At 36.0% G+C, this 72,089-nt stretch overlaps 2 protein-coding genes across 2 annotated transcripts in view; both read left to right on the top strand.

Moving 5' to 3' along the window:
- The window catches only part of LOC135154878 (uncharacterized), a 10,147-nt gene extending 7,965 nt beyond the window's left edge, over positions 1–2,182 (top strand). The window contains exon 2 of the mRNA XM_064103099.1: positions 1–2,182. This exon is cut by the window's left edge and continues 22 nt beyond it. Within this exon, the coding sequence (XP_063959169.1) occupies positions 614–1,147 (534 nt within the window). The 5' untranslated portion in view covers positions 1–613 and the 3' untranslated portion in view covers positions 1,148–2,182.
- Positions 2,183–22,581: 20,399 nt separating this feature from the next.
- On the top strand, positions 22,582–54,541 carry LOC129266272 (ATP-binding cassette subfamily G member 4-like). The gene is made up of 12 exons (XM_064103672.1): positions 22,582–22,774; positions 29,495–29,612; positions 30,743–30,932; positions 33,200–33,345; positions 36,504–36,627; positions 37,815–37,929; positions 41,814–42,034; positions 44,319–44,426; positions 45,033–45,201; positions 47,098–47,198; positions 49,568–49,723; positions 51,788–54,541. The coding sequence occupies exons 1-12, from the start codon at positions 22,630–22,632 to the stop codon at positions 52,133–52,135; spliced, it is 1,941 nt and encodes a 646-aa protein (XP_063959742.1). The 5' UTR covers positions 22,582–22,629; the 3' UTR covers positions 52,136–54,541.
- Positions 54,542–72,089: the final 17,548 nt, after the last annotated feature.

Genomic DNA, 72,089 nt, shown 5'->3' on the forward strand with positions numbered 1-72,089 from the left:
CTCAAACTTATAAATGGGCAACCTTCATGGATGACACTCTTGCCTTTTTGAAAGCCCATGCGAGGACTGGTTGATGAAGGATTCCAATCATAACGGTGATATCTTCATGTTTCAAACTTTCTTATGAAGCAACTATTAAAGCTAGTGAGGCATATTAGGAGAGGGCGCCATGTCAGGTAAATGTACTTTGATCGTACCCTGAAATTGATGTGTGCTGTCAACATGCATAATGAGCCGGTCAATGAATGTCAATTTTGATGGAGCACCAGAAAAAATCTTTTGCATGATATCCAACGTCTTTGTGAAAGTGTTGACAAAATGAGCAAGGATTTTTTTTATCACCACCAGGGAAGTTCAGTACAGGTTATTAATATCTTGTCAAGGGCTTTTATCTTGTGTTCTTTTAATTCAGCAGAAGATGTAGATTTATCTTGAATTGGTTTAGAATTGTCATAGACTCTGCAGCAAGGCGAAGAAGTTGCACGTTGTGAATGATTCACACAGCTACTCTAGTTTTGTATCCCCATCAAGTGCGATTAATCACCATCACTGCCAAGCTCTTCTTTCGCGACTGTTTGCCGAGAGAGATTTATTGAGGGTAAAAGTAAACACCATGGAGGCCAGGAAGAAGATACCCCAAGATGCGAAGCCCGAGTCCGTCATTATCGATGTTCAGTCAGACTCGACGGACGGTTACAGCCAGCTGAATGAGGACATACTGGAGGAGTGTGGGAACAGCTTCACTGACTCTGATTCTAACTCCAGCATCGTCCACTCGGTGATTGTTGTAGACCAAGCCTGCAGCACCCTTGACAGGACCAAACGGACCAATCCTCAAGCTGATCCCGACGTTCTGGTCCAGTCGGTGAAGACACTGACAACGCAGATCAAAGCGCTGACGGACAACACAAAGCAGCTGGCACTGGAGGGCTTGTCGCTCCGGAACGAGCTTGAGAGGGTGGCGGATCAGGTAGATCAAGCAGAGAAGTCAGATGAACTCACAAAGCTCCTTGCTGTAGAGAAACTGAAGAAACAGTTGACCTTCGGTCCAGGAAGAGGAAGTGATCAAAAGAGGAAAGGTCAAGGGGATCAACCCGGTGGATCTGAGATGGACCATGCAATTGGTAAGTCCTTGTTTGTGTTTTAACTAACATTTCAATTTTGTGATATTTGTCAAGCATGACTGCTTCACTGCAATATACCAGTGATGCAATACCTGCAATGTAATAATGAAATAACAAGGGCTTTTTATTATTGCAAAGGAGACGGCCGCTACATGATGTCATAGGTCCCAATGCCCTTTTCACTGGACTTTGATAGTATTTGACCATTTTTTACCACTTAATTTTTCCCCCGATTTGTACTGAAATGAAAAATGTGCCATTTTGAAAAGAGACCTTGCACTTTATTGTAACCACAAATAGTCTAGGTGCCTCCCTCAATGGCTTATCTTTTTTTTAAGAATGGGAACCTTTGTCTAGATGCTACATGTACTTTTGAGAGAATCCACACCGGACAAGAAAACCATCATGTAGCTTGTCTCAGGAATCTGAAGAAATAGACCAACTGTCTTTGCCCCTCATTCTATGATCCGCTCTTAATCAACAACAAGAGATGCTAATCTCAATTATTAGACTAGCCTTTGAGTGTTAAAAGTAATTAAAAATGATGCTACATGTACATACATACAGTATGCAGCCACCTGGTGTAAAGCTTCCTCCAATGTGAAACTGCCATCATTCTGCTTCACAGAGTGAGCAGTTCATTTCAAGGCTACTAAAATTAGTAGCAAGGCTAGAATACAAGTATGCACAAATCTGAATTGACAAAAATTGTTTTTGTAGAACTCATATTAAAATCATTACCACAATTCGCTTGGATACATACATGTGCGTGTAGACCTGTAGAAAGCAAATTATGCATAGAGTGTCTGGGTCAACAAACTTTGTGAATATTTTTGAAACTGTTCAGAATGATGCACTTCATGTACGGTACATGCAGTTCAAGAATTGAAAGTCCCTTTATGATTCTTACTGGATGAGCAACTGTATAAATTTCTTTTAATCTTAATATGTCACTTAGGTTTTCAAGATGATTGAAATTAATTTCTTATTCATCCACAAGCCCATTCCAGGAAGCGTTGCCACTTGACAGCTACATACATGTAGCAAAAAATAACTGCAAAAATAAAACAAAAAGTCAGCGAACTTCATCTTCTTCTGTGGAATATATGGATTATTTCCTATATTGAAAGAACAAATAAACTTTTATTTGACAAAGTCATAACTTTAATAATAACGGGAACAAGAGAAGGAACTTTGTCAATCAATCACCTTTTCCATCCAATAATACTTGTTTGTTGCAAACCTTTAGTTTTAATTTGAACGATTTATTAACTCATGACTCATGACATTAAACTGTTATTGTTTAAATGACATTTACTGGAGCTCTGCTTATGTCCATCACCAATCATAAGACAAGAAGGAAATAAGATCAGCTGGCTGTTTAAAACCAATAAAGTATGACTCTTATTTCTCGTAACATAAACTTTTAACCCAATTGTTGCGACATTGTCTTGTCATGTGACATATTCTATTACAGCTAATAAAGTAATATGGCATTGTGCACTATTATCTGTTGCGCAATCGATAACAACCATACTACATTCATTACTCAATGCTACAATATTTTTTTATTAGATTGGCTTTACATATAAATATTGATTAGGAATCCTTGGCTATCTGATAGTCTGACAGCACAGACTCAGATTTGGCACTTTTGATGTGTCGATAGTCTGCAAGCGCAGACATTTGACACTTGCACCAATTACACTTTTACCATGTCTAGAGTGAAGACTAGACGCCAAACTCTCTCCTTGGTAGAGCCAGCCACAGTACATACATGTAGTGAATCTAGTCTCACTACTTCAGACTCTGTATTGATGTACTATACGAATTGCAAAAACCATGGGTCTGTGTCTGCAGACTAGTGTGTCGAATAAGAGCCTCAACAGTACTACAGTACAGTGTACATATGGGTGAATCAAGTCTCCTCTATGATGATTTACATAAATTACAAAAACCAAGAGTACGCACCTGCAGACTAATCGAGATCTGGACGTTTATTTGTTTGGAAAATCCCACACTCACACACTGCACCAGTCCTCTCTCTTTTCCCCTTCTTCTTCAGACATGGAGAAGGAGAAATTAAGTTCTAGAAAGAGAAGGTTATTAGAGAGTGAGTGTAGGATTTTCCAAACAAATAAACATCCAGATCTAGACTATGCAGCTACATCTATGTATTTGCGCTGTCTGCGCTGTCGCTAGTCTTGCCTCCAGGCAAGGCTGATTCCTATCGATCCATCGTAAAAAATCAGAGAGTAGTGTTGTATAATCAGTTTGCCCGGGTACAGGGGAACATAAGTATGAAAGCAGATTGGAATGTGATTGAAATGCCAGAAGCTGGTACACTGGTCAACGTTTTTAGCATCATAGACACCGTTCTCATTATGCTTTCTAAAACTAGTTTACTGGAGACCGATTCAGAAAATCAGTTTGGAAGATCGGTTTGCTAGCGTTCCCTCTTGATGGCACGAAAATGATTTTCAAAGATGATGATGGTGGCGATGATAGCGGGGATGATGATGATGATGGTGGGGATGAAGATGATGATTATGGTGGTGATTGGATGATGATGATGGTGGTGGTGATAATGATGATGATGTTGATGATATGGTGGTGATGATGACCTGATGACGACAATGATGATGGTGGAGATGATGTGACAATGATGGTGGTCAGGTGGTGGTGGTGGAGATAATGATACTTAATGATGATGATGATGATGGTGGTGATTGGATGATGATGGTGGTGATGATGATGATGGTGGTGATTGGAGGATGATGATAATGATGATGGTGGTGGTGATTGGATGATGATGATGATGATGGTGGTGGTGATGGTGATGATAGTGTTCGTCACTTAATGGTGATGGAAATGATAATGATGATAATGACAACAACGATGATAATGATACTTGTAGTACATGTATCTGATGGTAAAAGGGCTGATGATGGTTTAGCAGTGATAAGGATGGGTGGCACTCGTGATCACATTGATGATGATGCCCATAATTTGATGGTGGTGTGATTCATGTATAAACTGGGGATTCAACCAAATTGCATCACTTCATTGGGTAATACTGATGCCAAAACTCTTAATCTTGAGCAGGGAGAATGAGTAGTAATTATTATATTATTGGTATTATTATTATTATTATTATCATCATTATTATTATTAGTAGTAGTAGTATTATTGTCTCGCCTGCGTAGCGGAGCGAGACATAGGTATCACTATTTCCGGTGTCGGCGTCGTCGTCGTCGTCAACAATTGTGTTGTACACCCAATAACTTTCTATAGCTTCGAGGTGGGATCACCAAATTCATACCAGAGGTCCATCTCCTAAAGGCACAGGTCAAGTTCGAATATGAGTCGAATTTGAATAAGGTCAAAGGTCAATGAACTTCCCATGACTGGCACTGTGCTGTGTTGTACACATAATAACTTTGTACACCCAATAACTTTCTATAGCTTCGAGGTGGGATCACCAAATTCATACCAGAGGTCCATCTCCTGAAGGCACAGGTCAAGTTCGAATATGAGTCAAATTTGAATAAGGTCAAAGGTCAAAGGTCAATGAACTTTCCATGACTGGCACTGTGCTGTGTTGTACACATAATAACTTTGTACACCCAATAACTTTCTATAGCTTCGAGGTGGGATCACCAAATTCATACCAGAGGTCCATCTCCTGAAGGCACAGGTCAAGTTCGAATATGAGTCGAATTTGAATAAGGTCAAAGGTCAATGAACTTTCCATGACTGGCACTGTGCTGTGTTGTACACATAATAACTTTCTATATCTTCGAGGTGGGATCACCAAATTCATACCAGAGGTCCATCTCCTGAAGGCACAGGTCAAGTTAGAATATGAGTCGAATTTGAATAAGGTCAAAGGTCAATGAACTTTCCATGACTGGCACTGTGCTGTGTTGTACACATAATAACTTTCTATATCTTCGAGGTGGGATCACCAAATTCATACCAGAGGTCCATCTCCTGAAGGCACAGGTCAAGTTCAAATATGAGTCAAATTTGAATGAGGTCAAAGGTCAATGAACTTTCCATGACTGGCACTGTGCTGTGTTGTACACACAATAACTTTCTATAGCTTCGAGGTGAGATCGCCAAATTCATAACAGAGGTCCATCTCTTGAAGGTGCAGGTCAAGTTCAAATGTGAGCCGAATTTGAATAAGGTCTCTTCATGACTGCAATATGCAGGCGAGACAACGCTTGGCGTTTGCCTTGTTATTATCATCATCATCATCATCATCATTATTATTATTATCATTATTCTTTAATATTAAATGTAAGTGCATGTGCTTTTTTCCAGAGTGGCCCAAAACGCTTACAAGTTACAATTAGGAAAAAATACAAGTAATTGTCCATGAAATTTATTGTACATGAGTAGGATTCAATTGCCTTTAACTCCATGAGTTGTTGGGGGAACCAAATATATTAAAACACCCTGTTTCTTCAATAAATATGAAGAAAAAAAATCACCCTTCAGTTCTAAAATTATGAAAGCAGATGCTGTAGTATTCCTTCTCCAATTGCACAACCAGCAGCATGCTTTATGTCATATCAATGTGTGACAGAAATTCTTCAGGTAGACCTGAACCATTTTGAACTTGGAAGAAATAGTATTTTTTGCCATTTTGAACTCTTGTTTTGATATGATTTTCTTCCTTTTCTCCATATCTTTTCTTTGGGAATGTTGTTTCTTCTTTTTAGGGGAATAAAACTCCTTCCCATTTCCCTACTCAGGAAGCCCAGAAACTATCCTCATCAAATTTCAGTAGATATAATTTTGAGTGTATGTCATTTCTCATTCTGTCAAAAATCATATTTGAGTATTGATATTAGTACGAAAAACATGTTTGAATGCATCATGAAGATATTTTACCTTTAATTCATGTAAAATGGTTCAAATAATGGCAATCATTACATTACTTCAGTCTCCACAAGGTAATGCACAGAACTGTATACATGTGCATGAGGTCTTAAAGAAAGATAAATTTATCTGAAGCCACACAACAGGGAAGCCTTACAATAAATGATATAAAGAGTCCCTGGCATTTGAGCTTCCATAAACCTCTTTTGTGTTCATATTTTCCTCGAAATGTGCTCGATGCAAGCCCAATATTGGATCCATTGTATCAGGGAGTTATTAGCCATAAATTGACGAGACGTCGTTTATGATTTATTCCGTGCATGCTCCGAGGGAAATTGTATTGCGAGGAGGCACCTGGTCTGGGCATGCATGTTTTAAGGCCTCATTTGCATAGATGCGATGCAGGATTCCATGGAGACGGGCATGTGGTTTGTGATTCTAAACCTTGAAGCAAAATATAACACATTGTGAGGTATTCATAACATTCTTTGAGAAACACATGGAGCATTCCTCACCTTTCCATGTTCTATCATCAAGACAGAGGGAGTGTTTCATAAATACTAATAATAATATGTCCATTGTATAGGGCAGTTACTATGTGCATATATTCAACTGTGCTTTTGCTACTTGAATTCATAAATATTACTCTTTTGATACTTTATTATTACCTCTGCTGTAGCCTAGCCGCCATATAAATAGGCACTATTAAAACGTTCAAGGAATAAATCCTACTGGGTACCCATTCACCTCACCTGGGTCGAGTGCAGCACAATTTGGATGAATTTCTTGTCGAAGGAAATTATGCCATGGCTGGGATTCGAACCCACGACCGTCTGTTCCAAAGTCCGGAGACTAATTAATCCACTGGGCCACAACGCTCCACATGAAGCATATTGTCAGTGATTTTCAATAACAAATTTGTTCTGAGCCAATCTAATCTTATGAGAGAAAACACAAAGAAAATTGAGGGGGGGGGGTGGAAAGAGCAACATTCCACTATTTAAACAAGCCTGTCATGCATACACATTTACCCTTATTTAAAAAAATTTCTAGTTAAGCGTTGTCAAACATCAGTGTCATTAGTAATACTTCCTTTAAATTCTTACACATATGAGTCTTACAGCTAGTGTATATTAAACACAAAGATTCATTAGCGATTGATCATACGCTTGATTTTAACGATTAATTGTAGACTGTATTCGAGTAAGAGAGTATATTTCTGCTATTTAAACAATCCTCTCATGTACTGTACATGTACCCTCCTTTTGACAAATAAGTTTGAGGCATATCTTCATGAATATTCATTAGGTGGCTGATGATGTCATATCCCCACTTGTGCTTAAATAAGGTTTATTCAATTTTTTTCTACCGAGAACTTTAAAAAGGATTGGATTGACAACTGATTTAGTGCATTAGTTATTCATTGGTGCAACTTATTTCATCATAATGGAGACACATCTTTTTATAGACATGTATGAAAAAAATGAAACAATTGTGATTTAATGTAATATTACATAATAAAGAAAAAGGAAAGTGGGGATGCTTCATCATTAGCCCACATACATGTAATGAATATTCATGACGACGTGCATAATAGTTCTGTTTTCACAAAATATTGCTTGACTTTAATATTCAATAACTTCATTATCTGTTATCCGATTTTGAAGAAATTTCCAACATTGTGCTCTGTGAATTTTACTTTATTTATTTAGATATAAAATATTGTCAGCCCTGAGCATCCCTTTAAATCAAAGGAAGGAAAAGAATAGTGAGCTAAACAGCGACCCTCTGTACATCCCTCCTCTTGCTTGATAAATCTATAAATAAGGCATCGTTTTGGAAGTGACGCAGCAAGCTATGATGTAGAGACCTTCAGGCTAATGTGATATACATGGGCTCTGCATTGTTGAGTAGTGTTAGGTGTTAGAACATGCATAAAATACACAGGGCACTCTGCTATACCTCTTTTTTAGAAGTAGGCCCATAATAAGATTAAGGTTGTCTAACTATAATGGGAAATGGAAACCAATGAAATTACTTTCAAAAGTATTGCATTTTGCTAGAAATCAAATGCTGGAAATGATTTTTAGGCCCCTTTTTGAGAGAGAATATTTGAATTGAGAGGAAAGAGAATATGTACATGTACAGAAAAGGAAGAAGGGAGGAGATCGATAGTCTGCAAGCACAGACTCATATTTGACACTTTGACCAATTACATGTACATGTATGTATACCATGTTGAGAGTGACGACTAGTTGCCAAACTGTCTGTAGAGCCAGCCACAGTACATTGTGAATCCACATGTAGTCTCACTACTTCAGACTCTGCATATTTATATACTATGCAAATTGCAAAAAACAACGGTCTGTGCCTGGAGACTAGGATTCTAGGAAGGAGATATTTATGATCAAAAGTTGAATATGACAGAAGATAACAATTTTACTTTCAAGGGAAATGATAGCTAAAATATCCAACCGGCAGTGGTAGATTAAAATCTCTGTACATATATGCAAATAACAGCTCGTGTTAAGTTCATTACATGTTTATATAAAGCCATTCTCTATCGAGTCTACATAAAAGAGAAAGTGAGCCACATATGATAAAAAACAACAATCAAATAATTTCTCTTATCAATAAAATAGAAAATTAAATCTAGGCTTTTTCAGCTACACCATTTAAATGATGTAAACAGCAGAACTGTTTTTCATACTTGATGCATTGGATCTACACATGTATGTATCATGCTTTAATATATCATTACCCTATACATGTATATGTGAAGTAGGCCTGCTGAACTTGTCTGGGGGGTCAAAGGTCATAAGTGAATAGTCTTCCATCAGCAGTAGATATGAACCAATTGACCGCCTACATGTTGTCTCATGTAATATAGGTTTAAGTATTATTAAAAGTGAAGGTGAAAAGAGGCGGACTGGTGTATATTGGCGTGTAATGCAATGAGTGAGTCTAGGGTTTTCCAAGCAAACAACTACCAATGTCTGGATCTAGACTACCTCTACCCTATTATTAAACTGAACCCTCTTTCTTCCTGCTAACATCCATGTATCCTCCATTGATTTGATGTTTTTGAACATGGGCTTGCAAATTAATTCACTTAGTAATTAATCCACTTTAGTCTAGCTTTCAATATAATCAATATAGTGTGCATGTAGAGTCTACTCACTGAGCCAATTAACTCACGTAAAATTTATTTTGGAATGTCAATGTACATGTACATATGTATTTGAACCGAAGCCTTAAGATCATGATGCAATAAGTATAATGATAATAATAATAGTTACTTTTATAACCACGCTTCACACATTAGGTTTCTCTTATTGATGTAATCAGATATCCGCTGGTACCATATTAAAGATATGTTGATGTACTTGCACGTGCATACTAGCATAGACTTTTATAGTGCAATTGAGGATAAATTTACGACTGTTACATTTCAGGGGCATGCAATTTCCTAGAATTTATGACATAAAAAGTTGATCAACACTAGCTTAGAAAAACAGTATTATCATGCTATCATCAGTTCAGGCATTGTAGAATGAAGTACATCCCATCTCACCATTTCTCCCTCAACATGTAGTGCAAGGGAGCTAATGGGAAAGCCTGCTCGAATCCGCCGAGAAAGGTTCCGCATGTGATTTACCAGCTCATGTAATGAGAGATGGGGTGAACAAACTTTCACCCCAGAGCGAGAAATACTGATAGTCTCTTATGCAGCCCCTGCCACATTTTCCCCTGATGCTTTACTAGTATATTTTATCAATCGATTATTTTACCATGTGATTATAGCTGTCCTACATGTACATGTAAGTTATATACTGTAGAGTATTATTTATTTTGGCAACTCCCTCATACAGTAGAGTATTATTTATTTTGGCAACTCCCTCATACAGAAAATCACAAATACAGTGATTACTTTATGTCTGTTCTTGTAGACTAGCACTCCCCATCCAGGGGTGAAGCAACTTTAGCCTTTATGAATAATGCATGAGCGTTGAGGAAGCAGTGAAGGGTTGCTCTTCGCTTTGTGTTTCTCTCTCTTTATCTCTCACCATGAGATTGATTAATCACTTTCAGAAGAGCTACTGTCTTAGAAAACAAGTTTATTTTCAAGAGATTTTTTTTTATGTTTGTAGTTCTGCAGGAAACCCTTCAAGGTTTGATCTAAATGCATGGGATTTAGAGTAAATGTAAACAACCCTTTGCAAAAATGGTAGGGTTCTTTACATCAGCAGCCACAGGAACCCTATAAATACAAAAGGGTTCCATGACATTTGCTCAATATGGAAAATCTGCACGTTCAGCCAAGCATAAAAGCTAACCTCCAAAACTATAAAATAAACCCTCGTCCTTATCTTTACATTAATCTGAACCAAAAACTATATTACAATCCTAACTCTGCTCCTATGCCCTCTACATGTTTATAATTTCGCAGGAGCAAATGTTATGTCACCGTTTTAAGAACCTTTAAAGGGTTCCATGTAGAACCAAAAATGGTTCCAAAGAATTGTTAATCCATTTTAGTTATCTGCTTCTTTGAAGGTTCCAATTTTACTGTGAAAGGACAAAAGATTCTTATTTTATCAGCACCTTTTTTTAGATTGTAATCAAGTCTTTTAAATGTACAAAGTAGCTCTGTTTGAAGCTCCTTGAGCGCATGTACATGTACGTCATAAGTTTTGGCACATACATGGAGAGTTGTAGGCATGGGAAGGTAATTGATCTTACCTTAAAATGTTACCTTGCTAATAATGAACTTCCTTCTTCTCTTTCTATAATTAACCATATCATTTGAAGAAAAAAAGGAATGTTTGTTCGCACAACCTTCATTTGCGATTGTTATTATTTTTTTCGCTTTTGAGTCTCTACAATAGTATAAATGATGTGTTTTCTTTTTGGTCACAAGTCATTAAATTCTTAATTGTATGTACACTACAGTATGAAAGGAGTTTTTGCATAGTGACGCAGAACGTTTTCAACTACATATAGACAATGATGTATCAATTGTTGAATTCGCATCATGAAAAAGAGCAACCAAGAAGGGTTTGACGAAAATTGCTGAATAATGAGCAGTTTTGTCCTGGATTTCTTCTTCGTCCTCTCATGGACCTATTACGAATGGACATTCAACGAGAGCATTTTATGACCACCACCTGTTTCCAGCTGTCAAAATTGCTGTCTAACCCTTAACTTTCTCTTTACGCGGTTTTTACAACGACCGCCCGGGGTGATTGTTTACACAAGCTCCTTTCGCCCGATGATCGTCACCGATCGATCACTGGCCCTCTTTCGACCAAAGACGGTCATGTTGTAGCCCCGATTGCCAATAGGGAAAGTCCTTACATTACCTAGAATGCAATGCGCAATTCATATCCGGTTTTTCAGTACATTATTTTAGGCTCTCTATAATGTGCGATTGTCGTCTGTCCATCAAAAAAAATCCCGTTAAATTTCATCAATCCTGTGGAATTTTATGCCCAAATGAAAATCAACTTCTGACCGAAGGTAAGCGCTACTATCGACATCGATACTGTCCGAAAAAGCTGAGATTTTACCGTTTTTCCGCAGATTTTTTCGTCGAATTTCAACTGCTTTTTTGCCGTAGATATACGGATCTGCAAGGTGATGTCAATGCATTTCATTTCCGGTTGTTAGCGATGTACGTAAAAAATACGTTTATGCACGCCTGTTTTCTTGTTTCTGCTATCATTTTCATAGCGCTAACGTTCGCTGCTGTGCGTTGCTTTTGGTAAAGTGAACGAACAACATCGCAATGGGTAGGAGCAGCGTACAATTGATTTCCGCTGTCCATCAGTGAGAGCATGTTTTACGACCGGCTTGATGGGTGTCAGCTGCCAGCGCTCTGTTTATAAAAGGATTAGCGGCGACGGTCTCTGTGTCAAAGGAGGGGATTCGTTGAATGTCCATTCGTAATAGGTCCATGGTCCTCTTAATCACTTCTTTTCAGTTTTGTTGCTGAGCACTAACCAAGAAAAGTAACTCTTTAGTATATTTTACAGCAGGAAGACTCTAAGGATTAACTTAATCTTGAATTCCTTGCAGGATTTGAATGCAATCTGAAAACAGGATTCTATTTCCTCCTAAGATGGTATACATTGACAGTCACTATCCGCTCCAGTCATTTCTGTCCATCTTGTCCCCCCCACCAAAAAAAAAGAAGAAAATATCAGTTGGTCATCTTTCCTGCATGTCTTCCAAATTATCTTTTTAATAGTAAAGGTGTATATTTTAGGGGTTCAGTTCATGGGATAAACCCTGAAGTAAGAAAAAAAATCATTGGAATAGGGGTTCTTTTTTACCATTTGTTAGGGGTTTCATTAAAGATTAAAACTTTTCTCTGAAAAGTCCTGAAATTTAGTGGATAATTTTATAGCTTTCTTATACAAGGTGCCTACATTTTAATGTCTGGTAATATGCAACAGAAGCACACTTGATCTTAATTCTTGAGCCCCGATGTATTTCAAACACCTGGATCCGCCACTGACTTTCATACTTCCATTAGAGCTTTAATGAAAATTCCTGCTTCATTCTTGCACTGGTAGACTCTCATGCATGCATACTAGTAATTAAATTCGGCCAACAAGATGCTTTCGACTCCTTCATCATGCACATGTAGTATACAGGTCTCCATTAGACCATTGTTAAACTAATTGCATGTTTAATGGCCTTACGCAGATTTTTTTTTTTTTGGGGGGGGGGGGGAGGATGGGGGTTGGCAAGAAGATGCCTAAAGAAAATATTCCAAAGAAGCTAGAAAGCAAGGGAGCTTGCTTTGGGGGCGTTTTCTGTAGTGAAATTGAAGGACTTCTTGCACGCGCTTGGTGGATTTTGTGCAAATTTTCAGTATTAAAAATATGTTGTTTTTTTAAATTAATTTTGTTTATTAATTTTCTTATTCATATTTATTTATTTATTTATTTATTTACAATGTATGCATTTATGTATTTGTTTGTTTGTTTTGTTTAGTAATTTTTTTTTTTTTTTGGGGGGGGGGCAATGCTGAAGCTTGGAAAAGATTGTGTTATGGATTGACAGTGGAGAATGAAAAAAGACTGGGCTTCATACATGAACAGAGTGTATAAATGGTGTGGCGACGGTTCATGCTAAAATCTATATGTATCTACATGTAAAAGTTTTCCCCCTTTCAAATAATCTCCAGATAATGTTATCTTATTTTTTTTTTTACTATAAGGAATAGCCATCCTCCAAATTGGGGTCCAACCCCAAACTATATTTTTCTTTGAATTTTTGGGGAACCATTCAAGCAAACCTGAGTTTTCAACAGGTCTTTTGATCTCTAGCTAGACCAAGAAAGAGCCTGCTCATTGCTTCTCTATACATGTATAAGTCCAATTATGTCAATGTTGGACCAGTTTCCCCTGGATCAGAAATAGCTACATATGTATAGCAATTCTTAAAACTGTGGCCGATGAAAACAGATCCTGTTTGAATGAGAGAAGAATTGGGTCATCCGCAATCATTGTACCCAAGTTTCCCTGGGGTTTGGTTTAATCTTGTAACAGTGGGGGTCACGTGGATTGGCAAGCAGTCAACCGACCAACCATCCGTATTGGAATAATTGTCTTGACCAAGAATATTTGAGTTGGACTGAAGTTACTGAACACCCTTTAACCCTAATTCTCCCGGGGGGGGGGGGGGCATAATGGCCCCCCCCTGACAATTTTCGCGATATATCTGCTGCGCAAATTTTTTTGACCTCGCTGCTCACTGACTTTTTACTTTCAAGTCTCGCGCAAATTTTGAGACCAAATTTGTGACGCCCGGGTACACGGTTACGACATTACGCAACATTATGTAAGTGCATGTCAGACCAAAAATTGCTCATAAACGTGATTTCATGTACAAATCCAATGCAAATTGTGTATTTAGCCAAAATTCATAAATGTATCATTATTTCTACTTTTACTGATTAAACTGAATTAATTTTGCCTTGTTTATGATCAGAACTAAGTCTGGAATGATTTCCATTGAAAAAACAATAAAAAACAAAAAGGAAAAAAACAAAGAAATACATAAGAAATTCATAAAACAATAAAATACATAAGAAATTGATTTCCGAACCGAAGTTTTTTTAATTGCGATTGTTAAGATTGCTACAAAGAATTTTTTTACCCAAAATTAGCATTCTAGGAGCTTTATTTAGTGAATTATAGCAAAAAGTATGATTTATGCATAAATTAGCATAATTAATTCATATAAAATAAAATCTCATTATTTTGGAAAATTTTACCATACAGCCTTGTAGATTACATCGCACACTACCAGTGTGCAAATTTTTGCGTCGCTCGCGCAATCGGCGGCCGAGATCTTAAGGGGGGCCATAATGGCCCCCCCCCCCCCCCCCGGGATTGACAAGAATCAATATACCCCGGGAGATTGAGGGTTAACCTGGCTTGTAGTCCTACGTTACGCCTTGTTATTGTGATTTAGGATAACTTCATAGGGACTGCATTCGGGGTACTTGGAAAAATAGTGAAAGATTTCAGTTTTACGTAATATCTTTAAAATCTGTGGTATACAACTACATGTATGTACTGTAACTGTAGTAATTGCATCATTTTTCAATCATGTACAGTTTTACAGATCAGCATTTTGCATGTACATGTCAATGCGGTAAAAAATATCAAATGATATTCATCTACTTTCACCAGTTTTGTCTTTAGCTTTATGGGTGATTATGAGTTTTTTAATATGATGAATAAAATCTTAGTTTCTTTGCAATACATGGGTTGGCGTTACCATTTTTTTTTTTTTTTCAATTTCAATTTGTTCATGATATGACCCATGAAAATGCTAATGTTTGACCATTCTGTCTTTGATATAAACAATGGTTGGCCAGTGAAAGAATTGCGAAAAGCATATAGGCCTATATGTGTATATTTCCTCGACAGCAATGTACATTAATTTTAATTAATTAATGAAATCTAACTTCTCAAATGATTTGCCCATATATCATTGGCGTACAGATGGGGGAGGGACCTGGGCTATCGACCCCAAAAGTTTTCATGACCATGATAAAAAAAGAAAAATGGAAAGAAAAGGAAACGAAAAGGGTTCAAATATTATATTATTATCTGAATATTACTTCAAAATCTGTCGCAAAACTAGATTTTTGTATCAAAACTGAACATGTTTCCTTGCTCGCTCGCCAATTTTTAGAAATTTAGCCCCATACACTATGTCTGGCTCCGTCGAAGTTTATGACTCATTACGCTTCTGGGTTGCACTTCATTTCCCCTCTTACTCCCCTTAGCACCCCATCCAAGCTTAAAATGGTAGATTCATCATTTAACCACTGATAGCTTTGTCTCTCTAGAGCACTCGTAATCACTCATCGTTACATGTTGTTTCTATTCACAGCACTTTGCCACATCTATCACTGTGCATTAGCAAATGTGCGTTAGACATTCATAATTTCCCTCCACCCGTTTGAATGCATGGGACTACAGTGAAGTATACTGCTGCTCAGCAATTACCTGTACATGCAGTGTTCTGTATGGTATTGTAATAAAACCTAATTTTGTTTTGCTCCTGAACTGTATAAGAAACATTATCCGTTGAAAAAATGCAGTGGAATTATGAAATTTCCAGCTCTGGCCAGACATTAATTCCGTACCTATTCTTTAATATTGTACATGTAGTAAATTAAATCTTGAATAAAGGGCTCTTCAGATGAAACAAAAAATGGAGAGGATAAAGAAAACAAACTTAAGCACATGATTTTGTAATTTAGGAAATAAATTTGCGGATTTTGGATTGGAAATGGAACTGAAATTAATATCATTGATATTTCAAGTACATGTTCTAATAACTACCCCCGCCCCCTCCACTCTGTTGTTCTCTCTCTTCATCTGTGTAGGTTTATCTAATTCCTATACAAGAATTGATCCTTCTCTCTATCTCTCTCTCTTTTTCTCTTTCTCATGATCTAATTAATTAGCAGTCTCTCTTCATCTGCCCTCCCCCTCTCTCTCTCTAGCTCCTGGTCTCCTCTACTGCTTCTCCTATTATCTCTCTTTCACAGTCTCTCTTTAATATTAGAAGTGATTTTCGTCTTCGCTTTGACAATTTTTTTTTCATCTCAAAATCTTTCACCTCTCAGTTTGCTTTGTTCAGCCTGATGAACCCTCCAGATACCGATACTGTAATACTTGTAGATTTATGCTAAAGTGGGTTTTCATTTTCCCCTACTTGTACATCCAATCTTGAAGAGTGGTGTGATATCTCCCGTTTGGTGAGTGATGAATAGAAGCATGAATAATGCGCCCTTGACTGGGACACACATCTGGGAGATGTGAGCTTATCCAGTCTCATGCAATAGAGGGATTTGATGATAGAGAAAGCATACATTGTTTTGAAGTATACTTTATTAAAGGCTGTATTTGCATGTACATATGTGCTTCCCATTTAGACTGAAAGGCATTTGCTACAAGTGCAGTTCAAAACATGGTTGTAATCCTGGTTTGACTTTTAAAAAATCTGAGCTAGAAGGTCACACTTGTCACCTGTGTCTGTGGTATGTTACAAAAATGAAGCCCAGAAAAACATTGCGTTTGAAAATAATTATTTAGTGCTTCAAAAATTGAAATATAAAGTGACCTAAAACACCATCTTAATTTCATCCCATACACTTATGTGTACTATTTAGGCGTCTATAACACGCCTATTTACAAAATCGGGGTTTGCCTTGTAGTTTTAGCTTTTCATTCTCAATAATGTTTGTTTTCAGGGTTTATTAGTTCTAATACATGCACTTGTACACATGTTTCATCTTGGTTTGAGAATTTTTTAAAGGAGAATGAAACTCTTGGAGCAAGTTAGCTTTTGTGAAAGCAGAAAAATCAAAGAATAAGATCAACAAAACTTTGAGAAAAATAGGACTAGCAATAAAAGAGTTATGAGCATTTGAATGTCGAGATCACTAATGCTATGGAGATCCTCCCATTGGCAATGCGACCAAGATCTGTGATTTGTTAACAAATTTTCGGCATTACTCCTATTTGTTTAAGATCAGTATGCTCGATCTGTAAATGAAAATCATAAGATCAGTATGCTCGATCTGTAATGAAAATCATATGATCATAAGTCAGAAAAAATTGGAACCAGTGGGATTCGAACCTGCCATCTACTGCTTTCCGGGCAGCGACTCAACCACCAGGCTATTCTGGTTCACGGCTAAGTCACGATGAACTGGAATTCAAATACCCTCGATCCTCTTCTTTCTGACTCATTAATATTCAAATACCGTCCGCCGTGGACAATAGATAGTAAATTAAGAGGCTTTTATAGGAGGAAATTATAATTTGTTAACAAATTTTCGGCATTACTCCTATTTGTTTAAGATCAGTATGCTCGATCTGTAAATGAAAATCATAAGATCAGTATGCTCGATCTGTAATGAAAATCATATGATCATAAGTCAGAAAAAATTGGAACCAGTGGGATTCGAACCTGCCATCTACTGCTTTCCGGGCAGCGACTCAACCACCAGGCTATTCTGGTTCATGGCTAAGTCACGATGAACTGGAATTCAAATACCCTCGATCCTCTTCTTTCTGACTCATTAATATTCAAATACCGTCCGCCGTGGACAATAGATAGTAAATTAAGAGGCTTTTTCTGACTTATGATCATATGATTTTCATTACAGATCGAGCATACTGATCTTATGATTTTCATTTACAGATCGAGCATACTGATCTTAAAACAAATAGGAGTAATGCCGAAAATTTGTTAACAAATTATAATTTCCTCCTATAAAAGCCTCTTAATTTATTAAGATCTGTGATGTCACACACGTACAACTCTCCCATTTGGACACTGAAAATATACCCCAAAACATCTCTTTTTGCTCATTCTAATCATATGACAAACGATTCATCAATGATATAATGTTGTGAAACCTCTGTACTTGTCATCTCATAAAGAGAACACCTCACCTTGTGATAGACTCTATAAAAGTGAGAATATAAGTGAAATAAGTACTAAAGTAATGAGGGAGTTGTACGTGTGTGATATCACAGATCTTGGTCGCATTGCCATTGGGAGGATCTACATGGCACTAGTGATCTCAATATTCAAATGCTCATAACTTTCTTATTATTCATTCAATCTTCCTCAAACTTTCAACAATATGTTTCTTTGATTTTTCTCTTTGATATGGATTCAGCTGGTTTCAAGGGTTTCATTCTCCTTTAAACCGGCTGCTCACAAAGTTAAACAATACCTTTAAGGTAAAAGACAGTAGTTGCAACAAACAATTATTTCGTATTAAAGAAAGTCTTTTAAATCAAGCTTAATTGTCAAAATATTATCTAGATCTGGTACATTAATGTAAACTTATTTTTTGTAAAACCAAGAAATCTTAGCTCAAAATTAATAGTTCTGATGATCACTAGCACAGAAAAGCATGTGTGACAGTGTATTAATATTGCTTCGAAAAATACCCGACATTTGATAGAATTCTGTGCTTATTTTGCTATTTCTCAGCAATTACTCATTTTCTTCAGAGCAATTTGGCACATACTTTTTGTTGAAATAAATTTTATACAAACATTTTGGTGGTAATTTAATTGGATTCTGTTTGTACTCATTTTGAGATCATTACCACAACTGGTATTTATCTTAAAATGCTAATCCTATGCTAATCACAAAAATAAAATCATGCATTATTCAGAGTTAGTTTTCACAAGAGATAGTTTTGGGTAGTTCATACATGATTGCATTCTTTCTCATTTCATCAAAATGTTGATCGTAAACACCACACGTAAAACTCTGAAGTCTGAACAGGTGCATTTGATGATTGGCGCTTCTCCAAAGGATCTTGGGTAGCACACATGTACATGTAAATATGACATCAATTCCTAGATATGTGTTTCAATTACACCACTATTCATTTCCATTTTTATCAAAATTTCTATATATATAACAAGGGAATACTCACTAAAAACACTGCACATCCCGAGACATGAACTCTCTTTTAAAGGTGCAACATACATACATGTACCTGCCTAACCCGCCAACTGCTACATAGGAACAGTTCTGATTTTCAGTGAAAGAAAGAGCCTCACAAAGGCATGGTATCCCTACTTTTCGTGAAAATCTTCCTGTACTTTTCAAATGTGTATTTAAACTCTGCATTGTCCCTTTGATCAGCCTTCATATTCCTGTTTTGTCCTATTTTCTGGGCCATATCTAAGCAAGATGTGAACATATTCTATACCAGTGACAGATGGTATACAAATAGCGAATAGGCATGAGTGCGATGGTGCGATATTTCGCATGAGGTGAAAGAAAGATGCTCTATTCAACGAGGCATTAGCCGAGTTGAATAGAGCGTTTCTTTCTTTCACCGAATGCGAAATCTCGCACCATTGCACGAATAAGAATATTCGCTATTTGTGTTGTACAACGCCTCGGAATTTACCGAAAATATGATAAAACTAAGAGTTTATCCCTATAGTAATCTATGAAAACGGAAAAAAAATATCGAAAGCAGTAAGCAAAATCCCACAAGCGCACATGACCTTGGGCAGCCTTGCGCATTTAGCCAGCAGGCTTATACGCGTATTGTTCATTTTTACTGAGCGCAATGAATTAAATCGTATTGTGACGTCACCTACTAAAGCCGTGCAACGGTACATTTTGGACGGTACATTTTGGATGGTACGTCTTTTGTGCAACGGTACGAATGTTTGACATTCAGCCTCCCATTTGCTCGCGTACAACAAGCTAAGTAGGCGTTGTACAATATACAGTGTACACGTATGTAAGGAAGTTAGGACAGAAGGCTTTACATTGTCTTTCTTATAAATCCAAGGGATGTCATTTTGTCTGAAGGAGAGCAGCAATGAACATCTCTTCTTTGATCGTTTAACAGGCTCATTCCTACAACAGCTATACTAACTTAATACATAATCAGGTATAATGTAATTTACAATGTAGATTACAATGTAAAAGGACAATGTAATTTATCAGGTAAAAAATTTAGAAATTACAATAAGCAAATGGCTGAACCAAATGTTTTCAAAACGTGAACAAAAGTTTTTCACTCAGTCATTCAATCGGGAAGTCAACACTGAATTTACATTAGAACACATCTCATTAATATTCTGTATAGGTTGTCAGAGGAGCTCTTTACATGCTCACATTTATCTACAGTACATGTTTTTGGTACACATTTTTAATGCTATTCTTAATTTTGGGTTATTATAGGCTCATGTAATTTTTTTGTATTTTGGGGAGGCTGTGACACCTCTACTTCACTTTCTCTGTCTGTCTATCCCCAACTCCTCCTGTCAACCATTCTCCCCAACCCCCCTCTTTCCAAATCTCAATATTTTAGAAAAAAAGAAGAAAAAAATAGTGGTATTGGCTATTTTTTATTTGAAATTAAAAGCGTTTATAGGTGATAATTTGATATTCTTTCTTCTCCCCCCCCCAATACTCTCCCTTTTCACTGTTTGGAATATTACATACATGTAGGGAGGAGCCCTTGCCCCTGAGCCCTAGGCTATTTACATGTAGCATAGCAGGGTCACATGATTATATTATTTAGTAATACATGAGATTTGTATAGCGCACTTTCCATCTTGATCAGATGCTCAAGGCACTTCAGAGCAGAACAAGAAAACCTATACATATATAATACATGTCTGAACAATGCGTCAATGTCTAGATCAAAAAGCACTCTTTATATACAGGTATGTTTTCAGGTTGCCCTTGAAGGTGGTCACTGAAGTCTGGGTTTTCAAACTCTGTGGGAGATAATTCCACAGGCTAGGCCCTGCATGAGCAAATGAGATATTTATATTAATAAGATATTTGTTATCTGCCTATTATTCCTATTTTGTAATATTAAAAATGGATGGTGAACATACTGTTACAGTGTATACACTGTACATGTATATACCAATGTTGGAGCTTGGAGATAAACGAGAGACCATTTTATTATTTGCCCTTGGAAAGGCCCCCACTGGCAGTGCAATATTAAAAAATAATCGATGATACATCAGTGTTTATAAGGTGTGTGACATATATGATAATGAATGCTCAATACATGTCAGGTTGTTCATTAAGAGTGTCTATGTACGAAATGCCCAGGCTCAACTTAAAGGCCCAAATTCACAATGGTGGTTTTGAGAACCACCGGTAGAACCCAATGGTTTTATATGCAGATTTCCTGTAAAAATTATGCGTAATATGCCACATAAAGGCCCATATACTGAAAAAGTGTCCAATGCTGATGCGCGCTTTTGTCACAGTGCGGTAAATTGACGCCTTGCACCGTGATCAAGTATGCTATTTTATTTTGAGTCAACTATTTACAATTAGTGAGCCCAATGTTAAAACAGTGGACTGTTAAATAAAATAACGTAGTTAACTATGGCAACAGGCGTCAATTTGGAACGCTGTGTCAAAAGCGCGCATCAGTATTGGATATTTGATTAATATACATGTACGCGGTAAATAAGCATAATTTATGCAGGAAATCTGCACAAACCTTGGGTTCAACAGATAATTTTTAAAACCACCTTTGTGAATTTGGACCAAAGGGGGTATAGGCCTATTAGGCTGTAAATACTGATAAAGAGCAAACATCAACAACCAGAACACCAAAAGTTGCATCAACATCGATAGAGAATGAAGAATTTCATCCTCATTATTCAAGTTTGGCAATATTTTGTTGAAACACATATATATATTAGCATGCCCTTATTAATATAGGTGGGCTGATGGTGTCATGCCCCCTACTACAGTACTAAAATTCATTTAATATTGAGTATATTTTGTGATTAAAGATGTTTCCTTTGTAACGAACTTTGCATTGAAGAGTTCATAAAATTTCAGTTGGGGAATCTAGGGATCAATAACTATTAAGATGCTGATCGCAAAAAAGGTGTGTTTTTATGTGGTTTGTGAGATACTGAACAAAATCAGCATGAAACAGATTTAAAAATCCCTCTCTTTGAATTTGAAAACTTTGATAAATTGTAGATGTTTTTACAAATGATATGGACTTTACATTGCAGGGATTTTCCCCTGATATTCTCTGTATCTCTCTTTCTTCCTGGCTCTGCTTCCCTCTCTACACCCCCACTTTCTCTAGACTACCTTTGCTCCCCACCCCTCCCTGTTTACTGTCTCCCTCTATCTCCCCTTCTCCCCCCTGTACCTTTCCTCTTCCATCTGTGTGGATGTATGCTGGTTAAGTGTTTCTGATTCTCACATCATGATCATGAGGTTGTAGGTTCAAATCCGTTGTCAGTGAACTTCAGGCGGTATTTCCTTCAGCAAGAAAATTTATCCGCACTGACTGCAGTCAACCCAGGTGAGGCAAATCGGTTACCTGGTAGGATTCCTTGAACGCTTTCACGTCTATATAGCGGCTTGGCTACAGTTGGAGTAATAATATGAAATGTGTATGAAGTACTATAGCGTGTACTTTTACATGTAAGAATTGTGTTATATAAATTGACCTCCATGTTTATGATCTCCCAATACAGAACTGCAAGAGAGGAAGTCCCCGGAGCTTGTTCTATCCGCTGGTCCAAGCCCCATGGCCACCCTCAAGAAGTACGAAGCCAGGACGCCAGACACCCAACGCTTGACCAACCTACCCAGTAGACCACCGGTCAAACTAGAGTTTGAAGATATCACGTACAGCGTCCAGGTCGGCGGGAGCTGCTGTAGGAGGCAAAGAGGTATGTTGGCCCGACTAAAGTTTAGAAATATCACCCTGTTTTGTGGTTCATGCTATATAACCTTAAGGCCTGGTTCCACTGGCCGACGGACACAAAACGTACTCATAACGAATACAGAGGACAAGGAAAATTTCAGGGTGGCTCCATCCGTTATCATCCGCTCCAGACAATGGACAAAATGGGTGAACAAGGAAATCGCAATGGACGGATGCTCGATGGATATAGAGCGTATGAAACACATATGCAAAAGAGTATACAACGGATACATTACGTTTTCCAACGGATGACACTGTAAATTACATCCTCTCTGCATCCGTAAGTGCAGTTATACCAAGCCTTATAGTAGCTCAAAATGCAGAAAACATTTATGTTTTGAAGTCCTTGTGATTTGTGACATTCCATAATCGCAATTCAAAATAGGGTGATATTTCTAAAATGCTTTTTTGGTAAGATGGTGGGGAGGGTGCTGATATCCTGAGGTACTCTAGCCCCCCCCCCCCCCACACACACAGGAATTATCAGATAGGGTAAAGTCAGACAAACATAGTAATGAATATTTCAAATATCATCAAATTTGTGCAAGGCATAATAAAGTTATGACATTTTAAAGCTTTGCATTATTTTGGTGAAACAGTTCTATGTATGTCTTCATTAATATGCAATGAGTAAGCTGACAATGTCATATCCTTTCTTATTTTTTGCACTTCACTATATATAATTATTTATTTAAATTTTGTCAATCTAAAATCAAACCAACTGGATTGACTTCTACTGTAATTCAATGATATCCTGATTTGTTATCACATTTTGATGAAATTTTCAATGTTTTGCTGGGTGGAAATTTACTTTAAAAAATAAATATAGTCATTTTTAGCCCGGAGTACCCCTTTAAATGGATAAAAACACTATCTTACATTCTAGGATTTGTCAACATACATGCATCAAAGACCACAAATTCTGAAGATATTCACTTTCCAATTGTGAATATAGACATTGCTTTCAAACAAAACATTCAGTCTTGTCTGGACACATACAATCAACATTTAGTTATGCCTAGCCTGGCCAATGGCCTTGTCCATATCATATACAATTTCCACACAGTAAAAAGAAAAGAAAAGAAAACGAATTTCAAAGAATCAATGAAATATCATTTTCTAAAAAATATAAAAATGTACTTTATTTTATCTTCAGAGTATCAACAGACAAAATTATTTCACACTGCCTCCTGAAAGAAGGATTTTTTTGTCATTAACCATTCAAAAATTCATATTTATACATTTTAAATTGTATATGGGGCAGCTGCTCATATACCAGTACATACAGTATGACATCACATATTAAAAATTCTAATTAAATTCTAATTACTTCCTTTTTAATGTTCATGGATGTCCTCTAATATCTACCCTTTAAACAAGTGACTGATGGACACAAAGACACGTTATTGAGAGAGAGAGGCCGTTCTCATTAAAACTGATTCAGGAAACCAGTTTGGAAGATCGCTTTGCTAGCGTTCCCACTTAATCACACGAAAGTGGTTTTCAAAATCACTTCACGTAAAGCGATCTTGTTGCTGTGGAAACGCTCTCAGTGGGATAACACGTTTGGCGCGAAATTCGAAACTGCAGCGTAGGCATTCTACACCTGTCGTGTGGGAGTTGTGCGCTCAAAATGTGCGAAGATCGCTTCCCGAAGAACGGTTGTGTCCTCACTTAAGCTAAAACCAGTTTAGCATAGCGATCTTGAAAATTAATTCGCAAGGTGGTTTTCTGAACCGGTTTGGAAGATCGCTTCGACCGTTCTCACTACACGTTAAACTAGTTTTCACTAAACTAGTTTCCAGTAAACTAGTTTTTGAAGGTAGTAAGAACGGTGTCAGAGAGAGAGAGAGAGAGAGAGAAAGAGGGAGAGAGGTTGAAAGTGTCATTGTCGCCATCTAGAGACTAAGTTGAAATGTGATGTCAGAGATAAATCGATTCATCTACATGACCGTATACAGCTAAATTACAATAGGCACTTAGACAGAAACAAGGAAGCTATCAACACTTTCATGATGATAAATGTATTTTGCTATCCTATAACGATAAACAAGTCCCTGTTGGTTCAAGCATAGTCTGCAGATGCAGACCTTGATTGAAACTTTGATCAACAAGTGGGTCTCCATGCAAAGACTAGCACATACATACTTGCTATTTGAATTCATGAGGGCCTTCAGTACACCATGGACCTACTAGCAAGTAGGTCCATGATATACACAGCATTATAGTCTGCACATGCAGACCCTTGTTAACTTGAGTGAAACGTTTTGCAAAGCAGACTAGTTCAAGCATGTATGCTGCATTAGACCCTGCTTACATACCTTCCCGGGGAGCGTTTCGTGAAAGGATTTGTCAGACGTTTCATCCAACAAGTCCCATTTTATCTGACAGTTTCCACAGTAACATTGCTTCTCAGCAAATGAAAATCAGGGAAAGATGTCAGATCTGGGCCCTGTCTTACGAATCAACCACAACTATGGAAAGCCAGCAACGTCAACATCTAAAATATATGTTTGTTCAAAATATAATCATACATTCATAGTTTTCTTGAAAATTCAGTGTGCTTCTTTTTTGTTTACAAAGGACTTTGTGCAAATTTCCTGAAAAAAAAATGTATGATGTTGACGTATTTCCATATACTGTGTTAAATGACTTTGATATTAAGATTGAATAGCCTCATAATGGTAGACATCTAGGAGAAGAATAATCATGCAAAAAATGGTGACATATGACCTTGATCTTAACCTTTTAGAGAGAAAATATATGCTGTAGGTATGGGACGCAGAAAAAATACAATTTTTAAAACATTTTGTTCAAGTTGAGAATTCTCTGAAAGTATTTCATTTGACAACTTGTAACTTAGTGTTATAGAAGTCACAACACTCTTATTTTAGTACATCTAAGGCAAGTTTCATTAATTAATTAAAGAAATTAATGACATGTTACGTATGGGACATTTTGTCCCCATAGAGAACGTCCACAATTGTCCCCATAATTTCAAAAAATTTAAATAATTTAAAATATGGAAATAAGAGTTTTTTTCTTTTAAAATGTTCTATTGAGGCATATTTGATATGACTGAAAAGGAAATTAGCCATTTCAACAATTTTTTCTTGTTTTTCATGGTTTCAAGAATTTCTTATGTATTTCTATTGTTTTTCATTTTTTTCATATTTTTCAATTTTCACAATTTTTTCGCATTGATTGTTTTCATCAATCAGTATTCATAACAAATCAGTCTTTAAAAACTAAAGAAAAGGTAAATAACCACTTTTTAGAGCACTCTTGAAATTTGTTTTTCTCCATTCACTTTGTACATAAATCTCCCCCATTGACAATGTGTGTATAAAATTAATGTCCCATACATAACATGTTGTCCTATACGTAACAATTTTTAAATTAACTTTTGATTATAAAGTAAACTATATTTTAAAAACTTTTTGTGGTGTAACATTTTCATACTTAATAAATTAGAACTTCCCAGAGATTCAATAATACAAGTATTGTATTATTACGTGGAGCGTTGTGGCCCAGTGTCAGATTAGTCTTCGGACTTTGAAACAGAGGGTCGTGGGTTCGAATCCCAGCCATGGCGTAATTTCCTTCAGCAAGAAACTGATCCACAATGTGCTGCACTCAACCCATGTGAGGTAAATGGGTACCGGTAGGAAGTAATTCCTTAAAAAGCTGTGTGCGCTATGAACGCCTAGCTTAGCTGGGTAATATAGGAGTGCCTTGAGCACCTAACAAGGTGGATATGTGCGCAATATAAATACCCTATATTATGAGAAATTACGTAAAAAACACTGTACTCAAAATGTTACGTATGGGACATTCTATCCTTGGACAAGTTCTAATTTGCATATTTAATTGGATGACACCACTTTCAATAGCAATAGGGGGTCCATGTCCCACCTATGACTAAATCTCACAAGTTTTGTCTTTATTTTCTATGACTTTTTATAATTGTCCCATGCGTAATGCCCATTTTACCAATTATGCAAATTAGGTGCCCCAAATTAGCATAAATATGCATATTATCAAATTTTTCTTAATGAAATTTTAAAATTCAACATTTGGGCTTTCTTACCCCACCAAAGATAACTTCTTAAATCAAAGATGAAATTTTGCCTTCTAGGGTGACCTTTTCTTGGACTTGCCCACTTGAGGTTGATGGGATCAACCATAACTCTTTGTAAGACGGGGCCCAGAAACTTGTTGGACATAAAATGTTGAAGAATGGCACCCCTTGGACCCTTCTTACAAAGAATCGTGATTGATCAATTGCAATTCTTTGTATAATTAAGACAGGACCCTGAACTTATTTCTCTTAAAAACACTTCACAAAACCAGTGTAGAAGATATTTTTAATGGCATTTTCATGACCATCTCCTGAACTAGTTTCCAGAAACTTTTCATAAAAAGTGGTCTTGATTTCTAAGAAAACACTCTCAGTGAGATCACATGTTTTGCGCAACATTCAAAACCGCAGTGTAGGCATGATAACAAATGTTGTACATATACACTTGTTGTATGGTATGTACCAAGTAGCACTTCCAAAATACACACACTATCATATTTGCGGGTGAAAACCACATCGCACATCGCGGGGTACATTTCCAAGCTGGTTTGCACTGAAGATCGCAGCTTTAAAGACCGCTCTGAGCGTTTCCATTAACCAGTGAACCACTAAAGTGGTTTTAAGAAAGTAAGCCTATGAGATCAAAGTTATTGTCTATGAATGATATTGCTTGGTGTTATGGTGTTATAATAGATATGTTATGACTTTTGGTCCAATATGCATTATGGGCATGACAATCAATCTTTAGCCATGGTAAACATGTAGGTGTATGGTAGCTGATAATTTCATAATTCTATAAAACGTTTCATGTAGTTGTTAATAATTTAATGCCATTTTAGGCCTGTAGCTCAGTAAAAATGCAACACTCTCGATCCAAATTGTATTTTATTCTTCGTTGACAAACTTTGAATGAATTTCATTTTATAAGGTTCAATAGAATTGGTGGGGACATAACAAAATCAGCTTCAATACTCATTGCATAGCCACATGCATAGAACTTCTTCACAATAATATTGCAAAGCTTTAAAATATCATACATTTGTTGTTCCTTGTCCAATTTTGATGAAACTTTCAGTGTTTTGTTTGTCAGATTTTACTTTATATGTTCAAATCATATTATATGAGGCCTGGAGTAGCCCATTAAAAAGCTCATGAGTCATTGTTTCTTGGCATCTCGCCATTTAATATTTCCTCTACCTTGAATACATTCATATCAGCTAGTCTGCCGTTGAACTCGAGATACCACTACAATATTGAAATAAAATTTTGATTGAAGAAAAAAAAAAAAAACACGACACATAACTGCTATGCAAAAAAAAAGAAAATACCTTCTTTTCTCCCCTTACAAAATAAAAGTGCAGAGCTAAATGTAAACCAAATAAAAATATGAATAAAAAAAGAGCATTACATAGACAGCATTTCCAATAGCTTTTCATAGTAGATTTGACAGTTGCCTCAGGGATAGTAAGATATGACGTATTGAGATAGTCGATTTGCTTTCAACACCCGGTTTGTGTTTGGGAATAAATGTAAAATTCATGTCATGCAGACGGCTATTGAATTATGGAAGTCACAGCCAACATCGCAAATGCTGAATTTTCACGCGATATAGTCTGGCGATTCCATTGGATTGCAACTCTCTCCCTCTCTTTCTCTGGCTTTGTCCTTCACTTTGTTTCTATCTCTCAGTCTTTCTCTTTAATACTCTTTGTTTCTTTCTTCATCTCTGTCCATCTCTCGCTTTGATGTCCATGTGTCTGTTTCCCTTGGCTTTGTCTGTCCTTCTCCTTTTGTCTATCTCTCAGTCTTTCTCTTGCTCTTTGTGTCTTTCTTTTTCTCTGCTTGTCCGTGTTTCACTGTGTTTCACTTTACCCAACATGTATCTGTCTCTCTGTCTGTTTATGTGTGTGTGTCTCTCTGTGTCTCTCTCTCTGTTTGCCTATATGTTTCCTTGTCTATTGTTGTCTGTTTATGTCTGTCTGTCTTTCTGTCACTCTATCCCTCTCTCTCTTTTTCTGTGTGCCTGTCTGTCTCCTTTTCTTCCTCTTTCTCTGTGTGTGCCTCATTCTCTTTGATCCTCACTCATTTCCCGCACTGATATACAGACTGTTTGCTTCCAGGTATAGCTTTGGAATGGTTGAAAGGTATTATATTATAAGTCATGGTTCATTGTTCACTCCTCTTCCCCTTTCTGTTTTCTCTTACCCCTTTCCATCTTCTTCTCATTACCCTTCCCACTTTTCCTTTCCTTCTCCCTCCCCTCCTTTCCCCCCTCCCCTAGTCTGCTGTGCAAACCCTTCACTTGAGTTAAGGGTCTGAATGTGAAGCCTACTCATGTCTTGTGTACTGAAGGCCCTCTCGCTCTCGCTGAATTGAAACATCAAGTTTTGTATGTGCTAGTCTTTGCGTGGAGACACACTTTGCTGATCAAAGTTTCAATCAGGGTCTGTGCCTGCAGACTATCCCTCCCCTCCATCTTCCCCCTCCTGTTCCCCTCTCTCTTTCCTCACTCTACCCCATTCTCACTGTCTCTATGGCTTAATACCAATTATTAATCTCCATCTCCACCATGTTTTCTCTTTCCTATGCCGTCTCTCACATTAGAATGCAAGACGATATTAAATGGTCTATCTGGCTGTTTTCTACCCGGTGAATTAATCGCTATCATGGGACCGTCTGGAGCAGGGAAATCATCATTCATGAATGTATTGGCTGGATACAAGTAAGAGTGTCATTATCATCAACCCTCTGCGTACCATGGCCCAGTTTTATAAAGACATTTCCCATTATTCTTACCATGGAAACCGTAGTGCTCGTTTTAACTGCAGACCTTTGAAGGCCATGGTCTGAGATGCTCTCAGAATGGCCTTGATGCCCTTCCAAGTATTTGTAGACTTTAGGCCAAAATATGTGCCTGTCTTGTTTATGGACTTGGTGCCCTTTTGTTATCCAGTGCATGTGTCCCTCTTAACTATTGCCCTTTTATAATAGTTTGGATGCCCCTATAATGAGCCCGTATATTCTTTTATTAAAGTGTCCTATTAAAAAAATGGCCATGCCACTTTGAATTCTTGATTTGAACCCTGATGAAACTTGATTGTGATTGGCAGCTTAGCCCTAATTCCATGGTAGTTGCCATAATGGCAAACTTAGCATAGTTTTAACTTAGATTTCGGCCCTTAGGGGTATTTTTACAAAGACTTACGTCTGAATTAAATAGAGTCATGCTTAAATACTGACGCACACGTGAAATGTAACAAGCAAACTTATTGATTAATACACAGCAGTGTGCGTACTCTTGGTATGATTTGACCAATGCGGTGATTTAATTCAACGCACATCTGTTAATTTAAGTGTGACTCAAGTTCACACTTTAATTTTGTGAAACACCCTCCTTTCATTCAACGCACATCTGTTAATATAAGTGTGACTCAAGTTCACACTTTAATTTTGTGAAACACCCTCCTTTCATTCAACGCACATCTGTTAATTTAAGTGTGACTCAAGTTCACACTTTAATTTTGTGAAACACCCTCCTTTCATTCAACGCACATCTGTTAATATAAGTGTGACTCAAGTTCACACTTTAATTTTGTGAAACACCCTCCTTTCATTCAACGCACATCTGTTAATTTAAGTGTGACTCAAATTCACACTTTAATTTTGTGAAACACCCTCCTTTCATTCAACGCACATCTGTTAATTTAAGTGTGACTCAAATTCACACTTTAATTTTGTGAAACACCCTCCTGGTCCTGTATTACACACAAGTAATAGTGATTGATTGTATGAGTAATGCCCTCAATATAGCATTCCCAATTTTTGTCTTTCTTTTCTCTTTCATTTTGACAGAACTACAATGACCAAGGGAACAGTGCTGGTGAATGGAGAGATTCGTGATCCTCAGTTGTTCAGAAGAATGTCTTGTTATATCATGCAAGACAGTCACTTATTACCACATCTTACCGTGAGGGAAGCCATGCACGTCGCAGCCGGACTGAAACTCCCTCGCAGAATGAAGTGGAGTGAGAAGAAGGTTGCGGTAAGGACCGAAAGAAAGATAGATTGATTTATCCACTTTGGATTAAAAGAAAGGTAGAAAGAAAGATAGACAGATGGATTGGTAGGAAAATATATATAGATATGTAGATGGATACGTTGATAGATACATACATACATGCACCCGTACATACATACATACATTTTGATAAATTGAAAAGAGAGATGTACACATAGATAGATGGACAGATGAATAAAAAGATGGATATATTATAAGGAAGAAGAAATATAACGAAGATGTATCCATGGAGATAGATAAAATGAAGATTTACAAGAGATAGAAACATGGCAATTCGGGTAGATTATATTGTGAGGGAAGCATAAGATATTGGCTGAAAATAGATTGAACAATATTCAATGATAATGTTATACTAACTTGAAAGATGATGATGAAAAAAGGATGAAAAGATGAAAATCCTAAGTCTATTGTTCGAAATAGACATGAAATGAAATACTCAGAAAATATGCTTTGCCCAATTGATCGTGGGCCCGGCAGCCACTGTACGCGCCAGATCAACGAGGCTCTATCCCTTTAATCGTTGAACGCCAAACAGGGTAGCAGCAACGCCCATCTTTTAACGTCATTTGGTCTGACGTAGCCGGGGTTTGAACCCCCGACCTCCCAATTGTGAGACGGACGCACTACCAACTGAGCCAACACACCGGAAACGGATAAAGCTCATTATGATTCAAACAAGATCCCCCTCAAAAAAAAAGAAAAAAAATGGAACTTGCATGGCCTCTCTAACTGCTGGTAAATACAGAACCTCAGATTGGAAATGCATGTTTTCCTGAAGCTTTTGTCATTGAAGATACCCTACAAAAACTTGATTGGGGGTGGTATGAAAAAGACATCTGGAATATGGGTCACTGTAAGTGAAGATCGTTGGTTTCCATGACAACGTGATGGAAGTGCTCGACCATCTCCATGACAATCACAGCTGCTAAAGATAGAACAGATAAACAGTTTGTTACAAATATGACAATCCACCTCAGAGAAAAAAAAAATGCCACAAAGCAGCTTGTGGCATAATTCTTGTAGGGGAAAAAAAGAATGATGTCTGGTGTCTGTGCGTGACACGACATTTGCTCCAGTCTAATTGGTTTAATGTGCAGATTTTCCATCGGAGCAATTGTCGCCGGAGCAAATGTCATGGAACGGCAATATGAAGAGTATAAACCAAATTGGAATAATGGGTTTTTGCCACATGGATTTGATACATGTAGCTGCTATTGTCATTTTTTTTTTAATTGCTTTTTATGGATACCGTCACCATGGAAACTAGAATGAATACCTGCTGTTGCTTGACAATCATGCATTTGAATGCATTCATCTTTCGTAGTATATAGAGGCAATGATTTGTAATCGGATTCCCACAGTTATTGTTCATCTAGGATGATTTATTGATAAGCACATCAAATTTTCTTGCTATTTTAAAATATGTATTATGTTCAGCAAAGAATATGACACAATCCAACTTCCAATTATCTCTTTAAATTCTGTGTAGCTGTTTTCTGCTTATTTACCCATTTGTCATTTTCCCCATCTATCTTTCTGTCTTAATTTTCATTTACCCATCTGCCTATATATCTGACATGTATTTTATTTTGTCTTTCTTCCTATGCATATTGATATATTTTCATTATTTCTGTAGCAATTTTAGCTTTGATGTATCTGTCATAATAAAAATTAATATTTATCTCTTCATGAAGTGCTTATACATGAATTATATCTATATGACAAGATAAAATTGATTATTGCAATTGATATTTAAAGTGCTCATTACAACTGTTGGTGTAAAAAATGGTTTGCTCTAGAATTCCATTTACACTATTAAATTCAATTGCAAAGAATATACATATAAAATTCCATGTGTTCTATCTATCTATCCACATGTATCTATCTATCAATCTATCTGTCTGTCTGTCTGTCTGTCTATATATCTATCTATGCATGTATCTATCTATCTACATGTATCTATTATCCATTTTCTATATATTCCTCTTTGATGAATGTCTTAAAAATATGTTATGTTTTGCTAAAATCATATATATGTAAATCCATTGATTAATTTTTATATTAAAACATGTATATATTTTACCCTTCCGCTGCCTACTCTTTCAGTTTTACCTTAATTTATTGATCAATCCAAGATCAGTTTAGATCCATCCATGTATATATGTTTAAAATTGTACTGCGTATCTATTTATTCTTTATTGGTCCTGGTGTTTCTCTGTCATTATTTGTAGATTGATGAGATTATGACCCTGCTTGGTCTTATGGAATGTGCTAAGACCAGGACCTCTCAGATCTCCGGAGGCCAGACAAAGAGACTTGCCATAGCCCAGGAACTGGTCAACAACCCGCCCATCATGTTCTTTGATGAACCTACCAGGTAATTAAGTGTGTGTGTGTGTATATGTGTACTTGAGTTTATTCAGATGTGTATCAATCAGATATATGATTATATACGTCTTGGACTAACCTTAAACGTCACCATTCGAAAGACCTGACCAGTGCTCGATCCTCGAACCTCTGCATCAGCTTGTAACTTCCCCACATAGCTTGGATTACCGGCGCACGCCACAATGCCTAGTCCAGGATTAAGGACAAGAGAGGGCTCTAAAAATAATGTAACAACACTTTTGTAAGTTTTGAATTTTTGAATAATAGTCAAGTGTAATTCACACTGTTGAACCTTTACTAAAACTTGAGACATATTTCAAGTTTTGAAGGAAAGGGATCCTTGACAGTTAAACAAAATCAGCACTGTCAATGAAAGTTTTGAGATCATGGCATATTTCGGGGGACTCATTTTCTTTGTATTTTATTTACAAGTATTTCACACTAAATCAACTGGGGAATCACATTACCTCCCTCTCCCCCCTCCCCCCCCCTGGTACGTTTAGGGAAATCTCAGATAAGAGATTAACAGGACATGGCTCAATGTGTAATCATATTTTGGTAAAGAAAAAACAAACAGCAATACCGACTTTCATCGTAATTTATTTAAATTGGGGTTTATCATTTGAAATTATTAAATACTTAATTCTGGAACAAACATGTTACTTCGTAATCATTAATAGTGATATATATAAAACAATAGATATATATCAGTAAAAGAAAATACAAAAATGCATCAACAATTAGAGGTTTAAAAAAAAATGAAGATGCAGCATGCTATAACCTGGCAACAGTTAGTATCATTTACTACACTTTATCTTAGATAATCATCTGAAAGTAGAATCCATAGCAAATTTCTGTTCAAATATTACATTTGCTAAATCAAGTTTGATTGTAGCAAATCAGGTATAACACTAATTGTTGCAAGGAACAAATCAGCAATCAGTTACAAGATGGCAATTAAACACCAGACATGTGATTGATTTGGGACCCGAAATAGATCTTTGATTGATTGTGAACTTCATGCAGGTCTTATACAGCCTTCACAAGTCTCCAGTTTGATATGCGTGTAGCCATCCAGCTTGGTAGAATTAAAGGGGAATCTCACCCTTATGATAGCTGTTTTAATAAAAACTGAAAATTTTAAGAAAAACATTGGTGAAGTGTTGAAAAATTATTTCAACGAATAGGATTTTTCTGAATTTGCATATTTTTTTTACTTTGTAATGTCATATGCTAGCAGTTCCCGTATATCTTGTAATATATATTCCATAAATTCCATTTACTAGAACATGATGAATACATGTTTTTAAAGAGAAGGGGGTATGCAATGAGGTGCCTGATGATATAACCACAGTAGAAAAACATTTTAAAGAAAATTCCATCTTGGGGAATTCATATCATGCAGCATATCAAAGAGCTGCTTGTCTGTGACATCACAAAAGTCATAAATAAAAAAAAATCATAACTGTTTTTCTTGGACAGATATTCATCAAGCATTCACCAATTTTTGTGCTTTCATGAAAACCAACTCATCATTAGGGTGAACTTCCCCTTCATAAAAAAAATACCTATAAGAATCTACAATCTGCAACTAACATAGACTACCACATTGCATCATATCTGTAGATGAACTATTTTTATGATGTGTATTACAACAGATGGTTGTGAGATACTGGTGGGGTCTGACTTGCCTGTGGTTTTTATTACCAGATACCAGTGAAAATTACAAGGGCATGCAGATGTTGCTGGTAGATTTGGATAACTGTTGCAATCTATTGTTCTCGATTTACATTCATGGTATCATATTAACCATACTACATGTTGCCAGGTGTTTTCATGTTTTAGTTTTGCCTGAATATCAGAAGCGAGACATAAGCATCGCTTTCTTGACTGGTGGCTGCGTCATTAGTATAAAAATCTCAACCACACTCAAGTTTATGTCCTCAAGCATCATGATCATAACTTTGAAAGCATAGTTATCTTTAACTTATTCTCAAAATTACAGTTTTATAATTGATTGTTACTATTTATTTTATGAAAATTTGTTTATTCATTTATTTAGTTATTTATTTATTTAATCATTATTATTTATTTATTTAATTTATTTGTTTTGTTTTTGAGGGGGGGAGGGGGTGACGGGAGCAGCTAAAACATGTATTCAATATGATATGTTATTATTAAGGCACGGGATCTAGGGGTAATTGTCGAGAATGAATTAGGAATGAAGTCCCATGTTAACAATATTTGTAGGGCTGCTGCAATTGGGTTACACAAAATTGGGAAAATGAGAAAATATCTTGATAGGAAAACAACAGAAAAGTTAGTACATGCCTTCATCTTAAGTCACTTACATAATAATAATAGTTTACTATTTGGAATACAGGAATCACTTCTCGATAAATTACAACATATCCAAAATTCTGCTGCAAGACTTGTAACTCGAAAAGGAAAGTTTGAACACATCACCCCTATTTTATCTGACCTTCATTGGCTACCCATTCGATCAAGGATCAAATATAAACTTCTCATATTAACATTCAAATGTATTCATGGTATTGCCCCTGCTTATCTTCAAGAACTTGTCCAAATTCATAAACCCAAGCATAATCTCCGTTCTGGCTCACAAAATCTTCTCTCTGAAATTACTGTCAAGACCAAATCATATGGGGATCGGGCTTTCCAAAAAGCTGCACCAGCACGATGGAATTCTCTACCAGCGACATTAAGAAATATTACCCAGCTTGAGAAATTCAAAGTACAATTAAAAACCCACCTCTTTCAGAATGTTTTAACTTAGTCACATGTAGGTCCAATCCATGTTTAATATTCTTTGATCTTATGTATAATTATTTGATGTCTAATTTTTAAATTCACAATTCTCACCACATTTCTCGCTTTCCTCGCGCATAGAGACCTGTAGGTGTTATGCGTATTTAAGAACTGTACTATTACTGTTTATTATTATTATTATTATTATCTTTCGTGCTTGTTATCCATATGCCTGTGTCCTGAAATTGAAAAAGATCAGGAACAAAGTATATACAATTTATATATTCATATATACATGATTATATACAACTTGTCTTTTATTTCAATATTTGACATGTAAATATAGTAAGATTTTGTATTTCTCTCCTGTCTTTGTAGTGGCCTTGATAGCTTGTCAAGTCTGACATGTGTTAAACTCCTGAAGAGCTTAGCCCATGGAGGGAGAACAGTTATCTGCACGATCCACCAGCCTAGCGCCAAACTCTTTGAGATGTTTGATAAGGTATGTCTGACTTCGGCCATCGACTTGTTGACTACCAAATTATGTAATCCCCATAGTCTAGGGATGACCCAATTTCACTAGCTAATGTGTTACCTTAGGAGCATTTCATGAAACGTACACTGATTGGCTCCAACTATTTTCTTATGAGCCAATCAGAAGCAAGGATTTCAGTAGGTTATAACAACTAGTTGGTGATAAGCACAGTTGTTTGTTTCATGAATTGTTGCCTTGATTGACTGCCGAGTTCTCTGATTCCTATACATTTTGTACAGGGACCACAAGGTTCTAGTAAGCAACTGGTTAACCTGTTGACTACTGAGTTCTGTGATTCCTATAGGCATTGTTCAGGGATCACCAGGTTCTAGAATGGATTAACCTATTGACTACTGAGTTTGTGATTCCGTACACTTTTTCATGTATAAATATTTTGCTAGTTGGAATACTGCATATAGTTATGAATATAGAAGTACACACAAGACCTAAATTCGTAAATTTTAAACTGATTGCATTTTAAGTCTAGTGATTGGATAGAATGCTGTGGAGCTTTTCATGATAAGCAAATGATTTATCTGACTAATTAGATCTTAGCCAATCAGATGCAAGGATTTGCACTAGCTTACAAAATCTGTCTGTCGAATGACTAATAACTAACAATATTTTTCATGAAGCACCCCCATCTAACCTTATGGTAGAATGCAGGCTGATTGATATGACACCCCCACCCCCCCCCCAAAAAAAAAAAAAAAGATGTAAATGAATGAATGAATAAAATAAAATAATGTGAAATAAAATAAATAAATAAAATCAGATAAATAGATGAATATAATAAAGCAAATAAAAAATTAATTAATGAATAATGGAATACAATAAAGTAAAAATATAAAGGGAAATGAAAAAATAAGTGAATAAAAAAATAAATAATAAAACACATAAAAAAAATCAGGTGAATAACAGAATTATTCTTTATGCCTGATATATTTGATTTATCTGCACTGGTTTAGTATTGCTGTTACATGTTATGTTCAAGGAGTCCTTCAACTGTAAAAATGATAAGATGAATTACAGTTTTATAGTGTGTGGGTGAATGTAGATGCTTTATTTCGAAAACCTATTGTCCATGCACGCTACTTTTTATTATGTGGTGTTTTCTTCTTGATTGATTTTTTTCTAATCTTTTTGTATTCTAGCTGTATATTTTAGGAGAAGGCCACTGTTTATACAGAGGGACGGTAGCTAACCTGGTTCCCTACCTGCATTCCATGGGTTTCGTATGCCCTCCATATCATAACCCGGCCGATTTTGGTAAGATGATGTTAGCGTGTGTTGGAGTGGGTTTGTCGCAGACCTGCCAACCAGTACGTTTTAGCCGTATTTAGTACGTTTTTACAACCAAAATACGGCAGTACGTTTTTTCTTTGAAATATATGGTTTTTGTTTTTTTTTACTAAATCGTAATTTATTGAGAAAAATAATCTCTATATGTCTCTATTTCATAAAACGTACACAAATATGGTTATTAGATCAATGTAATTTCAGGTAACTTATTTTTTTTCAATCATTTTGTTAAAACCAGGGCGAAGATATACACATGTTTTAATGTTAGTTTTTTTTCATCTGCAAGAGCAGTGCGCATTTTAGCTTGCATGCAGCTTGAACGCCGCGATGAGCGAGTGCGCCAAGCATTTTATTATGAAATACACTTTTTTGGGGAAAAATACATTTTTTTTATCACAGAATACAGTTTTCCATTCCCAGAGGTTGGCAGGTCTGTTGTCGGGGTCGAGGACGGATAAATGTGTGATGTTTATCCTCATTGCATATAGGAATGGGAAAAAAAATTAATAGGTGATTCAAAATGCCTTCAGCAGATTGGCTATTTATGCTCAACTTGTCATAATTTTTTTAAGATGATGTTGGTGGATGTGGGAGTATGTGTATCTGTGAGTGTGGGTGTTAGAGATATTAGGGGGTAATGGTAATAATCTAATTTCTTATAGGAAGGGGGGGGGGATTTCGATTCAACATTCCTCCAACCCATTGGCTAAATATGCCCACCATATTATAACTCAGCTGATTTTAGTAAGGTGTTAGTGGGTGTGGGAGTAGGTGTGTGTGTGTGAAGGAGAAAAGGGGGCAATTGCAATCTTCATTGCTAATATAGGAATAGGATTGTTATGGGATTCGGGATACCTTCAACCCATTGTCTATGTATGCCCACCTTAGAACCCAACTAATTTATGTGAGATAATTTTAGTATGTGTGGGAGTGGGTGTTTGTGGGAGAGATTGGAGGGTAATGGTAATCCTCATTTCTTATAGGAATGGGGGGGGGGGTATTGTGATTCGATATTCCTCCAACCCTTTGGCTATGTATCCCCACCTTATTATAATGCAGTTGATTGTGGTAAGTTGATGTTTGTGGGTGTGGAAGTGGGTGCGTGTGGGAGTTTAGGGTGTAATGGGAATCCCCGTTGCTTATATGAATGGTAATCCATATTACTTATATTATTCATTATTAGGAATGGGGGGGGGGGAATTGTGATTCAATATTTATCCAACCCTTTTGCTATGCATGCCCAGTATTATAATGCAGTTGATTGTGGTAAGTTGATGTTGGTGGGTGGGTGTGTGTGTTTGTATGGAAGATTAGGTGATAATGTTAATACTTATTGCATGTAGAAAAGGGAAAACGTATGTGATTCAGTATGCTTTCAACAAATTGGCTATTGATGCCCACCATATCATAACCCAGCTGATTTCGGTAAGATGATGTTAGTGGGTGTGGGAGTGGGTGTGTTGGGTGAGATTAGGGGGCAATTGTAATTTTCATTGCTTATACATGTATGAATAGGATTATGTGATTCAGAATACCTATAACCCATTGGCTATGTATGCCCACCTTAGAACCCAACTAATTTGTGTGAGATAATTTTAGTATGTGTGGGAGTGGGTGTTTGTGGGAGAGATTGGAGGGTAATGGTAATCCTCATTTCTTATAGGAATGGGAAAACTTATGTGATTCAATATGACCTACATGTATAACAAAATGGCTATTTATGCCCACCATATTATAACCTAGCTTATTTTGGTATGATGATGTTAGTGGGTGTGGAAGTGGGTGCGTGTGGGAGGTTAGGGTGTAATGGGAATCCCCATTGCTTCTATGAATGGGAAACAAATCTTGTGATTTTAAATATACCTTCAACAAATTGGCTATATGACATCATACCATAACCCAGCTGATTTTGGTGAGATGATAATAGTGGGTGTATGTGGGAGGTTAGGGTGTAATTGTAATCCCCATTATATGAATGGGGAAAAAAAAATTGTGATTAAATATACCTTCATTCAATTGGCTATATGACATCATACCATAACCCAGCTGATTTTGGTGAGATGATTTTAGTGGTAGTGGGTGTTTGTGGGATGTTAGGATGCAATGGTAATCCCCATTGTATGAATGGGGAAAAAATTGTGATTAAATATAACTTCAACCAATTGGCTATGTGACCATCATACTTTAACCCAGCTGATTTTTGTTATCTGATGTTTGTGGGTGTGGGAGTGTTTGTGTGTGGGGGAGAGAGAGATTAGGGGGTAATGATAATCCACATTTCTAACATAAATTGGGGGGGGGGGATTGTGATTCAATATGCCTTCAACCCATGCCCACCGTACTATAACGCAACTGATGTTTTTGTAACATATTAGTGGGTGTGGAAGTTGGTGTGTGTGGGAGGATTAGGATGGTATTGGTATTGTTTATTGCTTAAATAAGTAATGGGAACTTTTTTATGTGATTCAATATACCTTCAAATGGCTATGTATGCCCATCATATTATAACCCAGTCGATTTGGTGAGATGATGTTTATAGTGGGTGTGGGTTTGTGTGGGGGAGGGATGAATGGGTCATGTTTATCCTAATTGCTTTATAGGAATGGGGAGGGGGGGGGGGGCTTTTGTAATTTAATTAACTTTCATCCAACCCTAACCATAACCTGGCTGATTTTGATAAGATGATATTAGGGGGTGTGGGTGTGTGTGTGTGCATAGGATTAGGATAGTAATGGTAATCTTCATTGCTTATAGGAATAGGACGAAATTTCTATGTGATTCAGTATAACGTCAACCCATTGCCTATGTATCCAAACCACCTTATAACCTGGATGATTTTGGTAAGGGGATGTTAGTGGGTAAGGGAGTGGTGTGGGAGGATTAGGATGGTAATGTTTATTGCATAAGAAATGGGAAAAAAATTTATGTGATTCAGTATGACTTTAGAAAATTGGCTATGTATGCCTACCATACTATAACCTGGTTGATTTTGGTTAGGTGACGTTAGTGGGTGTGTGAGTGTATGTGGGAGGATTAGGATTGTATTGGTAATGTTTATTGCTCTAGGAATGGGATTTTTTATTTTTATTCAATATGCCTTCAACCATTTGGCTATGTATGTCCACCAAAGGATTTTTGTAAGATGTCAGGATGTGAATGTGTGTGTGGGAGAGGGGATGATTTTCATTTCTTATATAAGTAAGAAGTTTGTCATCTGTTTCACTATGCTTTCAACCAATTCAACCAATTAGCAATGTCCAATCATAACACAGCTGGATCAGCGTGTGTGGGTGTGTATGTTCGTGTTCAGTGCTGATATGAATAAGCAGTTTGTAATCTGTTTCACCATGCCTTCTCCTCATTGGTTAAATACTTGTATGTCCAACATATCACAAACCCAGCTGCTTTTGGCAAGATGGTGTAAGTGGGTGTGTGTGTGCACTGGTGTGTGTTTGAATGTTGATACTCAGTGCTCATTGCTTTTATATGGATGGAAAGTTTGTTATCTGACACACTTTGCCTTTAACCTCAATTCTCCTATACAGCTAGAGTATTTATGCGGATCGATCATTACTGCGGATCTATCATTACTAATTTTTGTAAGGTGGGTGTGGTGTGGGTGTGGGGTATGTTGATCCTCATTGCTTTAAAGTATACTAAAGTTTTTGCAACAACTGAGGATTTAATGAGAGAGTGTTTAAAATTTAGATTAAAGGTAAAAGACAGAAGTTGCAGCAAACAATTATTTCATGAGAAAGTCTTTTAATTTTAAATCAAGTCTAAATTAAATTAAGTCTGATTACACTAAAATAATGAATTAATCCTCTCCTTCTACATCTCTCCCGTCACAGTCATAGAACTTGCCTCTGGTGAATATGGCACAGCTGTGGAGCAACTAACCAAAGCAGTAGAGGACGGAGAATGTGAGAGGTTCAGTAGTCACACCAGCCAATCATCGATACAGGGAGCATGCGGGGGCGTGGCCGTTGCTAATGGCAACTCACATACCAACAACGGCATGGCAACAGTGGTGATTCAGGAGCCGGATGGGATCAGCACCAAAATAACGACAGTAGGTCCTGTATAAACTAGGAACATTTTACACAGGGTTGTTAAAATTTATGCATTCACAATACAGCACAACCAATGTTTAATTTAATGAGAGGCCTAATTTTTTTCCTTGCAGATCAACAGCTATTTCCCATGAGTGAGGATTACACAATTTATGAAAATTTATGTGAACGATGAGTCCCAAGCGCCTATGGGAGAAAATTAGGACTCATCAGGAGAAATAGCAGTGATATCTTAGGGAGACTAGTATTGAACACTGAAAAGACTTTGCTATTTTGACACATAAGAAGACTAGGGGAAGGGGGCTAATTCATCCCTCATATAATCTTGGCCATCGACTGCTCAAAAATTGGGACATGCGTTGCCCATGGCATAGAACCGTATGCTCAAATTCTTTGAAAATTGTCACTACTAATTATCCTTAATAATTTATGTGTAAAATCAAATGTTTGTTCCAATTTCTCAAATTGGGCCCCATATTGCTTATCTTCTATTCACAGAGTCTTTGTAGGAAGTTTTGATTTTATGCATTTCTTTGTTTTATGAATTTTTTGTATTGTTTTTTGATAAAAATTGCAGTTGACATTATTCTGACCATAATGAAGAAATAAATAAAGTTTTATCAGTAAAAGTAGAAATGATCATACATTTATGAATTTTGGTTAAAAACTCAATTTGCACTGGATTTGTCAATGAATTCACATTTTTGAGCAATTTTGGGTCTGACATGCACTTATGAAATGTTGTGTAATTTCGGAACCATATACCTGGGGTCGCAAATATGGGGTAAAATTGTTTATGAAACATCTATTTTTCAGACATTAGGGGGAAAATGTCCCAAATCAAGAAAATAAAAAAATTGAAAATCAGATTTGCTTTCTTTCATCAGTGGACACCAGAGCTTTTCATGAGGTAAAAAATATATGACAATTGAATTCTTTTATTTGATCAACTTGATTCACACCAACGAACGTAGAGGGCAGCAACACACAAGCGTGTTGCTATAAGGAAGGTCAACTCGATACGCGCATGCAGCTGAGCTGCGCGCGTATTTTATTGTTCATGCCAACGAAATCAAATGCCGATCCAATACAACAACAAATTAGTAGCGATCAAAAAACGAATATGAAAGAAAATTACTACAACAATATCAAAGATAACTTTAAAAATATGTTGAGGAATATACATACATATAAAAACATACTTTGATATTTAAAACTTTACAAATATAAGTTTCAGGAAACTAAAATCATTACCAAATCGGTGATTGTTGTTATCAGCGATTTCACCAGACGGCTGTATTAGGTGATTTGCGTCGAGACGATTTTGTGACCACTCGCGAAGCATTTCGGGATTGAATATAACCACCTTATTTTCTCTGAGCTCTTCGCTGAACCCATCATCACAGTGCAGCTGCTAGCGCAGCGCGCAGCCAATGCAATGCATCCGATGCATGGGTTGTTTTTTCGCCGTCCATGCCATGGTCTCGGACTCAGAGTTGAAATTTAGACCCGGATTTCGGGGATACAGCGCCTTTATTTCAGATTTATAGACTTAAAAGTCAAATGACATTTAAAATTTGAAATCTAACCTTGAATAATCATCGTTGATAAACATCAGCCCTGAAGCCATTACACTTCAAATCAGGCCAGGCAAATTAGACGTCATTGTCTAAGTTGCTAGATCTATGACGAGTCGCCTGAAGCCCCAGCGCATCATCAACGTCACTAGCTAGCTGCGCGACCGGCCCAGACTCGGCGCACCCAGGCCAGAAAAATGACCTCGATTATTACGGTGGTTGTCTATGCATTTATTAGTGGTGCAGCGAAATTCAGCAGAAGAAAATAAGAGATATGAGGTATCCTCGTCACAGGCTTAATATTCCAAAATGAGGAAAAATGTCAAAATCATGATTATTTAAGCTAAATATTTTCTTTAAAAATAAAAGTAATATTTTTAATATTTATACCCAGAATAACCGATCTAATAATTGTTCATTAAAAAATATTTGAAATTAACAAATGAAAAAAAATCAACTCGACAAATTTCCCAAAACCCCACCTTATTTTTTAAAGTGGTCACAAAATTCGAGCGGAGTTGACCTTCCTTAGAGCAACACACTTGTGTGTTGCTGCCCTCTACGTTCGTTGATTCACACTATTCATTCATTCATATTTAGTTTATTGTTATTGTTCTGATTTATTTATTGCAGAATTTCAAGTTGTTTTTTTTACATTTCATCAAGCAATATTACTATTGAGGAATATATCCTTTTGTTTATGCAGGCAGAGAACAAATTACCAGACTTTTTTACGACAAGTTTTGGAACAGACGTCTTCATGCAGTTTTGGGTTCTATTCAAGAGAACATTCATCACCATCTTCAGGGATCCTGTAAGTAGGATGATGGTGGTGATGATGATGATGATGTTTATGATGATGATGATGATAATGGTTGTGATGGTGATGATGTTTAAGAAGATAGTGATGATGGTGATAGTGAAGGTGGTGATGATAATGAGGGTGATGATGATGATAATGGTGACGGATGATGTTGATGATGATGACAATAGTGATTGTGGTGTTGATGGTGATGATGAAGGTCATTATGATGATCTTGATCATGATGATGGTGATGATTGTGATGGTGATGATGATGATGGTGGTGGAGATCGTGGGTACGGTGATGATTGCAGAGTTGGTGGGGATGATGATTGTGAGGATGCTGATGGTGATGACGATTATGATATTGGTGATAATAATGGCAATGATGATGCTGATGATCATGCTGAGGATATTGATGAAAATGATGATTATGATGATGATAATGATGAGGATGATTATGATGGTGACGGTGGTGATAACATTTATGTTAGTAATGATCATGATCAGGAGGATAATGATGCTCATAACGATCATTATTGTCATGATCATGATGACAATATTGTCATGTACATCTTTCATCAATTCCTTATTCTCATCTTTCCCTTTCCTTTCCAGACTCTGACTCACACCCGATTCTCCTCACATGTAGTAATAGGAGTCTTAATCGGCCTTCTCTATCTTGATATTGGTGACGATGCAGGCAAGGCATTCAACAATGCCGGCTTCTTGTTTCTTTCTATGCTCTTTCTAATGTTTTCTGCAATGATGCCTACAGTATTATCATGTAAGTGTGAACATCCTTCTCATAGTATTCATATCATTGTCCCACGCACTTCATTTAGTGTTGCATTTCATTGAAAAATTCTTATCTGACAGTTTTTTCAGACATCTGATATCTGTTTCATAAAAACTTGTTATAGTAACAAACACACCATTTTTATAACAAGTTTCATATCAATCAATCATATAAAATGGTTTCAGTAGCTTTAAGCTGTTATTGCAACTTGTTATTATTAATTTTTTTTTTTTTTACGGATGACAGACCCATCTTTTCATCGGCCGATTCTTTGATTCTCTTGAAAATGAAATTTAACGTTTTCCCTTCCTGTTTGTTGTTCTGTTATAAAATACTGAGAGTTCAGTACCGGCCTGACAGAAAAGATGTCAAGTGTTAAGAATGCCCTGACATTGGTCCCTGTTACAACTGGTAATATTGAGGCGATATATAATATCACCACAATGTGTTATTTACATCTTGGATCAACGTTTGACATTATAATCTGAAAGATGTGACTGGACCTACATGTACTCTTAGCACTCTGTATTAAAGCGCTCAGTGCTTCTGTGCGGCCGGTACTGTTATTTACCCATTCACTGTAAAGGCATCGCATGAATGCTTCCATTATATTCTGTTGTAGTGTTAATGCTTCAAATGCTTTTGAAAAAAAAGTCATTATCTAGCTCCACTTCCTTGCTGATTTTCTGTAAAAAACACAAGAGATAAGCATTTTTGTTTAAACCTCACTTTTCATGCCTGTAGGTAGTATTTTACGAAGAATTTGTAAACATATTTACAAAAGAATTAGCTTGAACAAGACATGTTTTCCCCATTCCTGACACCATATTTTTCGTGACTGAGTGGAAAATTAACGCAGATCGCACCGTGTGCACATCTCAAGCTAGAGTAAACTCTGAACTTCATAACCTTTTTCTCCGTATTATTTGGAGCTCTCACTGAATTTCTTCTTCTTTCAATCAAATATTTGTGTGGGTTATTGTTGATCAACTTTAATAAATTATACATCATTTTAAACTTAGGATGTGGTTTTTTAAGTGACTATGAAGGATAAATGAGAGTGTGCTTTTGAAGCTCAGCAATGATCGTATAACAATTTTTTATGATTGATTGCATTGATTACAATGTACAATTAATCATCAAAATCAAGCATACGATTGATCGCTAACCTTTGTGTCACGGGACTCTGGAGGTTTCCATGGTGAAGGGTGATTCGATGGGAGTGGCTTCACAGTTAACCATGTGGTTTCTTATGATGAATCACATAAAACATTAATCTGTACAAATTGGCAGATAATATGCAAATCAACTGGTTTCAATTGGATCCAGTTGAGTAACTGGAAAAATTTCCAATTGGAAACGAATTTGAAGTCATTTCCACTTACCCAACTGGATCCAGTTAGGATTTCCAGTTACCCAGCTGGTTTCAGTAAGGATTTCCAGTTATTCAACTGGTTCCAATTAGAAGTCATTTCCAGTTGGAAGTCATTTCCAGTTACCCAACTGGTTCCAGTTAGAAGTCATTTCCAGTTGAAAGACATTTCCAGTTACCCAACTGGTTCCAGTTAGAAGTCATTTCCAATTGGAAGACATTTCCAGTTTACTCAACTGGTTCCAGTTAGGATTTCCAGTTGCCCAACTAGTTCCAATTGGAAATTGTTACATTCCAGTTAAAAACCAATTGAAACCAGTTGAAACCAATTGAAACCAGTTGGAAATCCAACTGGTTTCAATTGGATTTTGCTCCTGGGTAGGCATATGCTTGGTCCTGGAAAGGACTCTATCCATTCTTGACATTTCTGCAAGTATGTATTTCTTGGCCATTTTAATAGGAATGTACATATATTCACTTACTTGTATCTCTCCGACTTATTTTATTTCCAGTTCCACTCGAGATGAATGTATTAATCCGAGAGCATCTCAATTACTGGTACAGCCTCAAGTCGTATTACATCGCTAAAATGATGGCCGATCTACCATTCCAGGTAAGGTTAAAGGTCATGTCCACCAAAAACAGAAAGTGTTCTGAATAAATACAGATCAATCAAACAAGAATAGCTCTAAAATGTAATTAAAAATGGAAGTAAAATATTAAGGCTATGTTATTTTAAAGTTTCACTTGATTTCAGAACACAGTTACAAGCACAAACCGTAGAGCATTACCAATGTCATCTGAATAGTTATCAGACAACTTGCCATGATTCTGATTGCCTTAGAAGCACAAAATGAATGTCTTCAGGTTATGATGGTAATTGCCAGATAATTTGCCAGGTGAAAGGTTTGGCAAGTCTTTTTGTGAAATGCTCTTCTGGTCAGTTTTGATATTCATAAAATTCAAATTGCAATTCTAATGTACTACGTAAATCACAACTTAGCACCCCTTAATATTATTGATCTACGTAAATATAATAAAGACTACCATCAATACAATACTCGTTCCAACTCTAAATTCCATTATCCTGTAGCATTCAATCAATCAACCCTTAATTCATTTAAATCCACTGGTCTTCGAATATGGAATTCCCTCCCTTCCAATGTAATTTCTAGCACAAATGTTACTGCATTTAAAACAAAACTCAAAAGTTCACTTGTAATTGTGTATGCCTATTAATCACATAATTCATTTCCACACCCTTTTCCTGACCCCCCTCCCCTGTAGGTTTACCGTCTTATTTCCTATGTATTGTTTGTATTTATTATTGTTACCTTTTAACTTTTATGTACGTTTATATATGTATATGTATTGGGTGTCCCACTCATCAAGCTTTTGCTTTTAGGGGCACCCTAATCATTTAAACTATACTGTACTGTACATTCATGTATGATTTTGTATATATTTTGGTTTGTATATTGATTTTTTAAATGATTGAATAAATGAATTGAATTGAGTATGCTTATGACATTCCCATCCTTCCTGAAATGTTTGTCTCGATGTGTTATTTTAAGTCTGGGAATTTTGCAAAGCTCTCATATTATGGTGGCTTGAGCAGTATGAAACAGAAACAGACGGGTTGGATGTAAAATCAGTTTTTCATAAAACTGCCCAGCAGAGTACAAAGTCGCAAGGGCTAAATAACCAAGCATTATTAACATAGAAGCCCCCCACCCCCCAAAAAAAATGAAAATAGATAAAAATGAAATAAAATAAATAAATAAGTAAATAAATAACTGAATAAATAATTAAATAAATGAATAGGAAAGTTTGAAATTAAAAGTAAATAAAAATAAGAATGAATAACTGAAAAAAATGTTATGTTGAACTAGAAAGCAGTTCATACATATTTTTTGTTGGATAACTTTTCAATTTAACTTGATTTCAATTTTCTTTAAAGCACAGATCTCACTTACATGTGTTGCTTACTAGTTACTATGGTAACTGCCAGATTGAATCGATAGGGGCTTTCATGAAACTCTCCCCTGTATAACCACTTGACTGCTTTAGGCTGTAATGCGCACTGACCCCCCTGGTGCTACTGAATGGGACTAACATAACAAGTTAGATCTTTTTGGGACTACAACCGACAGCAACTTGGGGGAAAGATTGTAAATAATCACATCACTTTCCTCATCACTATTTCCAATATCCATACAAAAAAAATCATCCTCCCCTTCTGAAACAGATCTTTCAATAAATTTATTACTCCTATCGTCTAAAGTTTCGTCAAAATCCTTTCGATTCACTTCTCCATTGCGAGTCGCCATTTTGAACTGAGCGCCGTACACTATCACTATGGAAAAGTGAATACAAATATTTATAAATCACTGCAAAAGTTTCAATAAATTTTGTGGAATAGCGCCATCTGGTGACCATAGTCTGCAATTTGATATACCTGCGCTGTTTTTATCCTAGGGGTATTAACAGCGCGGTGCTGACGCCTCAAACAGAAGATAGGTCAAGCACGTAATATTACGTGCCCCGCACAGATCGTACACTCGCCCAGCACGTAATATTAGTCAAGTGGTTAAATAATCAATTTCTCCCAGTGTTCAATTTAATGTCTTTCATGATATTTTCGTATTTACAGTGTTGATCAAAAGTTAGTGAGCATCACCAGAAAATGAACATATTCAAAGTCTTCAAATTCGGCCATGTTTTTTTTATTTAATTCTGAAATCATATAATAAAATATTACATTCAATAAAGTTTGTTTCTGTGGGCTCATCGAACATTGTAATATTGATGTCTGCATTCAACACTGAACATGAAGTTCATTTTGTGGTTGGGTTCACTAACTTTTGAGCACAACTGTATATACTTCCTATATTTTAAACTAAAACTTGAAATAACTGCACACAACCCAAACTTGAACAAGATTTAACATATGCTCCACTTTAATTGTTATTTTCCCTCTAGATCTTAATGCCTGCTGTATACTGTACAATCGTCTATTGGATGACGGGTCAGCCATCGGATGGCGGTAGATTCCTGTTATTCATCTCCATGGCAATATCAACGTCACTGGTTGCACAGTCGTTAGGATTAATTATAGGTGCAGGGCTGCCTTTAGAGGTGAGAGATTAACCTTTGATCCAATATAGATGGGTTACAATTTATAATTTCCTGAAATTAAAAGATAAGGCTTTCTTGCTCAATGAGTAGAGCAGTGGCTTGAAATCTAGTAACCCTAGTTCAATTCTCATTTAGTGAGCTTCATTTAGTACCCTGTGTTAAAAACAGCATCTATCCTCATTTACAGGCCCCCGTCTTACAAATAATTGTGATTGATTCAATCAACCACAACTATGAAAAACAAGCAATGTCAATATCTGAACTGCATGTTTGTTTTAAATATCTAGATATAATGCATCCATTGTTTTCTTGAAAATTCAGTGTGCTTCTCTTTGTTCACATAGGACATTATATAAACTTCCTGTAGAAGAATTATGAAAATGATGGATTTCCATATAGTTGAGGTAAATCAGATCAATCCTAACTCTTTGTAAGACAGGGCCCAGGTCCCTCAGGGATTACCTTTAGTCTTAAGGCCACTGCTTACTAACAAGCAGCTTTGCCTTCTTTGCAGTCAGGTTAAAGGTAAACTCCAAATAAGCAAAATAAGCGTGGATTCGGTCACTTCCGTCGGGTCTTTATGCCAGCAATAATAATACACTGTCCCACGTGTGCCTATCTGTGTTGGCGATCTTCAGTGTGATCGTATTTCAGCTTAGATTTTATGATTTCACAAAGTTCAGTTTATGTAACTGTACCAGATCTAGATCCATGATGATATAGTCATACTTAACCTTGGTTTTACAGACTTTCTCAAGAAATTAGTGTTTTACTGCAACTACTGTAATTTAGCTTTAAAAGTCCAAACCAATTGTCCTAAAAACAAAAATTTACTAGATTTGCAAAGTGCAATGTTATAGTAATGATGATAATATTTACATTTATAAAGTGTTTCATACTTTTTGTTAATTATCATTACCTCAGTCATAGGATCCATTACTGTTCTGCACATAAAGTGCACCATCTCCTCTCCCTGGGGAGTATCCTGGCCAGGTGACCGTTTTTACCGGTGCACATATGTCAAGCTATCATATTGACATTCACATCCTCCAGGTTACCCATTTAACACCTGGGTGGAGAGTTCCTCGCCAAAAGCCGCAATTTCCCCTTATTCTCTTCACAATGGACTGTAAATTATTTCACTAATTTCCAGTCTCATTGATTTTAGTTATCAGTAATGAATATGTTATTGAAATTTAATATTCTGCTTTGTTAAGGAAATACAAATGAAATGGGTCATAGTGACAATATAAATTTCCCAAAATGGGTGGTATTCTAATAATTAAGCCCATAATTAACCCATGACTAAACAATAAATGAAGTTCACACTTCTAAGGAATTCCAGGTTCCATCTTCGTTAATCAAAAGAATAACTTTCTAAAGAATCGATCATGGTATACTCATAGTTTCTCTCTTTTTATTTCATTTAGGATAACAATTGTGGACAATGTTTGTTTACAGGATCAAATATTTACTTGGTGAATGAGTTGACAACTGGCACTCCATACAATTGTGATCTAAGTTTACCAAGGCTTTATGTAATTGTGCTATGAAATATTATATTACCCTAAATGATTTACTGTATTAGTTATAGGGTATATTTGATCTTGTTTGGAATGTTTCTAAATAGATTAAAAAAAAATTATGTATACAATATTACTGTATCCATTCTCTTTTATAGCAAAATTCATTCTATTTATGTTATTTCTCTTTTGCCTCTTCCCTTGATCTTAACATCTCTATTGCCATTCCCTTTACTACACACTCCTGTGACCTTTATACCCAATGGCCTCTGACCATACCCTGTGTCCATACCAAATTATCCCTTACCTCACCCCTTTGACCACACGTTGCAACCACTGAACTCACCTGTATGTTCATTCAATCATTTCTGTCTGCTTACCTCTTTATCATACACTTCACTCTCCTGCTGTCACCATTCTTCTGTCAACTTTTCCTCCTGTCATATTTCCCCTGGCCACCTTCCAACATACCCCCTATGAGCTTTGACCTCACTCAATGCACTTTGCCTTCTCCCTATGACCTTTGACCTCGCCCAACCAGGTGGCTGTATTTGTAGGTCCAGTCTCTAGCATTCCCATCCTTCTCTTCTCCGGATTCTTCGTCACTCTGGAGAACATCCCTGGATACCTCCGCTGGATGAGCTACGGTTCCTTCGTCCGCTACTCCTACGAAGGGGTAATGGTCTCCGTCTACGGTCTCGATAGAGGCCCCATTCCCTGTAAGAGCCAGGACCACTGTATATTCGAGACCGCCCAGGACATTCTCGATGAGCTGGACATCGGCTCGGACAACCTCAAATTGGACTTTGGCGTTTTGGCCGTCTTTTTCATCGTTCTGCGGGTCATATGTTATTGCATTCTGAGGATGAAGGTCAAAAGACTCTTTTAGACAAGCAATCGTCCATAATGTATATTCCAAGTTTGTTTCCAAAATGATTTTAAATCATCAAGATACTCCTTGTATGGGTATATCTTGTATTGTCCATGCACTTGAAGTATCTATGTCAATGCCAGTGAGAGGAACATCTGTATTTAGTATTTTATTTGTTAATCTGCTTTTTTCTCTCTTTTACCAATATCGGTTCACTACACAAGATTTTGTGTTTTTCACAAGACTGCACCTGTGCAGTGAATGACCGGAGAAGAAGAAGACCAAAATGTACTTCATTAAGGCGTATTTCTTCACAAGAACCTAAACCTTAACCCTTTGCAGATACTTTCATGCTGTTTATGATAGTTACATGTCATTGATGCTAGTAGTCAATTCTTCTAATTTTCAATATGTACATGTATAAGCATTCAAGCAAATGTATTTCTCAGACCTTTAAAAAATGTGACAGTTTTTGCTGCCCTGTAATTTTGCACTCTATGCAAAAATGTAGATATACATCCATGCAACACATGTTTGTCACAATTCACCCATTACCACTCAACATCTTTTTTTTTTTTAGATATCTTCAGTTCAGTTTGATGATGTTTAATTGTTTATATCTTTTTGTGGAGATAAATTACCAGGCTACATCCTGCTATTAAAACAATATGTGCTGGCTTTGCTAACTTCATCAAACCTTATTTGATGTTTATGAGAGAATGTCTGATCTTTACAGTTCTTTCTACACTGCTTTAAGTATTATGTTGTAGTTGAAGAAGTAGTAAGTTTGAAACATATATGACCAAAAAGCTGAAATCTGATTACCTCTAATACGTTATGTAAACCTGTGAGAATTTCAGGTTCAGGAGTTCATGTCTATTTTTAAAGTCACTTCATGTTTTTATTTCATTGGTATGATTTTAAATTGTATGATCATCTTGTCATTTGATAATTATTTATAATAGAACGTTCGGTTGAGCATGGGGAAACTTAAGTCCCACTCCCCCTTTGAATAAATATTTCAAAGTTTGTACAGCAGCCCATGTGATATGGAGTTGTCTCCTCCCCCGCCCGGAATTATTCCTATTGAGCCAAACAAAACATACACACAATTGCCCCCTCCCTCTAAGACGGTCGCATATTATAAATGAGAGAAAAAAAATATCTAGAATGCATTCTGCTATTCCTTTAAATGTTCTTTCAACATAGTATAGCCCTATCTTACATGTATAAAAGTCCCAGTTGCATTTGATAAAATCTACATGCTAAAATATTAAAGCATAGGGCGCAGAGCATGGAATTTCAATACAGTTCAAATTATCACCATTTTACACCTTTCCCCATTCAAATATATTGCCCTTAAAAGAACCATATTGCCCTCATCTTAGACTCGGGCCAATATGATTCTATTGGAGTCAATATATATGATGTTTCCCTCAAGACCAGTCAATATTTTATTCGTGTAAATATCCCCTGGCTGAATCTACATCTATTTCCTTGTAATATCACGTTTTTATATTGACAACACCTGAGGCAACTCTCCATTTGTTGGTGTTTATATCATGTTATATTGACTGCTAGCACATGCAATATTTTTTGTATACACATGCTTTTGTAATATGTTCACTGTGCAATATGAATTAGTTTGTGATAAATATTGAAGGATATTTTTTTTATGTTGGTACTAGTTTGAACAAACTTTAATATAACATGTATCAATTTTTTGATTGACATCACTTTGGTAACAGGCTATTTGCAAAAACACCTTTTTGCAAATTTACAACTCCCACGGGCTGTAAGGAGAGAGTGCATTGTTTCTAATGGATATTGATTAGAATAAACTCTGGAATTGTCACATAGATCAATATTGTATGTTGACATCACATTTGGTTTTTACAGGATATTTGTAATAAACCTTTTCTTAATTTAAACATATTCTGTATAAAATATCAAGAGAATTATATTTCTTTTGATACGAGCAAACTCTAATACTGTTATACTTGTCAACAAATGTTTATTGACGACACATGTGGCTGCATGCTATTTTCAATAATCCCTTTGTAAATTATCAAGTCCTGTGTAAAATAAAATATAGTATGTAGAGAATAATTTGTTTCTATTCATACTAGTAAAACTCAATCTCCAATATTGAAATACAAGTAAGTTTTTTTAATATTGACACCACCCTGCTTTCCGGCTATTTGCTGTCACAAACCCTTTGAAAAGTTACAACTCTATTATGCTACAATATTGCTGTTTTATATGTAAAGATAGAGTATCAATATTCAGTGAGTTAACTTAAATAAAGTTATTGATAAGTTCAAGATTGATATTGCTCTGTGTCAAATGGCACAAAAACAATATTCAAAAATATTTCTTGGAGAGCAGGACTCTCTGTGATTAAAAGATTCCATTTACAACTTTCTCTAGTATTGTCAGAATACCTTATGTTAGTGCATTGCTAGATCATGTGATTACAGATGGGTTTTTTTTTGCATGTGTTTGTTTTGCATCTTTCGAGGCTTAGATGTGTGGAAAAAAGTGTAATATCGTAAGATTGCAGCTTATATATTTGATTAGAGTGTGCTAGTGCAAAAAGTAAAATGTCATTCCAAATACACTTACTCGTAGCCATTCCTCAGAAACTATAAATTCCCACATCTCCTTTTGTCATAATAAGATATGTAGTGGCTCGGTGGTAGAGTGTCATCCTCATGAATAGGGAGGTCATGGGTCTGATCCCCCAGTCAAGTCATATCATAGACTTGATTATTGTTTTGGTATGTTTGTGTTTTGCAAACATAGTAACGAGACATTTATTCAAACGACAACAATACTTAGAATCCACTTTACGTACCTTACTTGATGCTGTTTCAGGCAAACTCCTGCCAACTTTGGGGTCATCAAAAACAACTTTTCTTCATAAAGTGGGCATGTTAGTAAACTACTTTGTTGAAGTTTTTTCTTACTGTACTTTAAGATGTGATTTGAGGTGTTAAGTGTTCATTTACTTGTGCTGATGACAATTGCTTTTGGTGTTTAGTAATATTCCATGCATCTCACAATACATGCATCTAATCCCTCCTTTGCATTTATCCTGAGCGTATGAGTTCAAATCATACTATGTTTGTAAGTTTGAAAACTGTAGGCCGTGATCTAAACTCTGGTGTAATTTAAACTCTGGTGCATAGTCGTGGTTAAACTATGGATAGCCAATTGTGACACATCTCTCGCAAGTACAGGTACTATTTATTATCCCATCGGTCACTCAGATTATTCATAATTAACTGGGAACAATGAATAAATTAATTTGTTTCAATATGAGAGCATGATGAAACAGCAAAGTGTACATAGAAAAATATGTAACCAGCCACTCGAAAACCAACAGTAAGTCACCCAAAATGAACTTTCAGATTTATATTGACTTTGAAAATACACATCCTAAGCTTGAAATTATATATAAATAATGAAATATAATATATATATATATAATATGACTATATAATATAAAATAATAGCAGGGCCCGCTGAAAGAACAGTTTTCGGAACTGAAGTGGCTACCCTAGGTAAATATGCCATTATTTTTATTTTTATATAACATGTCGAAATTTGTCAACAATAAGGCTTGATTGAATGGAGAAGAAACTAAGCAAGAGCTTGAAAAAATAAGGAGAAAACAATTTTTTTTTAGTTCTGGGTTCACTCAAGATATGTGCAAACTGCAATCTTAGTGACATTTCCAAGTAGTCAAAATCTTGTATCAAAGAAGCTCTTGAATCTTATTTCCTATTAATCTTTACAACTTCAAATTTTGACAGCATGAAGAAGAATAATTCTTCTTCCAGATAGCTTAAAAAAAAATCTTTTTGAAGACCAAATTGCTATTTTGGCTATTTACAGAGAACCTTCAGGCTTCAGAATACGAGCCTATGGCTCATATTCTGAAGTCAGGTTTAATTTAGACCACGGTCTAACTCTGCTAAAATTATGGGGAGTCAAAAATTATGTTTATATTGTATATTTCTTATGTTTACTATTTTGTTTCATTTTGCTCTCATAATGAAGAAATCTTTTTCAAAATACTTCCGTTATCATTCTCAGACAATTTTGGTGTCATATGAGTTGATAAAATTGGATGTGTACCGTTTGTGCCCCATTGGCTATCCATAGTTTAACCACAACTTTAAACTAGGGTTTAATTTAAACCCAAGATCAGAATACGGGACCAGAAGTCTTGGCTACTACTAGTATTATCAGCCCGGTTGCACCATTTTAACTGTGTACATAGTTGTCTACTATTAAAACAGACATTTCAAGAGGCTGAGATCCGTTTGCCGAATCTTTTACTATTTTGTTGAAAAATATTGAATTGCTTTGAATGTAATGCTTGCCAGCTTCAGTAAAAACCCAGGTGCTTTTATTTGGTTAACAGGGAACAAAGAGATCCTTGAAATATATCATTTATGATTATTTATGGTAAGCTTTTTGTAAGCTTGTATACTTTATGACAGTAATATAATTTGTTGTTATTGATGTGAGTTTTGATAAAATTCTCATATCATTGTCAACATGTAAAATTAAGACTATTTATTTTGAGAAATGTGATAAACGATTATAGTTCTTTTTCTTGAGGAATTGCTCAACTTGTCTGTTTTAGCTCTATTATTCTTAATTTACAACATATTATGTGTGCCATAGGACTTTGTTTACATAGTTAATATCATGTGTGTAAGATTGAATAAATATGTCAGAAGTTCAAATTGAGAATAACAAAAAATTGTGTTTACCAAATAACTGAATAATTTTTATAGAAATTTTACTCTGCATATCTAAATACTTGTCATATGCATAATGCATTGTTGAATGATTGTAATATGTATTCCTAATGCTTTTATTTTTTACCCTGTGAAAATCTGAATAATTGAATTATCAAATTCATAGTGTTTCTAATAACTGTGTCCCATTTCATTAAGACTTGTTATAATAACAAATTATAAGAAATTTACTATTAGCCAATCAAATTGAAGGATCTTAGTAGCTTTAAAACTGTTATTGAAAATTTGTTATTATTACAAGTTTATGAAACGGGGCCCTGGTCTGTAAAGAATATGATCTACCTCATGTATTTCAAGATGGATTTTTTTTTTTTTTTCTAGAAAAGCTTTGTAAATAATTCTGTGCATGCTCTGATTTGTGGAATTGCATCATGTACTTTAAATCTCACTACAAATGTGATGCGCAATGAACACATCAAGTGCAGAAAGTCTACATTGTACAACGTTAGATTCAGTCATTCCATTGTCGGGCGTCAGTTTTCGTGGGGGAATTGCCCACAAGTGTTTTACCCGGCAAAAAGCAGGTCTAGTGCTTCATCTAGAGTGGAATCAGGTTTTACAATACAACCAATGAATATTTGGTAATGCACTGCTCTTTTATGTTTAAACTCACCTGTACCTTACTACGTAAACTTCTTGTCTTACCATCCCTGGTCCGAAATTGCCTTTATCAGGCAGAGGAATAGCTTTGATTCTATTTGATCGGACAGCATATTTTGGTGAGTCCTGTTGATTAGGTCTGATACGATGGTGTCCATTGCTTTTCAAAGAGTCTGGTATCATCAAAGCTGAAGACAGACTCAATGTAAGCATGGCGCCATTTTGTTTGCGCTCTCAATGTAGCTTAGAAAAAAAAATTAGGTATGAATTCTCAAGATTGTGATTTTGTCGAAGTTTTTTTCATGGACTTAGTGCTGCAGAGGCCCAAGCCTGGTTTCACAAATTAGTGACCAGTGCCAAGCTAATGTTACAAGCTACTGAATGGTATTTGATAGGTTGAGAACAAATTTATGATGGAAGTAGAATCTATGTCGAGTTTTATGAAACTATAATCAATGCCCATTAACAAGTTACAGAAATAACATTTGATCGGATGAGAACAAAGTTTGTCGTAGAAATTTAGTCGTCAATCACAAGTTTCATGAAATGAGGACCCATGTATTGGGTGAGGAACAATAGAGGAGCTTCATTCATTGTAGAGGCCTTGGTTGAGCGATATTGAAATATGAAATTTCGGATATAGCCAGTCGAAGTTCATGCTGACTGGTACAGTAACACCTGAACAAAATTGACTTCAAACCAAGAAAATATTGTAAAAGATTTGGTCGTACTGGAGTCTGTTTCGCTTGACAGTGTTGTTAGAATTGCAAAACTGTTTGCGCTGATTGGCCGTCATTTTGTACAAACGTGAGTGCATCATATGACAATTATTCATTCTGTAAGTAGTTCATTCTGTTTTGCACCTTAGTCTTCACTGTGTATCTGAATATTGTGTATTTGAATTTTATGCAAATTTAACAAGAAATGTACAAATTCCGTCAGATCAGATTCAGCACAGAGTGCACTATTTTGTAAAGTTATGAATTTTATGTGAAATCCTTTATTGCAAATACAATCTCACTGTCCATGTGCATGTATATTTATTGAGCTATTTTTATATTCATCACATTCTTGCAGTAGTGCTGAAAATAATTGTGAATTTTAAAGTTCGATGTCATGCAGCAATTGTTATGTTCTGTTTTTTTTTACAATGAATTGACGGTTGAAGTTGAACCAAATGCTATAAAAGAAATTAACTTTACAATCAGGTTGTACTATTTATTTATAAAATAACGCATTTGATGTTTTTCATTCATAAAAAATATGTAAATGAACAAAATTAATTATATTCAGTTTATTTCTATATTCCTCCTGCTTTGCAATCGTAGACCTGGGGAGCGTAACACAAAGATTAGCGATCAATCGCTAAATGAACTGACCAATCAAGATCATTGTTACACGCGCATTTGGCTCAAAATACTGACCAGTAACCAATCAGAAGCATTCTTTCACGTTTGCTATTCATCGCAAAGCGTTGTGTTACGGTGCCCTGTTCATGATTTGCTGTATTTTTTCCCCAAATTAACAAACAAGCCATCTTCTTGACTTTCAAGAAACAATAGGCCTAGGGTGGCTCTGTTGTAAAGAGCTAGTACCCAGATACGAAGTCATAATGTGCTGTTGTACTCTGTGCAAGAAAATAATACATCTAATGCTATGTTGAGGGTACAGATTTCATAAATATATATCAAAAGCTATCTAGGAAAACTAATACATTATTGGTAAAGAATTAACCACAACGTTTGTGTGCAAACATCAATTATGATGGAGGTATGATTGATTGATGAAAAACAAGATTCACATAATGACCAAATATAGGCAATTTTTTTTTATCCAAATGTTTAATCATTCATGACTTACACTAACTTTAAATGTAATAAATTTATCATCTAAGATCCACGTTTTCCTATATGGAGATGTTTGAATATTCACTGATGATCCTTTCATTAAAACCAACTGAATATTGATATTATTCTACAGTACAGTTGACATATAGAAGTTAATGAATTATGTTACCATGCCAACTTGGGTCACTTGAAGTGGATAAGTCATGTTTATCCATTGTTTTGTTCTTTATAATCTTTCCCTTTAGTATAGTATTGATGACCAAAGTAAACCAAAGAACAATTTTGTCAGAAGATGTTGCGTTGTTATTATGTGAATGTTAAATATCTAAGAACACTGAGTGTTCACAGTGCATTCACAGTGCGCATAGTGGACAATTCAAAAATATTATTCACACTGTGAAAAAAAATTAATACTGTGGACATCAGCACAGTGTGGGTTTTCACAATGTGGTCACATAGTAGACTGTGATGTTCTTAATGTTAAATTTAAGCAATTTAACCCTACCAAGATAATTTCACATTGTCGACATGATACACAGTATGTATGTGAACAGTGTATTCCCACAGTAGTCTGTGAAGACGTGATTAATTCTTTTTGCAATTTAGAACTTTAAAAATGATAATTTCCCACTGTGGACATGATTTTGAGTGTGAATGTTCACAGTGTGTCCATATAGTGTACAATGTGAATATGTGGTACTCATGAACATACTCAAATTTAACACACAAGATAATTTCACAATGGATATCTGCACAATTTGGGTGTTCACAGTGCTTTCACATAGAAGACAATTATGAAGATGTGGTTCACACTATGACAGTGCTCAAATTGAACACAGAATATAATTTCACACTGGATACATGTATCTGCACAATTTGGGTGTTCACAGTGTTTTCACATAGAAGGGAATATGAAGATGTGGTTCACATGCGCTATGATAGTGCTCAAATTTAACTCAGAAGATATTTTCACACTGAATATCTGCACAATTTGGATGTTCACAGTTCATTTTACATAAAAGACAATATGAAGATGTGGTTCACACTATGAAAGTGCTCAAATTTAACTCAGAAGATATTTTCACACTGAATATCTGCACAATTTGGATGTTCACAGTTAATTTTTACATAAAAGACTATATGAAGATGTGGTTCACACTATGAAAGTGCTGAAATTTAACACTGAAGATAATTTTGCACTGTGCACATGATCTTTACTGTGGATGTTCACAGTGTGTTTGCATAATTAAATCTGTGAAAAGAGGCTTCAGAATGTAATTTGAGCTTTTTAACAGTGTGAAGACAATTTCACATTGTGTTCCACACTGGAGCACACTTTGCACACAATGTGAATTCACTGTGGAAACACTATGGAACACTATTCTTTCGTAGTAGGGATACTACACGGTATACAATCAAGTCACCTAAATCAAGGCATTGCTAATAAATCTTGATGTCATGGTTTGTTTTACCAAATAATTTGTGAAAAGTTTACCATGATTGTGACAGATGTATTCGCTCGATGATATAGTATATAACTGGTAAAAACTTGGGTTATTTTTTTAATGGTTTTATTCTGTGTTTCAGCCTGGGCAAAATAGATTAAAAAAAAAAACAATGGAAATTTGTATGGCAGACATTCACTCTGCTATCAAGTTTCTAAAACTAAATTAACTTAAGAAACATTTTACTGTAATCTTGCTGAAAAACCATCAAATAAATTAAGTATAAAAATGTGGTTTTTGTTTACATGTTAATTTCTGTATGTCATAGCTCATGTGTGAGCAGGTCTATGTCACATGTCATGACCTGATTTTTCATAGAAAATTAATTATTGTTTTTAATGAAATATGATTTATGATCATACTCTTTAACAGAATTTTACATTCCTGTAGATGTGATGTACTACCAGATTTTTATATTTCCTTACTACTAGTAAAGTTTTCAATGGGTGCATAGCAGCTTTAAATAAGAAAAAAGAGTAGTGTGTGATTTGAAAATAAATGGAGAATATATTCCAATGTCAATTGTCGCTTTTGTTAACTATGTCAATGATTTATGTTGTATTTATTGCAAAAGTTGGAGGTAGTTTTGCTGGTTTTCTGTTGTTGATTGAATAATTGTTGTCTAGTACTTTATTTTCTTCTAATTTGGTGGTTTCATGAAGCTGTTTATAAAGTTAACACCCCTGGCTCCACTGCATTAAAATTGACTAAGAAATGCGTCCATAACAGAGTTAACACTTATGGGGCGTTGCAAGAAACTTGCGATCAATTGCAAGTCTATTTTCGTTCCCTAAATCAAGCATATGTCATGCAATTGATTTCAAATTTGTGATTGATTGCTAATCTGCTTCATGAAACAAGGAGTGTAATCTGATTTGCTACAGATGAAATTGATCTATTGTTTGTAAAATTTCAACAGAATATTTGCAATTGATTGCGAATATTTTTTGCGACACTTTCTTAGATAGCATCATTCCTAGTCAAATTTACACTTCAAAAGTAAGAGTGTACAAATGATTATGTGTATATAAGGGTTAGGTCTATTTTTCATCAAATTTGATTTTTTTTTTTTTGTCTCAATGTATAGACTTTTATTAGCTCTATAAGATATTACCAAAGAAAAGTTGAATTTCCCATTAAAAAGTGAACAAAATAACAAAGAAAAATCCCTTTTTTTCAATAGGGGTTAGATCCATTTAAGTTTGTTTGCAAAAGGGGTTAGATCCACAAAGGAAATATTTGGAAAAGAATATTTGAAAAAAATTAAGACACGTAGATTTCTTTCACACCCGATTTTAACTTCATTTGGTAGAGTATCATGAAAATTTAGTTTCACATAAGAATATTGCAATATGGGAGAAAGAAAAAACATGATTTTCGTGGAGTGGATTTCACCCATATTGCAAACAAACTCTTCTGAAGAACTCATTTGTCAAAAGGGGCCATTTTTCATTAAAAAATTAAATTCTCAAAACCCATCGATTTTTAGTCGCTCTGATGATACCAAAAAATATTTGAAATTCCCATTGAAATGTGAATAAAATGGCAAAGAAAAATAACTTTTTTATTCAAAAGGGATTGGATCCATTTCAGTTTGCTTGCAAAAGGGGTTAGATCCACAATGGAAATTTTTGGGGAAAAAATAAAAAAATTGAAGACAGGTAGATTTCTTTTATACCCAATTTTATGTTCACACGGCAAGGGTAGTGCATCATGACAATTTATTGTCTTATAAGAATATTGCAATATGGGAGAATAAAAAAAACATATTTTTTTTCTCTGAATGGTCCAAAATGGATCTAACCCCTTCTGCAACCAAACTCTTTATATATATATATTATATATTTGGTAGCCAATAATGAAGTATGCAGTTGTCGATGCCGATCTTAATGAATAACGCGCACCTTTATTGCATGAACAAATATAACAATATTGCGAGTAGTAAATCGCTCGTATCTCAAGGCGGTGATTTTCATAATTTCTCTAGCTGCTATCCCGGCGCATGGGCACAGCCATATTGCAAAGTATAATTTGATCGATTGCAGAGTCAGTCGTAACTTAACAAACCTGTTCATGAAACTAGCCCCCGGTGGAATTGATTTGATATCAATATGTTATTAAATGTTTGCAAAAGTTATTGTAGGTTTATCGGTGATATTATGATATTTCATGGTAGATGTTTGTCTTGGGAGCTATGTTTGGGATCGTAATTCTGCCCTACTATATGTGGCATATTGGCGGGGCAAGCTCAAATTGCTCCCCTTTCAAAGTTGTTTGTGTGTGAGTTTTGGGGAGGGGGTCGTAAAACGCTGAGGATAAACCCTTCCAACTTCTCAAGCATCATGTTATTTGATTGTTCGCGAAAATCTTTATCATGTTCACCTTAGCTTTATTTTCTTTCCTCCTTTCTGCGTCCTGGAAGGTGGCGCCACTAGCACGCACTCCCTTACGACCCTCTCCCCGATACACCACTGCCCACAATGCAAAAAAAAAGCGAGCAACAACAAAGATGATGCCACAAAACAATTGTAGTTCTGCATTGCTTTATTAAATTTATGCTACCGCATCGGCCTACATGTTCAAATAAGTGTTAAATATGAATTAAAATATGAAAGATATTTTTGTATACATCTTACATGAATACAACATAATTTTGCATAAAGCTTATTAAAAATCATTAAATAGTGCAGATATTTAAATTGCTGTATTCGACATTAAACAATGTTCTCACCTGTTCATTTATTGTGACGTCATATTTGATATTTTGATATGATAATGGAATGGAACATACCACACTGTCAATATTAATAAATACTGTACAGTTATGTACAATCAGATCATCAACCTTTATGATCATTTTGCCATTGTTTTTCGTGTTGTACTTTGATGTGGTAACAAGCCTATTTTCTCTACGAATTGGTACGTTCAATACAATGGCCCGTATTCTGAAGTCGGGTTTAACTTAAACTCAGGTTTAAAGCTGTGGTTTAAGTGGACAGCCAATTGTTACATAAATCACTAACGGTAGAGATATCATATTTCAGCTCATTTGGCTCTCAAATCATTCATAATTGTCTAGGAAGTATATATAGATGATTGTCTTCACCATTGATGAATCAGGAAAGAGCACAGTAAACATAAGAAACGTACAACTTAATGAAAAATTTGATACTTTTGGCTTCCCATACTTAAACCACAACTTTAAACCTGAGTCTAAGTTAAACCAGACTTCAGAATACGGGCCATAGAATCGGGTGTGATAAACGACTTAAAATAGCCTTAGAAACGGACATACTGAAGCTTTTCGACACTGCGACACTCAACGGAGTAAAATCGCATGAATACGGAGTTTTCGCAAACCTCTGGAACGCGAGATTAGGGTCCGTTAACACAAAAGTTAACGATTAATCATAGACTCGATTTTCAAAATTGATTGTACATCATAGTCAATAGAATCAAACGTAGAAAACTATTCTACAATCATTGCTAGGCTTCGTGTTACAGGTCCTATATATCTGCTTTTCGTGTGCAAATTTTTTTAATACGATACCAGCATGTCATTCCAAATTGTTGAAATCCCGCTTTCATGCATGTACGGCTGGTCTTCATGGCATATTATGCCTGCCTGAGCTCGCGGCGGGACTGTACCATGGCTATCATGACTCCAGCTGGCTGGAGACATGCGAAATGTAGATTATGACATGGATAAGAAAGTGGTTTTTCAAACAAATTTAGTATATTGAGTGAGGAAAAACTTACTGAATTAAGGCCTAGATATAGATCATTACAGTCCATCGAATTGTTATTGCATTTAATGTGGATTATTGGTGGATCACTGGCAATTGATTCCATGGGTCAGATCACCTCTCCAGCCGAAACCATTTCGCATGCGTTGATATGTACACAGCATATGCAATAGGCCATAATACGTCTGAACAACATCCGAATTTGCGGGGTTTTTTTCTTTTGCCTGCTCCTCCTACACAAACGATATGCCTCTAGCACACAATGTAATGGGCATTATGTTTTACTTTCCCCAGAAATGGGGGATTAGATTCAAATTCCCGGGGGGAACACTTCCATTTATGAGTGGATACCAGGCGCGACCATGGGGTTTCGAAAAGCACCCTAAACAAGGGAAGCAAGTCTTTTCCAGATTTTGAAAATGCATCTCTTAACAAGTACTTGGCATGTGAAACCCTACAAGTATTGGAAATATATCCTTTTTTCAGTATTTTAATCATCGTTTTTGACACCCTTATTACGTTACATAGGCCTATACGTAACGTACTTGCCCACTCTTTCCCTTTTTACGCGTGGTCGCACCTGGTGTCCACTCGTCAATGGAAGTGGGCCCCCCCGGGCAGCCTCTCGAGCTCTGGAAGGAACCAAATTTGGCTCTGGAAAGTCGTCCTAAATCGGATTTATCGCTGTTACCATAGTAGCAACCAGAATTTTGCACACGAAACGCAGATTGAATGTATCCGTTCCACATGCGAAACGAAAAATATATATAATTTCACACAATTTGCATTGCAGGACAAAGTTTTACGACCATGATGACGGGCCCAAAAGTCTCTTCCAAGATCAGTATACCGTCGTAAATAAGCGTTCTCGTTCTCCAGCGAAAGGTCGGGATTGACTAAATCTAAAACGCTAGAGCAAAACAAAATATGATAGAACCGAAACTAGACAATAAATGACTTACATGTGTACCTCATTCTCATTGTAACGATTCGCGCCACGATTGAAACCGTGATCTATATCGTGGAGTGGTCGTAGTGATCGTGTCAGATCTTATCAAATCTTGAGGAGGTAAATCTTGCCAATAGTTTCGATTGTAGAATTGTGTGTACGGCTCAAAAATCTTTCGCGATCAGCTACGAAAGGCCAATCGTAACGGACCACACGACAGTGGGAACGATGTATTAAGGCCACCGCACACCTTACGATTGGACTAAGACCCAATATTTGAACAATACGTGATAGCAATAATGATAAGATTAAATTATAGAACAAACAATAGAGCCAAAACTACTGAATCATCATGTGAAAAATTATTGTTATTCAATATGTTCATGATAAAAAAAAAAAATCGAATTTAATTCATAATCGTAAAGACGTTAGTTATAGCAATCGTAGGATTAGCTACGATTTGTCTACCAAGTTGTACATTACTGCTGACAGAAGACAGAACTATTGAACAATTTAGATATTAGTGATAGTTATCCTGGAGCTCAAATGAAAATTTCTTATGTTTATTTAATGATTTTAAAACAATGTTTAAAATACCTTTTCTTTCAACATCAGGTCGTAGAAAATCGTAAGGTATATCCGGTGGCCTTAAAACACCAGGGTATAATCGACAAATGACCAACATAATTATGCACATTTCCATGGCAATAACAATATTGTATATTGTGGATATAGTTCAAGCATCGGAATAAGGGAAAAAGAATGAGGGGATGGTTGTATGAAAGGAAAATAAAACATTTGGAACAAGATAGCTTGTTTAAAAACAGAACAATCAATGAAAGAAACATATCAACGAAAGTTTGAAAAATATTGGACAAATAATTAGAAAGTTATGAGCATTTGAATATTGCGATCACTAATGCTACGGATATCCCCCATTGGCAATGCGACAAATGTGTGTGGTGTCACTTGTGAAAGACTCTCCCAGTACTTTTATATATTTCACTTAAACTGCATCTTTTATCGCATCTATTAGTAGATCATGAATTCTTTCTTCAGGAGGGCATGTAATAAAAATTTCCAAAGAATATGAATAGTCTATATCACCATAAAAAAGAGCAAAACGAAAAACTTCTGGGGCATTTTATAGTCTACCACCTCACCAAATGGAAAAATGTTCACATGTGACATCACACATCTTTTTCATTCCCCTTTTAACTATGAGAGGAACTCGACATGGATTCTTATTAAGAATAAGAAGAGGAAAACCAGACAAGTGCTAAACAACACCAGTTTGGTGTTGGTCTAACACCAGATAGGGGTTTATACAACACCAAATAGTATTAAAACGGCATCGGGTTGATTCCAAACTGTTGTTGTTTCAATACTTCTCTGGTGTGGACATATACAGATTCCGGGCTGGTGTTAAATCAACACCGGGGTTTTTGCAGTGTATTGCCCACACCTTCCTCACACATCAAACGAAATCAAAATAATAAAATAGTCGTATATACGGGACATGACCCCGACCTACAACCCTATTAATGAACATCGATCATGTAGGTATGTCGAAGATAAGTACTGGAATTCTCTGCCCCTTTTCATCAAAGACCAGGGGCCTGTCTTCCTGTCTTACAAAGAGTTGCGATTGATCCGATCAATCGCAACTATGGATGGCCAGCAACGTCAACATCTATTATGCATGTTTGTTCAAAATATTTTCCAGCTATGATATGTATATTCATGCATTCATTGTTTCTTGAAAATTCACTGTGCTTCTCTTTGTTTACAAAGGACATTGTGCAAATTGCCTGTAGAAAAACTATGACACTGATGGATTTTCATAGAGTTACGATTGATTTGATCAATCGTAACTCTTCATAAGACGGGGCCCATGTTTTTTTTTTTACCACACCTAAACGCTGTTGATATTAAATATTTACATCTCCAGACATGCCGGAGGGAATAAAAGACGAACGTGTCATAAGTTCCTCGAGTATTTACAAGGAACGTGTATTTTTGGTCTGTTCTGTGTATTCTAGCCGTCTGAGATCTGTCCATACTCTCGAGTTTTCGTAATTGCAACAAATTTGGATTCTACAACATAGCAAATCTATTAAAAATACCCGTCAAATCTCAATGGACAGCCGGCAGGGCTTTGTCGAAAATTGATGAACCGCGGGACAGCAGATCGGAGCACATCTGACTGTGTCCTTTCCACCAAGCTCAATCCATATGAACTTACAATCCATGTCCACCATAGCCAGAAGTATGATAAATCCTTATACTGGCTGCAGGTATGAGGATGTTTTTTTTTTATTGCGATCCAAGGCTCCGACAACGTATAAAGGGATATATCATGAGATTCGGAGCTGACGGAAAGTTTTCAAATAACTTTATGTCGTTTGTCCAGAGTCCAAGACGACACTACTGCTTTGATTCTCCGATTGTCGACAAAGGCTGTTTTGTCATGATGAGATCGATTTTGACATTATATTCCCTACGTTCCAGAAAGCGCCTGCGTAGTGATTGCGAAAGCTCCATATTTTTATATTTGAGCCAATGCAAACGGTCGGCTATAAACATATCAGTCATATACTATTTCCCTTAGAATTTTCTTTTTTTTATGTAGGCTTAAAATTATATTATTTCATAGTGGTTCAAACCCAGTACGCACTGCTCACATTGCGCCACAACAGAAAGTATGTACACTGAAAAAAAATCAGGTGTTGATTTAACACCAGCCCGGAAATCTATAATTGTCCACACCAGAGAAGTATTAAAACCAGTTTGGAATCAAACCGATGCTGTTTTAATACTAATTGGTGTTGTATAAACACCTATCTGGTGTTAGACCAAAACGAAAGTGGTGTTGTTTAACACTTCTCTGGTGTGGACATATATAGATTCCGGGCTGGTGTTAAATCAACACCAGAATTTTTGCAGTGCACGGTAACACAGATATCATTATATAATAAACTCTCGTCATATTTAAATGTGAAATTCATGCATTTCAAATTACTGCATAGACTACAAAAAGGCCTGCTTAATATCAGATAAAACTAAATCATGCAATGAAAAAATCCCCACTAGCATTAATTTAGTATTGGCTAAACAAGCTAATGTTTCATTAAAAAAAAATCAAGTATCCATATACGATATGAATATTTTCACAAGCTAGTAACAAAACAAGCCAGCATGACGTATAAATTAGAGAATACACTGCAAAAACTCTGGTGTTGATTTATCACCAGCCCGGAATCTATATATGTCCACACCACACCACACCAGATAGGTGTTTATCCAACACCAATTAGTATTAAAACAGCATCGGTTTGATTCCAAACTGGTGTTGTTTCAATACTTCTGTGGTGTGGACATATATAGATTCCGGGCTGGTGTTAAATCAACACCGGAGTTTTTGCAGTGTAGAAATGCCCTTGGCGATGATCCAATATGTCAAGCTTACCTGGTATCTCCTGGTGTCCATTTTCAATATAATTCTACATTCATGATATTCAATCTCAATCTCAAATTCCCCAATCCTATACGTGTATAGAGTGAACAATCTTTCATCATATAAACATCTTTTCACTTAAAGGAGAATGAAACTCTTGGAGCAAGTTAGCTTTTGTGAAAGCAGAAAAATCAAAGAATAAGATCAACAAAACTTTGAAAATAATAGGACTAGCAATAAAAGAGTTATTAGCATTTAAATGTCGAGATCACTAATGCTATGGAGATCCTCCCATTGGCAATGCGACCAAGATCTGTGATGTCACACACGTACAACTCTCCCATTTGGACACTGAAAATATACCCCAAAACATCTCTTTTTGCTCATTCTAATCATATGACAAACGATTCATCAATGATATAATGTTGTGAAACCTCTGTACTTGTCATCTCATAAAGAGAACACCTCACCTTGTGATAGACTCTATAAAAGTGAGAATATAAGTGAAATAAGTACTAAAGTAATGAGGGAGTTGTACGTGTGTGATATCACAGATCTTGGTCGCATTGCCGTTGGGAGGATCTACATGGCACTAGTGATCTCAATATTCGAATGCTCATAACTTTCTTATTATTCATTCAATCTTCCTCAAACTTTCAACAATATGTTTCTTTGATTTTTCTCTTTGATATGGATTCATCTGGTTTCAAGGGTTTCATTCTCCTTTAAATGCTAACATATCTTTTTTCTATATTTCCAAATCTTGCCAAGTTCATGTGAATACAAAGTCCCCAGAAACTCCAGTCCACATCAGTTAAAACCGAATTATCCAATTAGACGGGTCAATTTATGACCAAAAATACCCTTACCCGGAACAAATTGCAAGAAATGATTTTTCAACGGTTTTTTGTACTATTTAACCTCAGGAATAAAATACTTAAAAATCTACCACAGTCTGCATCCGGGAAAGTGGTTATTTTCAAGATGGCGTCCAAGATGGCCACCATTCACTGAAAATGGATACAACTGACTCATTATCCACCCTAGAATCCTATTTCAGTTCATAATCCATGGTCTAGGGTTAAAAAATTGTTGATACAGGCTAAAGTGAATTATAACCCCTCCAGTGTACCTGGCAATTCCAAGATGGCGCCCAAAATGGCTGCCGTAGACTGAAAATCCACAAGTCATCTAAGTGGCTTTAATTTGGTTTTTATTCAATGGTTTTTAGGGTGAGGTAGTACATTGGAACAAGTTACAAGGACAGCCAGTGGTCTGGTGTGTCCAAAAATCCAAGATGGCTTCCAAAAATTGAGTTTAAAATGGCTGTTGATAATTAAAATGGACATAGTTCATTCCATATCCGCCTGGGACATAATGATTTTGGTATCTATACCATGTTTTCAATGGTCAAATAAGACATTGGGTAAGTTACAAGGACAGTCAGTGGTCCAGTAGGTTCAAAAATCCAAAATGGCTTCCAAAATGGAGTCTAAAATTGATGTTGCTACTTTAAAAAACCCGACAAAGTTTGTTCAATATCCAGAAATTTGATTTTTTTTTATCTATGCCATGGTTAAATGGGTCAAATAATACATTGGGACAAGTTACAAGGAAAATCAGTGGTCTGGTATGTGCAAAAATCCGCGATGGGTTCCAAAAAATGATTCTGAAATGGTTGCTAATATTTGAAGCGGACAGAACTTAATTCATTTTGACCTAGGATATTTGACTTTAATGTCTAAACCACTGGTTTCAAGGGTCAAACAATACACTAGGATAAGTTACAAGCACAGTCAGTGATCTGATATGTCCAAAGATCGAAGAAGGCTTCTAAAAATTGATCTTAAAATAGACTGCTTATTCTTAAAGCGGACATAGCTCATTTCGTATCGGCCTGGGAGCTGTGATTTTGGTATTTAAACCACTGGTTTCAAGGGTCAATTAATACTTTAGAGCAAGTTAAAAGGACAGTCAGTGGCCTGGTTTGTCAAAAAATCTAAGTTGGTTTCCAAAAATTGATTCTAAATTGACTGCTGTTACTTAAAGCGGACATAGATTATTTCATATCTGCCTGTGATTTGATTTCGGTGTCTAAACTGTGGTTTTAAGGGTCAAATCATATATTAGGACAAGTTACAATGACAGTCAGTGATCTAGTATGTCCAAAATTCCAAGATGGCTTCCAAAAATGTCTGATGTTACTTATAAAAGGACATAGTTTGTTCAATATCTGTCTGGGGAATATGAGTTCGGTGTCTTTACCATGGTTTAAAGGGTCAAATAATACAATAGGGTAAGTTACAAGACCAGTCACTTGATTGTATGTTTAAAAAAATCCAAGATGACTTCAAACATGGGGTGTAACTTGATTGTTGTTACTTAAAATTATACATAGTTTATTAGAAATATACCTTGGAGGTATGATTTTACTGTCTACACTAGAGTTTAAAGGGTCAAGTAATACATTGGGTTAAATTGAAAGGGAAGCCAGATGTCAGGTATGTCCGAAAATTGACGATGGCTTAAAAAATGGGGGTCTTAAATTACTGTTGTTACTTAAAAAATGGATATAGAACATTACAAATACACATTGGGGATATTATTTTGGTATCTACACTAGGGTCTCAAGGGTAAAAAGATACTTTGGGACTGGTTACTATGATATGCAGTACTTCATTTTGCCTTAAAATCCAAGTTGGCTGTAAAAAATGGGTTTTAAAGTGACTGCTGTTACTTAAAAATTGGCATAGTTCATACAATATCCACCTGTGAAAAAAAAAATCTTGGTGCCTACATTTAAATGCATGATGATAAATTATCATATTGTTTCATGAGTTGGTAACAGCACCCATTTTGATGAAATTTTAGAATCTGCCATGGATTTTTTTGACAAAATGGAATACTAACCATCCTTATTACTTGTCCGAATGTAATATTTGACCCTTCATACCAAAATTCAAACACCAACATTATTTCTTTCAGATAGATATTGTAGAACTCTGACCATTATTGAGTGATATGAGTCGTTTT

The sequence above is a fragment of the Lytechinus pictus genome, chromosome 8 (assembly GCF_037042905.1).
Source record: "Lytechinus pictus isolate F3 Inbred chromosome 8, Lp3.0, whole genome shotgun sequence".
Classification (NCBI taxonomy): Eukaryota; Metazoa; Echinodermata; class Echinoidea; order Temnopleuroida; family Toxopneustidae; genus Lytechinus; species Lytechinus pictus.

Excerpts from the sequence above, each read along its gene's own strand:
- LOC129266272 (XM_064103672.1), top strand. The coding sequence starts at position 22,630 with ATGGCCACCCTCAAGAAGTACGAAGCCAGGACGCCAGACACCCAACGC. Across the intron at positions 44,427-45,032 it reads TCACCATCTTCAGGGATCCT|ACTCTGACTCACACCCGATT; the intron begins GTAAGTAGGATG and ends TTTCCTTTCCAG. Across the intron at positions 45,202-47,097 it reads GATGCCTACAGTATTATCAT|TTCCACTCGAGATGAATGTA; the intron begins GTAAGTGTGAAC and ends TTTTATTTCCAG.